The sequence below is a fragment of the Rhamphochromis longiceps genome, linkage group LG13 (genome assembly GCF_057381845.1).
Source record: "Rhamphochromis longiceps isolate RC_006_pf linkage group LG13, R_longiceps_female_GT1.1, whole genome shotgun sequence".
NCBI classification, from domain to species: Eukaryota; Metazoa; Chordata; class Actinopteri; order Cichliformes; family Cichlidae; genus Rhamphochromis; species Rhamphochromis longiceps.
The window spans coordinates 14424096-14496184 of record NC_140569.1 but is presented as its reverse complement, the minus strand read 5'-3'; the positions used below and the strand labels follow the sequence as shown (position 1 = coordinate 14496184).

At 40.8% G+C, this 72089-nt stretch overlaps 3 protein-coding genes across 4 annotated transcripts; 1 reads left to right on the top strand and 2 right to left on the bottom strand.

Moving 5' to 3' along the window:
• Positions 1-36280: 36280 nt before the first annotated feature.
• gnrh3 (gonadotropin-releasing hormone 3) lies at positions 36281-37177 on the bottom strand. The gene is made up of 3 exons (XM_085427445.1): positions 36966-37177; positions 36747-36827; positions 36281-36412 (listed from the first exon to the last, which is right to left on the bottom strand). The coding sequence occupies exons 1-3, from the start codon at positions 37101-37103 to the stop codon at positions 36359-36361; spliced, it is 273 nt and encodes a 90-aa protein (XP_085283571.1). The 5' UTR covers positions 37104-37177; the 3' UTR covers positions 36281-36358.
• A 406-nt stretch (positions 37178-37583) lies between these two features.
• LOC146655504 (receptor-type tyrosine-protein phosphatase epsilon-like) lies at positions 37584-62530 on the bottom strand. 2 transcript variants are annotated; one of them, XM_085427977.1, is made up of 21 exons: positions 62303-62530; positions 56193-56424; positions 49099-49170; positions 47750-47846; positions 47264-47337; positions 46708-46844; positions 46465-46555; positions 46231-46307; positions 46109-46145; positions 45928-46025; positions 45233-45352; positions 43678-43841; positions 42899-43034; positions 42564-42713; positions 42007-42100; positions 41559-41635; positions 41286-41420; positions 40936-41061; positions 40606-40757; positions 39554-39689; positions 37584-39456 (listed from the first exon to the last, which is right to left on the bottom strand). In XM_085427977.1, the coding sequence occupies exons 3-21, from the start codon at positions 49163-49165 to the stop codon at positions 39382-39384; spliced, it is 2043 nt and encodes a 680-aa protein (XP_085284103.1). In that variant the 5' UTR covers positions 49166-49170; positions 56193-56424; positions 62303-62530; the 3' UTR covers positions 37584-39381. The 2 variants fall into 2 exon arrangements, with proteins under 2 accessions (XP_085284103.1, XP_085284105.1); XM_085427979.1 differs by lacking the exons at positions 47750-47846; positions 49099-49170; positions 56193-56424; positions 62303-62530 and adding an exon at positions 47473-47553.
• Positions 62531-69832: 7302 nt separating this feature from the next.
• Positions 69833-71754, top strand: LOC146655503 (uncharacterized). The gene is made up of 3 exons (XM_085429034.1): positions 69833-70348; positions 70629-70911; positions 71077-71754. The coding sequence occupies exons 1-3, from the start codon at positions 70119-70121 to the stop codon at positions 71743-71745; spliced, it is 1182 nt and encodes a 393-aa protein (XP_085285160.1). The 5' UTR covers positions 69833-70118; the 3' UTR covers positions 71746-71754.
• Positions 71755-72089: the final 335 nt, after the last annotated feature.

The following is a 72089-nucleotide window of genomic DNA, read 5'->3' as shown; positions in this document are numbered from 1 at the left end:
ATAAATCAACCAGCCTCTCGTGTACGCTTCAATCTAGAATTGTTAGATTATCTTTCAGAGCCTTTATGAAAACATGGAAAAATAAAGAAGCATGAAGTTATGTATCTTGTAACCATCAAACACAAAGAGAAATCAAGGAGATCACCATATAATTGGTTAGAGTGTGTGTACACATGTCTCCCTCCAGTTCCAGCACAGTCCTCCGGTTCAGCACGGGCTTTGAAATGTGGATTCAAAGCTAGCGGACTTCCCTGAATCACTGAAAACCCTCAGGACGTGGTTTGGCCTTTGCGGAGGTGGAAGCCAAATATGAGTCTGAGAAGATGAAGCACCCTGGCCTATCGTCTGTTCCTGGTAGGTGTTCACTCCCAATAAATATTTCATTTTGGTACAAAACAAATAACTTGACATAATTCCTCCCCCTCTCCTCCGAGTAGAATGACAGAGTGGCTGATTTACGCATGACGAGAGGTGTAAAAAGCATAGAGGCATGCCGCTTTTCTCTATCTACCATCTAATGGATGCAACCCGACAGGCTAACAACTGTTTGCCTTTTTTGCAGAGAGCTGCGAAGTGAGGACACACTTGGATTCATACGAATTGCTGACTGTGATTTGTGAAGAGGTCTGTGACACATAACAGTTGGTTAATGCTGCACTGAAAATATGCGAGCATAAGGCTACTATCAAAAATAGCAATAAAGTAATTCACTTGCTCGCAAATCGAAATGATAAAAGTGTTAATTACTCCTGCAGAGGCCTTTTTTTGTCAGTTCCTTCATGAGGATACAGAAGCTAAATAGTTTGACCCGAGCCAAAGTTACATTTGAGACATAAAAGGACAACTGATTTAAACTTTAAATCCACTGTGAAAGTGCATTAACCACTTAAGTATTTTCTCATTTCTTTCTTCATGAATGCTCGAGGCTGTCTCTGCTTTGTTGCATTTGTCAATCACTGTAATTTGGGCTCCATTTCCAAAAATAATTATCAGGTGAGTGGCAGCCCTTTGCCTGGAGTGCCAACTTGGAAGCGACGTGCCCAAGAGTATTAATTATGCCGCTCAAAATATGAAGTCTTTTAATAGAGAGGCTGACGTGACATCATTGTTTAGATTCTTTCTTCCCTACAAACATGACAATCACAGTTGTCCCTCTGGTCATCAGCAAAGATGAGGAGGAATTGTCAGAGGAAGTTATTAACAAGCTGTGTACCATGTGATAAAGTCAGACAGACTCTCACTGGTACTGTGTCTGTTGATTCGCGTAGAGGAGAAGCAGAGAGCGCATGAGGAGTAAGTCAACAACTTCAGTACAGCTGTAAGAGATACAGCGCGAGGTGGAAATATGCAGAGCAAAGACTGAGGGGGAGGTATTATGCGCAAAAGCCTCAAATCTTTCAAATCCATGTACTAAAATTATTGCTGAATGTAACTGTTGACGCTGTACTCGGAGGACCATCCAGTTTCATACAGTCGCCAGCCTAAATCTCCCTCTCACACACTCGCTCTCTCTCTTGCTCATTCTGCCAATCAAGTGCTCACAAACAGTGCTGCACTGTAGTTGCGGTTCACATTCAGCAGTTGCTTCTGTGAAACCCTAAGAGGGAGAGACAGCTTCCAGGTCTCATTAGCATCCAGTAGCGGCTAATGCTGCCTCCCTATTACTGTCTGAGGAGCTGAAATTCAGTTGGAGATGAGCACAGCCCAGGGGGCTTAGGGTTGCCAGTTTAATTAGTGCCTGATAATTTCAATAATGAGTGACAATTCATTGGGGCTTTTTAGGTTGGCCCACTGTTTGAGTGCAAATCGATAATCCTCTGTTTCTTCCCCCACTCTCACGAGCAGATAAAGGGTGAGTGTGGGGTGGGGTGGGGAGGGGGGCCTCTATCCTTTGCAGGAATTAAATGAAAAGAATCAACTTAGAGAATGTCCCTTTGAAACCAAGAAAGGGAAGCCTATGTGATTTGATTTGCTGTTATTGGATGAGCAGGTGGGTCTTTAGTTGCTGTCGTGGGGTCCAGAGTAAAAACAATTTGCCTGGAGTGATACGGGATAAGTGAGTGGAGGGTGAGAGGTTTACACTTGTTGTTTTCTGCTCATCCAAATGATGCTCTCGTGTTCTGAGCAGAATCAGACTCTTATCTGTGATCATGTAGACAAGATGAATTTATTGGGATAATGTGGAAATGCCCCCCTCTAGAGCAAAAACAAGCCTGGATTCGGAATATTTCCTGCATATATATGTACAGCTTGCATACAGTGCATAACTATAAAGAAAGGGTGAGAAATGGTAATTTATTCAATTGCCCCTAAGCTCAAAAAACATGTTTACCTTGAAAGTGTTTGAACCCTCTGTAATTCAGTGACAGGCAATGCAAGCCTGTTAATGCTTTGCCACAATTCCTGTTTTCCTCTGAATGCTGTTTCACGGCTCCATGCACAAAAGAATAGGTGAGGGTGAATAAAGTTTAAACAGGCACTTTTCATATTCACTGAAATAATTAAGCAAGGTAGCATGCTGTTTTACAGCATGCTGTTTTACAGTGTTATTGGAAATGAAGAATCCGTTTTAGGTGTCGCAGATGCAGTGTATTAAAATACCAATTAACCACATAACACCCAACCTCTACCTGACACTTGCATTGTAATGACTGTTGAAGCAGGAAGTAGGAGCCCATTATTTCCTAATACACATCTTCTGTTTTGGGGAGGAAAAAAATCCTGAGGCATGCAAAAATAAATTATCACAAAAAAGAAAAAATCAGTGAAGTTAACAAAACACACATAAGCAGCAGATTGACATCACACCTGCCAATATGTGGTGCAGAACCTGTGCAGCGGTGATAATGGTATAGCTTTATTGCCCTTTGCGATATGTCTGCATTTGACACGGTATATGTTCCACAATAGCCTGATACAATACTGAGTCAGCACATGAGCTGCCTCTATATTCAGACCTCACCATACAGCGGTAGAGTGAAAGTGCAGTGAGAGCACGCAGCATTTCCTCAGTCAGTTAGCCTGACATATTGTGAAGGACAGTAGCCTAATTATTCCCTGGCAGTGGCACAGACCTGCCAGTCCCTTCAGATTGAGTTGAACCACCGAGGCTGGAGTTTGATTCCTGAGTGCCTGCTATGTTTTGAGTCAGATAGGATCATGTCCACTGGAGATTTAATTTGGACATTCAGTGGTGTGAACCCAACCCTTATTACTTTAGCCCCCTCATCACCCTGACCTGTAGTCTTCCTCTATTACAGGCCCAAGAAAAACAGCAATCATCATGTTAATACAGAGAACATCAAGAGACTATTGATTGTGGTTACTTGCCGAATATTCCCTCCATGACATGTGGTTCAGTGCCCCCTTCGTGCTCGTCTGTGGCAGTCTTTTTAAATATTCATGACGAGCTTGCCTTATGGTTCTGCAGCTGAATTTCTAATTGGGCCGTCAAAAGAGATACAACATGCCCTTAAGCAGGACCGTAACAGCGGTCAGCTCAAACAAAAATTGTGTGATTCAGCCACAGGGCTAATTAGCGATTAGCATTCACTGTTTACAAGGGTTTTTACCTGTGGGCCAGGCAATGGCTGAATTGAGCTTAAATCACTCCATTCTGCCTTTGAAGCTTCAAGAGCTGCCTGTCCATATCATAATGACTGGGAGGAGAGAGGGAAGCGCTTCTACTGTGTAACAACATAATCATCAATTAAAGCAGGGAAATGGCAAGAAGTGGGGATTTTAGCTCATTAAAAAAAGCCCAGAAGAAAAAGTATTTCTGCATTTATATATATTTTCACTCTGTCTCTCCTCTGTCAATGCCTGCCATCTTCAGAATTCAAATGATTTTTGTCTTTCAAGATGAGTGGAAATCCTGAAAATATAATTCAGAGACACAGGAGCAGACATTCCTAATAAGGGCTAAAATATGAATGACATTTGCTCCGAGAAGATCCTGGATGGAAATGGAATTGCCACTGATTTCTTATTAGTTTCCCTGGTTCTAAATTATGCTTAATGCTTTTTTTTCTTTTCTTTTTTACAGCCATTATAATGAAAATTAATGTTAGTAAATTTCAAAAACATTCTTGAAATTACTGTGGCTACTGCAGGCTTGTAATTAAGGTATAACAGTTACTACTACTCTTACATACTGCCTAGACTTAAGTTATATTTACTAGAGTATGAATAAGGCATTCATTGAGCAGTATATCAGTGTTATGGCCTGCATATTGCAGCTGTATAGAAGGGTTTTATTACCTCAGCGTAAAGCACACATGGAACTGAGGCCACCTTGTTCTTTCTAAAATGAAACTGTTAAAATATCTGTGACTAATCTCACCACATGATGTTACGGATTAGCTGCTTACGACCTGTAATTTTATATTTTATTTACTGCCCACCTGAACAAAGAGAATGAGCATTTATTTAGTCCAATATGTCACTTTTATTTGATATTTGGGGATACCCGGTGGCTAACCTGGACCATTGTAATATATCATCACAGTGGAGCCACTACAAGGACATACAGTAGTTCATGTCTTCAACAGCTTTCCAGACATTAAAAAGAATATCAGATTCCCCCAACTTCTTTGAGGATGTTCTGCCTTTGAGAGAGGACTTCTTTTGAGCATATCCAAACGTTTTCCTCTCTCATTTTTTTAAAGTCTATTTTTGCCACAAAGTAGGGACTCAACACAAACTTATTCAGGGTGATAAAAAACTGCTGGAGTGAATTTCCTGCCTAACAAAGTACAAAGATGGCTGATAAAGAGCTTATTAGAGAGCCATCATTACTTTCACTTTGGGTTGAAAACGTTGACTGAGAAGCACCATTATGTTCTGAAAATCTTTCCCTTTTTTTGTTCTTTTTTTTTTTTTTTGCTGATGTGGCTATAAGCTGAGGTGATGCTGAGGCTTTCCCCGACTGTCTGAGGGTTAGTTGAGCAGACCTGTCAATGATGATATCCAGACAGCAGGAACAGTGCAAACTCAGGGATAAGAGTCAACAGTAATTAAAATCTATCTGGGGAGGTGGAAATGCATGCACGCGCGGGCGCACACACACACACACACACACACACACACACACACACACACACACACACACACTGCAGATTACATTTATATGGGCTCATGTATTTTAACATTACTCATATGCAGACCTTCCTCAAGAACCATTGTAATGTACGTGCTGGCATTAGAAAAAAAATAGCTAAAAATACTTGATATACACACAAAATTAGTAGAGTCATTCACGTGCAATAATATGCACACATACACACACAAGAAGCGAAGACCATGAAGATTCATCAAAGACGTGTCCTTTAGTATGGAGATTCTGGCTGTATACTCCCCTTTTCCTTAATTGCTCATTAATGAGATGGAAATATATTTCTGCCACAAAGTTTGAAAAAGATTCACTCATTGAGAAAGCCATAAATCTAAACATTTGAAAAGGAATTAGTAACAGGAGCCTCCCATTCTTGTTCTCTGAAAAATTAATGCAGCGCATGTTATATTTATTACAAGGCTGACTGTCATTCATTTTACCCAAACTAGCAGAAATTAAAAGTGACAGCAACCTCATCAAGAATGAATGCCATTGTATTCTACGCGGAGCTGAAAAGACAGGGCAAAATCACATAATAACACATGCAGGCTTCCACGGTGCCTCTGTAACAGGGAAAACCAAAGCTCAGAGAAATGCCGTGAATGAAGGAATGAGGGCAAAAGAAGGCATAAAATGCACAGCAAAATACACCCTTATAACTCTTTTTTTACTTTCTCAATTCAAGTCAAAGCACAACTGAGAATCCAAAAAAAAAAGACATTGCAGTTATATAGATATGTTCAAGACAATAACAACAAACAATACTAAAAGCTGTATAGTGAAACACTTCAATGGCTACTCCAAATCCATTTTTTAAATATTTTCCAAGATGTGTATAATTGCTGGCTTAACTCATTAAAGGAGAAGGGTTCTGATCTGACTATGCTGCTGCTAAATGGTCAGGTTCCCATGTGAGGGAAATAAATGAAATATTAGTTTATTACATATTTAAATCTCTCTCTCCCCAGGCTGTGTTACACTCTTTTTTTCTTGGGTTGGTTTGCATTATAATGTTCACCAAACAGCTTTCCCAACTAATGGGTTGCAACAACGTGGTCCTGCTTTCCCCCTCTGCTTTTGGTCTAGATTTTCATAACAAATTACTGTGGTACGCCAGGGGAAGGGAGTATGCTCCAACTTCCTGAGGAGGCATAAGGGAAAAATTCATCTTTAAGTGGTACAAAGTTGAGCATTGCCTGTGGAACATTTTCACAGTGTGTGTCCGTTAAACATTGAGAAGACAGTCAACTGCAGATAATAAGTCAATATTGTCAGGAAGCTGACAGCAACATTTGGAAATAGAAAATCCATATTGCATGCTGCTGCTTGGTGAAAAGCTTTTTCACAAAAGCGGGCGAGATTCGGATGCACATCCCTCTGACAAACAATGGTTTTATTCCTCATATTGGCATATTAAGTCCAAGGTCATGTTTAAAATTCCAGACCGCTTTGTAAGTTCATAATCTAAGCCCTATCCATCAAAATGCTGATGTATCAAAACAAACAGAGGGCTGAAAGCACAGATACAGCACGGGATGGGCCCTCTGAATAATCGTTAAGGGCAGCCCCCTCGCTCTCCCTATCTCAGGTGTGTGATTAAAATCAATTAAATCACTCCTCTAGTGTCAACCGCCCCAAATCTCCTGACAAATGAAATGGTGCTTTAGGAAGACGAGGATGTTCCTGGTCCTGTCGTGGCTCGGCTCATATTCACAAATGAGATTAAGATTGGGCTGCTGAGGGATTTCAAAGGCCTGTTTTCCATAAGAGCATGAAACAGCCTGTGAAGCCCATGTAGGCTACATTAAGTAGACTTGAAAGTGTCTGGAGCAGAGATCAGCTCCCAGCCCACAGTGAGAGTAACTAGCTGGAAAAAAAGAAGAAGAAGAAGGCAGCGAGATTATTTACCTGCATCTACGGTGTAAGACTTTTATCAGTGCAAGTTGGGTCTGTATCGCTGTAGTCTTCCGGAAAATAATCCAATATTCCATAAATTCTTAAAAGCCCTCAATCTATTTATGACACAGTATTATGATTTGTCTAATGAGTTATTCATCCAATATTAATATGTATTAAATCATGTGTTTTGAGTCAATACAGTTTTCACCACAACACTGCCTTTGCTGCGCATCTTCAGACAAATTAAGCCATTTACAGAGCATCAATATGGAATCATTAAATGCCCTTTGTGTATTGTTCTCTATGGTCTACGGACCACCCCTCTTTTCCTCTCTCTTCCTCTCACTCACACGCTCGCGCACGCTTAGCTCGTGCATCACATGTGAGCCGAGGTTTGAGCCCTCCGCAGGCTTCTTTATGACGACAGTCGGTGAGATCTGCTGATCCCATCTCCAATGGGCCTCTGTAAACCCCTTTGTAACATTAGGCAAAAAACGCTAAATCAAAGTGTGGAGTCAGCCCAGTGTGTGTGTTTAACGTCCCCCTGCTCTTGTCACCAATGACCAGGGGCGGGCCGCCACGTGTCCTTGCCCTATCCCCCGGTGTCCTATCACTCCTTTATCTGTCCACAGGGCATGGCCGCTCTCCCAAAGACAACCACACATGCATGCTCAAGAAGGGCCCTTTTTTATTCATCTCAACACCCACAGAGAAAATCAGACATCCCAAATTGTTCCCCTAAAGCAGTTGTTTTATTCATGGTTGCGTCTCAGAGCTGTTTTTCCACACTCACATTTAAACATATATCTACAATAATGATCATTTATATAAAGCAACGATTTAAAAAATGGATATACTTATAGTGAATTTGACAAATTTGGCAAAAACACAAACTCACGTTTAAAATATGATGCAGAAATGTTTTCGAAACTCCAGCAAACTTATGTAGGACACTGACCTGTATTTCATTTTGAAGAGCAAAAGAAAAAAATATACTTTTAAAACTCTGAAGTTCTTATGGGAAAACAATAACAGACAGTATGTTTATTTGCGATGAAGCTACACAGCACAAAGAAAGAGCATCCATACCAAGGGATTTTCCTGACTCTTGAGAAGGGTACAACCAATATTCCCAAAACCATGCCAGGACTTGTGATTTCGCTGTATACTTCCCCCCCCCCCCCCCCCCCCCCCCCCCCCCCCTCTCCTTTATGAAGAATGATCAAATCAAGCATGGAAGTGTGTTTCATCAGTCTGTTGGAGGGTAAAGAGAGACTTTCAAAATAATCCCTTAAGTAGATGAGGTTTTTTTTTTCTTATGTATTGCTTTTTATTGTACGATGATGCATGTTTCGAGATAGCAGAGGAAATGACAATTATGTCGAGATGCTATGTTCCTGAATGGCAGGACCTTTTTCTGGAACCACGCACAAGACTGGATTGCAAGTCCGCACATCTGATCTAACAGTGTTATTATTCAGTCTCTTGACAGGTCATATTTTGTCAAATGAAATGCTGAATTGCTTCATTCTCTACACGGAAGCTGAAGTGATACATGTAAGTAGAATTAAATTACTCTATAGTATATTACAGCCACAGTGGGATTGTGGCTGTTCCTCCATTTTTAATAAGTGCTTATTTCCCAGGGGGCCTTGTTGGGCACCATGGGTCAACAGTGTCCAAGAGGGCAAAGCTTGTTCACCACATTCTAGAGCCCTTTAATTGCTTGAGGTTATGTGTGCTATTATCTTCCTTTTTCTCTTTCATTATGGAGGTGCAGAGGTTCGGATTGACCCATCCTCTCAATTTTGAAAGCACTCGCTGCGTTTAGCGCACTTCAATTAAGTGTGCAGAGGAGTGCTGTGATGAGATTTATTTAATTAATTATTCCACTTCTGTTTTGGCCCATGCATATATTCCTTTTTAAATCTTTCCTTGGGTGTCCCGGGTCCGCTCTTATTTATTCTGTTGTGATAATGTTACAACTGTAACAGCAATATTTTCGGTACTCCCAGGAGTGCTTGGTCTGACTCAAACATAATAACCCACGGCAGTGTCTGTCTGACTCTCAGCCATTCTCATTCCTGCTTGCAGCTGATGCCGTAACCCTGGCCCCTTCCCTGCAGGCTGTGCTGACGGCTGGCTCGGAGCAGCCACACACGCACACACGTATATGGAAAAAGACTTGTAGACCCACATTTGCATGGACACAAATGTTCGCATGCAAACATATGCAAATACGCTCATGTACATGCCAGTGAAGGCAGTAACACACAAGCGCGCACATGTCTTGATTCCCTTCCTCTGGTTTTAAATGAAAGACCTACACTATCGTACACTGTGGAGACACCAAAGTCATTCCAAAGTTGTGCTAGGAGACCAGTTCAATGGTGGAAATTGTTGTGGTGCTCATTTAACTCCAAAGCGTAGCACTTGCGGGCAAACATTGTTCCCAAGTAAAGCATTTCACGGTACAGAGCTGTGGCTTCATAAGGGGATTTGATCACTTTTACCTGTACTGACAAGTCTTCCCTTCAGTTCAAAAGAAGCTAAAACAGATGACTGATCAATATAAATGCAGGTGTTTAGAGAGATGGGGATTGATCAGTAATAGTCCCTCAAACTGAAAAAAAGAACAAATCACAGGAAAGAAAGTGAAAAGTTAAGTAGGACACTGTTAGGGATTCCCTGGGCACGAGTCTTGGAAAAACTGCACAGCACAAATGAAAAAGAACAGAGGAGAGCTGGTTGGGGAATTCAAAAAAGAATAATTAAAAACTCAAATCGGGTTCTTAACTGTGAGAAAGAGAGAGAGAGAGGGAGCGAGAGTGGGTTTTTTAAATCCACCAACAAGAATACACTTGGATGATAACTACCTCAGCCGTAGGCTATTAAAATATTAACCACCGCTGTCCGAGCTGGGACTTTGCAAACGGTACTGAGCAGTATCCTCCCCGGATACTGGGCCTGAGAGAAAGGCTCTGCTCCTGTTCGTTGCCCTGTGGGAGGCTCGGGCTTGCATGAGGAAGTGTTTTAATGTTTCTCAGATGCCTGGCTTACTGAGAGAGCTTTGACAAGGCAACTATCCTGGGTGTGATTTAAAGGTGTGCACAGAGGGAACCAGGTACTGGAGCTGAGGGCCTGTTAAGCTACCGGGTGCCTTTCTAGAGAAAAAAAGCAAACTTAAAAAAAAAAAAAAATTCCCCAGCTGCCGAGCAGACCTTGGTCCCTTAAATCCAAACCATTCACATGATATTAAACAAAAACTGTAATGCTTCTGCTATTTACGTTAATGTGCAACTGACAGTGTAATACTTACAGGATATACGTTTACAGTACATTAACTTGTTGCCAAAGATAAATATGTGAAATACCATGAAACGTTCACAAAATGAAAAGAAACCATAATATTGATATCTAAATGATTTGGGGCCAAAACTGCATTTGCATGTGTGTCTATTTCCTTGCAATTTAGTTCAATGACTGATGTTTCCAATAGCCTGCAATTGCCTGGAGCTTATTACACTCATAATGTATAAGCAGATACTTAGTGAGCGTATATCTAAATCATTTAGCAGGACTTCGTTTAGGGGGGAACACATGGCGAGGAGTGCACTCTTATCTCAAATAGTGCAATTGTAGAGGTTTTATTGACTCTAACAGATAACAGCAATTATTTCTCTGAGTGTGCTTTCTGGTGTCTGCCAAATGTGAGCTGGCAGATTATTAAAAAGACAAGTGGTCTCTTTGATACTGAGACAAAATACAAGAGTGTATTTTTAGCAACTATAAAAGGTTGCCAGCTTTGTTCAGGTGAAATCTCTTCACAGAATGTAATATACGTTCATGTGCCGCTTGTAGCAAAGAGTCGCAGATTGAGATAGGGTGATTGAAAAGTTGTTGAATATTCAGAGTGGCAGGTTCTTTGAATGTTTTATGAGATTACAGAGCCACGGCATGTATCGTGGCATTGACTTAAATTGTTAAAGTAACCTGAAGATCATTGAAATGGTCAAATCTCTAATTTTTTATTCCCCAGCTGTGGTCCACCTAGCAGGGGAATCTCTGTCTATCCCACTCTCGTCTTGCCGTCCCGTGCCTGACACCCACCCATTCTTCGGTCCGGCTTTGCTCCCACTCCAGCATCAACCTGTGTCGTTCTGCCTCGTCTCAGTTCTCCACACTTTCCCCCGTTCGCTCCTGCTGTCTCCTCTATTGTCTCACATCCCCTTCTCCCCACTTCTCCCAGTAATGTCCCGTCTCTCCCTGGAATCAGAAGCTTGGCTGCTTGGCAAGCAGATGGGACAGATGAGGATGGCAGGGATTGGCTAATCCCTAATCTGCTGTCTCCTTGCCATTCTGGACCACAGAGGAGAGAGGGAAGCAAGTGAGAGAGAGAGAGCGAGAGAGAAAGAGACGGAGAGGGTGATGGAGCCAGCTAGATGGAGCCAGCTGTCAGATGGAGAGTCTTTCATGGTCCTGCACACACAACAGCTGCACAGGGCCCGCCTGCACGGCTCTGCATTATTAAGCATCTTTTTAGTTGGTTCCAGATGCAGACCTAGCTGTGTTTACCCAGGCTTTGTGCTTTCTTGCTCCCCCACCCCACTCTCCACCTCCTCTTCCTACTTCACTGTCCTGTCATTTCCTCATTCCCTTGTTGCTTTGTTGCTTGATGTGGTCAAAATCATTGGACTTTTCCTACATGTTTTTTTTTTGTTCTTAAAAAGTAATGTGATGTTCAAGCCCGTGACCCCCGTGCATGAAGGTAGTATTAGCGCCTCAATAGTTTAGCCCCGTTAGATATTTCCATTTAGAAGCTTTTGAATCATTTAAACATGTGGGGACTTTTTTGGGTCGATGTGTTTTCCTTCTTTCGTTGAATTGATGAAAGTTAAGCTGTGGTGCAGCCCTGCGAAATAGTTGCAATGAAATCTAATGACATCAAATGAAAAAGAAATCTTTGCTGTCGACACATATGGTAATGGCAGAGAAGTAAAATGTAATTACAACATAATTAAATGGTTTCATCGCTGTAATTACATACCGTTTAATGTGCGGCTGTCATTATGACTGTACATGTCTGCATATAGTATGTGCAAACAGGCAAACTTGTTTAAACGCAAATGCACAGGCACACACTCACACACGCGCCACTTCACACCAATGTTCGCATATTCACAGCAACCTTTTGCAAAAGCCAGCTTTGAGAGGCTAATCTGTGCCTCGGTCCTGTCTCTTGTCAAGTTCAAGAGGGTTAACAAATCTTTACCTCCAGAACAGCCCTCCTCTTCCCCCTTTCATGTCCACATTTGTTCGCTGTATGTCCAAAAATCTACAGAGGCCCGTCCCGACTCAGTTGGGATTGGTTTAGCTGAAGAGCTGGAGGCTTTTCAGTTGCTGGCATCTGTTGTTCCTCTTCCCAGAGCTGCTGGCAGTCAGTTAATGGCCATGCTTGGGACCCAGAGAGAGAGAACAGTGGCTGATTTCCCCATTGCCATCGCACCAATCCCGGCACACCACCAACTGCAGATGAGCCACCAGCAGCTAGAAACATTCAGGCTAATGCTCCGCTTCTCTGAGAGTTCGGGGCAGATGTTCCACACTTTTTGTGTTTTGTCACATAACTTAACACTGTCAAGTTTGTCTTTTCATTTAGAGTGTTCGCAGATTTTTTTCTCTTTTTTTGGTTGATCTAGTAAAAATAGCATCGTGATTAAAAGAACATTTGAAATCTTTATACCCCGTACGTTTTTGCTAACCACAGCGATACCGACCGACCTCCCCGGAGTTTAAAGTTTAATGACAAAATCAACAAGTTGTATTTTCTCTGCCTTTCGTTCCTATGACCAATACATGGTTAATTTTGACTCAGTGTGGATCATGCATCTTATTATTACAGGCACTCTGGGCTTACTGCTCTGCATCTGCATAATACTGAAGGAGGTTGCTACAGTTTAATCAGTATCTTGTTACTCTAGAGAGTAAGGCTGGATATGTTATCACTAAGGAGGAAGTTCAAATGAAGCTCGATAAATAAATTAATGCCTTGATGATTAGCTGTCACATAAGCAATTAAAATGACTTCAAATTATTCATTTTCAAACAGGTGCAGTGAAAGGAGGGTGTGATTGTTGTAGTAATTGTCAAAATCAAACAATTTGTTTTGATGAACCTTCCATATGCACCTCTTTTGAAGAATTTAACACGGTGTGCATAAAATAATTCAAAGGTATAGAATAACAGATTTCCATATAGTGTTTACATCATGGTGTTTTTTAAAAAATATATATATCTGTTGTTACGGTCTTTCCTGGGCCTTTATTTTCTCTCCTCCCGCACGCTGCTGCTATAAATGTTCTGGGCTCTGAAAATCGCCACGACAAAACTGTGTATAAAACTCAATCACATTCTTTTAGCAAATTATTAATTGTGACTGTCATAGTCACAGCATCCTCCCGACAATCACACAACTGCCTCAGAAAAATACACTTGACAGCTCAGGACCCCAAATCCCACAATGAATTCGTCCTTGACACATCCTTAATGACGATCATCTTGATGATTGTAAATACATTATCATATCAGATCACGTCTGTGTTGCAATCATCACCTCCATTTCCTTTTAATTAAACAGCAAAGCTGACACCACATCTGTCAAAAAGGAAGTGAGACTTTTTTGAAATCGGTGTGAACTTCTCCTTTTTTCCTTATTCCTGTTCCACAGCAAACAATAGAGAGGGAAATAGCTTTGAAAATAACAAGCTCTATCAGTGCCTATCTCCTCCTTGCCCTCTCCGTCTTTCTTCCTTTACCCCTTTCTCCTCCCTCCCTCTTCTCCCTCTCACACACTCTCACCCTTTCTCCCATCTCTTTTCTCTCCATCTCTCCCTTTCTCCCACCACTTGAAAGGCAGGGTAATGAGACAGCTAGAGAGCAAAGGAAGGTGTCCGCGGAGCATCAGTTGTGCACAGAAGAAGTGAAAATTTACTGCAAATGAGACGATGCCAGTAAATTCATTTTTATTCAGATTACTGTCATCATACATTACGGCTTCCCTTGTAAACATTTGGCCTCGGTCTTTGTGATGAGGTGTCATTATTTGCCAGATTACGTTATTAAGCTATTAACACGTCAAGCACGGCGGGCAACAATACAGGGGCACGCTTAAACAAGCTGAAGAGAATGGAGGAGGTGTCACTGGCTTGACATATGAAGGCACTTAATAGCTACTGCTCTGAGGACAGACGAGAGAAATTAAATAGACAGCTTTCAGTGGAGAATGGAGAGCGCTATTCACAAGTACTCAGAGCTGACTGAACTGTCGTTACAAGGTGATTATTTACCAGGCCAGCAAATAAAATGCCGCAATTTAAGTCTATGGAAAACATATTTCCTTTCACATGTATGTTTATAGCACCTATTTACATGTTATTGGTGTCATTATTAAAAAGACGGCTGAGTTTGTTTGGAATTTGAAGGCCCAGGAATTCAGCTGTTGGCTTTTATTGCACTCTGAATGATGTGGAGCAATCTTTTAAAACGTAAACAGAGTTTTTTTTCTATTAATTTTGTTCAAAAAATAAAGTTAACATGAAAACGGCGGTTTTAGGTTGTGCTGTTTAAAACTGTGCAACTGACGAAAAAGTTTCTCTTTGTGTGTGTTGTTGTGTTGAACTTTAATTTTTCATCAAATCTTCTCAAAAAAAATGTCAGCGTTATGAAATAAACAGAAGTCCCACTGGTGACATGAAGAGGCTGAACACGGACAGCCAAGTCAGCGGTTTTGAGTGGATAAATCCATGGTAACCTATTGAAATGGTTCAACCACAGCCAAAATCGGCTACGACAGCCGACGGAGCCAGAGCCCCCCGTTCAGCCAGCACAGCAGCTTAGCAGTCTTAACAGAGAATCCACCACTTATCATCATCGGCATCCAGCGCCACAACACTCCACCATGAAGAGGCTTGAGTTAAGCCGGTTAAAATAACACGAGACAATACATCAACAACAGCTTCCTCTTCCCTTTTGATGCCTGCTTAATTTGAATGGTACAATGGGCTGAATCCTGTTCTGGTGCTCGACCAGAGGACCACAGAGCTCTGTCCATCTCTCCTTCACATCAGAGGCTGCTGGAGGAGCGGGGGGCCCCCTGATACTGTGTGGGGTTGGCTGATAAAGGCCTTATTTCAGGGTCTTCCAGTGAGGGGCTGGATTCTACTCCCCAGCAGGGACGGCATGGACCGTGCCGGTTAAGGGAAATGCTAGAAACTGCAGTTAGAGCTGAAACACTGAGAGGGGAGGGTGGGACAGAAAAGTAAAAGGGGAAAGCAGGAGAAGAGATTGAGGGAAGAGGCTGAGTGAAAGAGAGAGGTGTTGACTGATAATAGATGCTACCAGGAGAGTTTGCCATGCATATGACACCTTTGAGCTATAAATTGGAGAGTTTAAAAGTTCAATCTTTTCACTTTCTCTTTTGTTTTGGGAGCCTGTAAACGCGGCCTCATGGTATTTGACTTTTCTTGCAGGCGCTGACACATGACTGAGGTCCCATTACCTCCAACCCTGTTTGCTATTGAGGCAAACGATACCCATTGACCGGTACGGGCCCTGTGAAGCATTTTACCTTAGACTCATCCAGGACTTGACATGACCTTTGAACCTGAGGAGCACAGCTGTCAAATGTCTCTCCTGTCATTCCCTTTGGAGACCCACTGATTCTTCACAAGAAATGACACACACACACACACTCTGTTGCCATGAATCAACAACACACACACAATATTACCACATTTCTTTCGTTGGAGCTTCCTGCGTTGGACTAGGAAGCTCACATAAATCAAGTAGCAAAATCAAGATTAGGCATACAGTGCATATGTAGACACATTAACCATTAAAAACATGTTAATGCTGTACTGAAATTCTAAATCTGAGAATACTGAGCATACATACATTCACTTTTTCTTAATTTTGCAAAATACGCTGTAGTGGGACTTCATGAATATCTTCCATCATCTTAAACATGTACATGTAGTGGGAGGGGAAGACGTGTATCGGCTAATGAAAAGTGGGTGTGAAAGACTTCTAAAATTAGCAACAGCAAATACAAGTTTCTATTGCAAAAGAGAAGAAAGGAAAAACAATTTCTCAAACATGTCTTGCTCTAAAAATCTAAATTTGCATCATTGTGTTTTGTGTTTCCAACGCGGTTTGGAAACTGCCGAGAGTGTATTTATGCGAGTCACAGAGATATCCAAGCTTGTGAATTTACTGTGACAGGAGCACCACCAACTGGTCAAAACATGCCTCACCATTAAATACCTTACTACTCTTTCCTCTGATGTGCATTGAAAGATTAGTCACATGCATCCAGTTGCAACCTCTACATTTAAACAGTCTTGATTTATTCTTAGTGTGATCTGAAAAACAAGCAAGGTTTTTTTTGCTTCCACCTCAAAACCCCCTCGGAGAGGTTGACTTCACGGTATCCATCATCATGCATCTTTAATGACGTCAGGCCAGGAGCATGGGGTAAAATCACAGTAGTGGCCCGAGGCTAAAACCAGCTAAAATGAGGTTCCTCTTACCCCTTCCCACGCAGCGAGAGCTCCACATAGGCCGAGAGGGAGGGTACATCGCACCCATCGATCGCTGAGGCGGCTTGGCGGCTGGCGGCCACTCGGTGGGGTTGATGGATACATTTGTGCCGTAAAAACTCAGAGTTGAACGCGGTGGGCCTGAGCAACGAGCTGGGAGACAGAGGTGTGACAAACGATGGATGCCTTGATTTATGGGTGCTTCTGTGAAACTGAGAAAAGGACAATCTTCTTTCACCCAATTTGATTTAACTGTAAAGGGTCTTTGGGGACCCACGGCACAAAGCCTAAAAAGTAGAGAAACTTCTCTATATTCAAAACACATGTCAGAAACTGGAGCACTGTAGTAACACTAAGCTTTTATCCCAGCCTGAATTCTGTCACACAAACCTCCTCGTTCCCCATTAACTGTAATTCTATTAGTCACTGCAAATTCACAGACGAAAAAAACCCTACATATTTTTACGTATATATATACATATATATATATATATATATATATATATATATATATATATATATGTAAATGTAGTTTTTCACATTATAGAGAAAACAAATAGACTAGAGCTCAACTCAATTACATATGGTAACCCTCAAACAAATAAGTCAAATATAGCTCAGGGCCAAAATGCATTTTATATCACAGAGAGCAAAACAAAAGAGCAAGCAATAAAAAGATCTCCCACATTTCACAGCGTACAGTATTTCTAAGCTATTTCCTGTAAAACTCTATGATAGTCTGAGTGTGGCTTGGAAACATCTTTCAGTTGCCGAGCCCCCAGCCTTGACCTCAGGGGTCAAAGTCAGTCAGGCTCTTCCTGTCTGTGGCTTTTCCCAGGATCCCCTGCCTGTCGGCATGTCAGCACCTCTCCTGTCTCCTCACCAACTCAGGATGTTGCTTTTGCCTTCCAAGAGTTTCCTGAAACCGGAGGAAAAAAAAAAGATCGGTTTCCATGCAGGGGTCACTTGATGTGAAAAAAGAAACGCCATTAAATACTGCTGTTTTGTATATTTGACTCAATTTTACAAACTCACTGCCCTTTGACTTGTGCCTATTTGTGGAAGTGAGGATGTGTTAGCCTGTGGGGAATGAAATGTGAATAGAAAGAAATGTTTTTATGAAGGGTAAACACAAGATCCACCTTCCCTATTTTCATATTTTTTTTCACACAGCAGCTTCTCATTCACCTTAGCTGCTTTTTCCAACATGTAACAAGCATTGCAAATGATTTTTTTTATCTAGTGTGGAACAAGATGTCTTTAATGTTTAAGCATGAATCTAATGGAGACCATGCAAAAAACCTCGGATGGAAGGAGCTTTGCAATACTAGTCCCTATAATAATTAAGTGAACACTAAAACAGGGTCATGTTCTGATTAGAGGGCATGATGGACAATTAAGGGTGACGCTGCTAAAAAAGTGGACTGCTTTTGAGCAGAGGTGACTGGAAATGGGGCACATTATTAAATGGGATGTAGGTGCCTCTCTCTTTCTTTCTTTCTTTCTTTCTCTCTTTCTCCAGGTACTGAGAGGAGGAATGAGGGCTAAATGACAAGGTTGCACCCCCGGCAACAGACGTCCTGATTACTTTTTGTCTCAAGCTTCACAGCAGACCCAAATAAACCAAAGGCACTAAACCTATACACTCAATTAAAAGCCATGTTTATGATGCAGAAGTTAGCTATGCACACCTTTGTCTAAACTTTGATATTAAGTCTGTCATGGATGCTTAAAAATTCTTCTTAGCCCCTCCAGTATACCCGTAACTCTTATTCCCTTGTTGAGCAGCCCAAAGAGTATGTGTGTATAAATGGAAGGCCTGTCATTTCACATTCATTAAAAGTGAAGTTCCAAAATTAATAATGTAAAAATATGGGTTTTAATTAGTCTTCTATTCTGCCCAATGTACTTAAATTGGATCATCTGGTCCCCGATGCCCTTTCACTTAATAAAGAATTAGCCTGTGATGTTCTGAGCTTGACAGGTAGGATAAAGTGGAGAAAATCACTGCTGTTATATAAAGGATATATCCGTTTGTACGTAATTTGCAGCTTAGTCAATTTGACAGGGGGGAGGTTCCCAGCCATGGATCCCATGCAGGTTTCCATTTAATGCATTTCTATCATGTTATGGCGTGACCACACCAGCGCCTTGCATCGTTCAGTTCTGCCATATAATTAGTGACATTAATCCAATTTGATTGGATATCTGCCTCAGTCTGGTAAGAGTATTACTTCTGAGTAAAAGCTGTACCTACACATAGAAGGTTACTACTAAGTGTGATCTAGTGTGTTAAAGCTCTTTTTAAAATTTTGAGTTTTCGTGTAGCATGCAAAAGAATCCAAAACCCAACCTCATTTAATTATTTTTTATGATGCAGAAGAGAGAGAGTATGCATTTTATATACTGCAGCCGTGCTTTGAACATGCAAAAAGAAAAAAGAAAGCAGCTTCTCCTCATGATCGTCCAAAGCTTGGAGGTTGTTGTATCTTAAAGGTTAAACGGTAGAGGGGGGGGGGGGGGGGGGGGGTGTTTAAAAGGAGGCTTCAGTTGAAAGCATATGGCATCCATGAGTGAGTGATCCTTTACATTCAGTGGTCATATACTGGTGTTTGTGTACGGGTGAGTGGGTGTTGTCGCGTTATTCTCAGGCAACGAGCCCAGACAGCCTTCACCCTCTCCTTTCCTCTCTCTCTCTTTCTTACTCTCGCTCTCTCACTCCCTTGCGCGGGACAGGCACAGCTGTCAGATCAAAATCAATCGCATTTTAAAGGACGTGCGAGCTAAATATTTCATTCTTGCCTTGGGAACCAATTAAGTGCTACATATGAAGTCAGAAGGACTGGTTGAGCCGGAGTCGTACTGGTGCGTACCAGCTGCTCCATTGCTTACACCAACCCCCCTTTACCCCATGCAAATGTGTCAGTGTGAACATTCGAGTTCAATTACCTAGTGATGTTTTAAAAATGCACCAAAGCCAGACTGGCAGTCCGGAATTGGAGGGGATCCACCCCAGGTATGTTGTTTATTTAGTTGTTGTCTGTTGTGCTGGCTGTAACCCATTTGCCCTGATTGCAGATGTAAAGGATAGCAGCGATAGGAGGGACTGAGGCCTTCAAAGTGCCATGTGTCAGAGAACACCTCACACCGGATGGCAGGGAGAACTGGCATCCATTCCTCAAACCTTAACCCCTGCCTCCAGCTCCCATTACACAGCATCAAGAATCTTAAAAATTAAGTTTTTTCCAAACTTAAGCTAAGTGAACATTTCCTCTACGTGCCCTTTATATTTTTTTTCTCATGCTCATTTTAGTCCTTTTTATTTGCTCTTTTGTCCACTTCTCCATTTCTTCTTCACTTTATTCCCTGGGCATGATAAATCACGGTCTATTTATTCCTGCTGAAGTTGGAACAACGTAGCATGTCCTTCCAGAGCATCTGCTTTGTCAATTTAAAGGACAAGTAAAAAATATTTTTTTTATTTAACTAAAAGTTTGTACTAAGACTGGAGCATGGTAGGGGTGAAACAGATTAGAGAGCAAAGAAAGAAAAAAATAAGTCTCACTAGGAAGGTTAAAGTGTGTATATGTGAGGGAGGGGGGAGTTGAAGGCACGTACAGAATGTGACTGAAAACGAAAGAGCTGGTTGTCTAAGTGGCAAAGAGGATATCTGAGAGAGCTAAGAGAAAAAGTGAGAGGAAAAACAAAAGCAGAGAGTAGAACAGGGAAATACAGAGAATGGGGTAAAGTGAGAGACAGTGCAAAAAGGAAACAGTGTGAAAGAGAGAGTGGGAGAGAGGAAAAGTGGTAGAGAAAGAGAAAGAGAGACAGGGAGGGAGTATGATTGATAACGGTGCTGACAGAACCCCTCTGGCCATGCTCTCTGTGGCAGTTTGGGGAGACAGGGCCTCCCCGCGTGAGACCGAGCTGCCCCTCGCCACTGTCCCAGCACACACTCCACATCTGGTGGGATCGCCCACGCTAGGTCAGGGGTCACGGCACCATGGGGCTACTTTCGGACTCACATCCCCAGAATGCTTGGAGAAAAACACAAGGCCTGTCGGGTCCCTGCAATAATCAGCATTTTGAAAGTACAAGCATGAGACTAATCACTCCTCAGGAATATTTTGGCTTTGCACTGACCTGAGGAAAAGGTAGAAGGAAAAACAAAGAGAGAAAAAAATTATTATTTTTTTGTAGCTAAATCATGATGACATAGTGTATCACAAAAACAAAAGCACAGTTGAAGGTAAGCAGAGATTAATGTGCTGATGTGCGGTGTGGGTCCTGCGTGTGTGTGCATGTGTGCGCTCGCACTGAGTATGTGTGTGTATTACTGCCCGTGTGCAAGGAGAAAACACTGATGAATTAGAGATAAATAATGAAGTAGCTCAGGGACTGATTTGTGATAGCAAGTGGGCCCATCAACAGAGAACACTAATACTTTTGAATGCTATGCCGTTTGATGTTGATCAAGTTCAACTTGGCTGACAGGGCTGAGAAGACTGTGGGGAGCACAGGGACCATACTAGAGAACCTACTCAGACAGGTGAAAGAGGAGAGGGACAATACCACTCAGACACACTCACGTACGCTGCTACTCACACATACAAACACACACCCGATGACTCACACACATACACGAATGCAGAGAAACCCTTATCCAGTGTACAGTTATTTAAGCATTTTAAACAGGAAAAGGTCAGCATGTCATTTGTGTACTAAAAGTTAATTTCTTCCACTGTAGAGGTTTTTTTGTTACTTTGTTAAATTCTTTAAAAAAAAACAAGCTCATATAAAATGGCATAGTCCCCTATCATTTTCTGTCCATAGACATTCATGACATGCCACTGTTCCTCCATTGCTTGGGGCATGGGTCATTTTGAAAGTGTCACCATTTAACTGGGGGGAGGGCTGGGTCTCCATACCTCCAGCATTAGCCCATGTGGGCAGAGTTCGGATGTGTGGAGAGCGTGGCCTCATTATGAAGGAGATAAAGACCGTTAAGGCTGTTTGGTCTTGGGCCGGCTCCAGCCCCTATGGTGAAACACACCTGCTCCCCTCTTTAAAAAGCCCTGCTCCAGTTTAGCTCTTGGCCACGGACGAGTAATGACCTATCCAGGGGGCCGTAACGCCCGCTTCGTTTAGCCTGTCGTTAAGACCCAGAGTCAGCAGCATACTGCGGCACAGTACCGTGCCAAAACTCAGTACAGGGTGTCCTTGCCAAAGATCTAACATCAAGCCTACTCTGTTAGAATATGGATAACTAACTAGCTAACCACATTAATGAAATGGCAGAATGAATTTGGCAGCATTACGCTCCACTTGAAGAATTTCTTTTAGACATATTGTCAGATGGGTTTGATACTTTGATAATTCAACTGAATCATCAACATGAATATAAATCAAAAAAGAGGCCCTTGTATCTCAGCCAATAGGAACACACTCAAGAATACAGTATCCACTTAGTAATTAGAGAACATAAAGTTGCAGCTTGACACTGCTTGGTTTCCCATTGTTGTCCTGTCTTTGTTGTTACGCACACGCGGGCTCTCACAGACATGCACTGTCGCACTCACTGAATGGCACATGAATGCATAGACATGCCTGAGCAGAACACGCGTGCGTGCGCACGCACACAAACGCAGACACGCGCACGCACGCATGTGCTTTTACACACACAAATGCACTCACACACATATAAAGATTTCCCAGTTTCCCAGTTATGTTTTCATCAAAGCTTTTCTTTGGCACTACAGAGCAGCGTCAGTATGGTAATGTGTTGTGCTGCCTGGAAAGCTGTCAAAAAGCTCCCACCTTGGATGAGAGACCACGGTAATTCAACTGGGCTCCTGTCTTCTGTGTGTTCAGGTCTCCTCATTATTCCGCTTTGCGGGGTAATGGCGTCTTGCACTGTTTTATCTGTCAGCTCACAGCAAACTATAGTTTTTTAGCCCTGTATATTAGATGCTAACATCAAAGGCAGCTGTCTTGACACAGGAGAGAAAGAAAAAAATTGTTGCGTAAAAAAAAATGGAAACACTCCCGGTAGGCGAAAATTGAATCTCTTTACGTCTAGGGTGATGTGTGTATTGAGAATAGATTTGCTGGTTGGCGTCTATGTGTTTGTTCTCAAGTAAACAGCAAGGCTTGTTTGGGTGTAACTGTCAGGTATATGCGTGTGCCCCGTGTGAAAATGGGTTTGTTGGCAAAGTGGGAGTTAGAAAAAAACAGCAACACAAATTCACTCTAGCTGTCTGATCAATGGGGATTTAAGTTACCAGTGACAACTGCACAGCAGATGTCAAGAGACACAGACCCTTCGCATAGCATAGCAATGCTAGCCGCATATTCTATCTGCAGGTTTTGTGACTTGTCTCTTTTTACCCAGCTGAACGCCTCTGAAAAGTGATTTGTACAGGCACCGGTTTGATCATCTGAGCAAGTTTCAAGAAAAGTGTGCCTCCAAAACTATAGTCTGGCACCATCCTGTTATCCCCCTCCTTTGCACTCACCTCTATTTGGGCATGTGGGGCTTTTGCCCCCTTGGGTGGTGGCAGACTTGTATACAGTATGTGTGTTTATTGCAAGTGTGTGTAACATGAGGTAAGTTTATAGGAATAGATGAATGTGTGTGCATGTGTGTGTGTGTGTGTGTGTGTGTGTGTGGTGGGGGTAGGGTTCTTCAGAAGACGCGGGTAGAGCAAATTAAAACTCACCGCAGGAAATGAGCGCCCTTGGCACTCCTCTTCCCAAGCAGCTGCACACACCCCAACCATCATCTGCCATTTTGACACATCCACGGGGCGTAGCAGGGAGCGACAAGGGTGGGGTGAGGTGGGGTTGGGGGAGGCCGAGGGGTGCCGGCGCGACACCCACGGCTGCAAGCATCGCCGGGCCACAGCCTCCAGCCAAACAGGTGTGTGACATCATGCCGCTGGTTCCTCTTCGGGGGCCCGGGGAGCTGGCTGGGGGACTGGAGCAGAGAGGGGGGTGTGGGAGGAAACAAAGGGAGGTTAGGTCTCTACCTGACAAGCTCATTGATAACGTTTGGGACAAGAGCCCTGAAGTCGATGGCAAATTGCCTCTAATGTCTCCCGGAGATCACGGGCCAAAGTCAGGTGCTGGGCGCTAAATGGGCTCATTAGTTATGATTTTTTTCTTTCTTTTTTGGACTTTGCAAGGAGTTTTACACACACACACACATACATGCACATGCGCACACATCAGAGATAGTTGAAGCCAGAGGGCTTTTGCAAACTTGGGACGTCATCATAACTCAAGACAGGGTTATAGCTGAGCCCAAGTGTTGAGACCTTTTCCTCACAGCTTTCGTAGCACTTACACGAGACATTTTTTGGTTTGGAGTTTGACTATATCAACAGCTGAGACATGCAGAGTTACACCTGGGGAATACACAAGTGAATTCACAAATGATCTGAAATCAATCCCACACAGGAGGTGAACACTGTAATTTTTTTTCCAACAAATTTGTAACCAGAACAAAACTTTACACAGAGATAAATGAAATCAGCACGTACCTATTTAGAATTCTCAGCATGTCTCCTGCATACACCCCTCTTCACACTTCAGTCGAATCCCCCAGCGACAGATCCTGTAACAGAGGAGAAGGAGGCTGTGAGTAGCCTGGGGGGTTCCTAAAGGCACCCGTCTGGGACCTGCTTCATAATCAGTGGACAGAGAGGATAGTGGTGGTACGGCTTCCCAGAGCCACTCTCTCCCCCTGGCTGCCCGAACTCTGTTAAGCACCCCAGGGCTACCTGTTAAGGTGTTCCCCCTGGTCCAGTCTCTCTTCCTGGGCAAAAAAACTCACATGTAGGCTGCTGTCGTGAACACAATCTAAGGTCTGACTGCATAAAGGTGTTTTTGCGTGAACGTAAAGGTGCATTATTTATGTGTGACCAATGCATGCGTGTACAGATACACAGCAGACACACACACACACACATTCCAAGTGTGCCTCAACACATCTTGTGTGTGATTTCTTGTGCTATTAAGAGGAGGTGTATTATTGTTAGTTGTCAAGGAGACATTGCAAGGGAGCTAGAATTACTCACCCACATGGACATAACTGCATGCCAAGAAATAGCCTGGACAATACAAGTCTCTCTGCAGACCTCTTTGGCCCATATCAACAATAATAGTTGTAAAATGGCTCTAATTAGTCTGCAGTGAAGTTAAGTGCTGTAGTCCAGTAACAAATACTCTTCTCGATAATAAGATAAAAATGCACATTAAAAAATATTAAAAAAGAAAGCAGCTAAGAAATTACAAACCCTAAACTTGGAATTTTAACTGTGGCTGTTGGATTTTTATTTTTTTAGCTTCTTAAAAAAGTACATTATGACATGTTGTCTAGGATCTGTTTTATCTGTCTGGGTTTTTATTGTAGTTACTGTAGGTATATGTAACATTGGCTGTTTCTGTTTCCATAGTCAGGTAGAATATTCCCTTGACTATGCCTCGGGGTATCTCCTCCTTTCCGCTTTTCCACAGCAGACCTCAACATCACTGCTGTTGTAGATGCAGAAAACTGTGTAGTGGTAAGCAACCAGGGAGGCAGGTCTGGGGTTGCAGCCGTGGACTTTCTAATTCAGGCCCTGGCCAAGGGATCTGGGAGACATCGTCGATTTTAACAAACACACTGGCCATTTCCAAATCTGCCTTGTGTGCTCAGCCGTCCATGGTTCTCCAAGATATCTGGAGGAGAGGGAGGGTAGGCGTGAGGCTTCTGGGAGGAGGGGTGTACAAGGCGGAGAGAGCCAGGACTGTGCCGTCTCTCCAGTTTGGTTTGGTCCAAGCACAGAGCCAGCTGGCCTCATTAGGACTTGATGGGAGGCGGGCTGGCATGAGACGTGCACATGCATGCACACATCAACAAATGTAGTGTGAAGCGTGGCCTGATGCCCGTGAAAGACCCACACGAAAGTTTTTTTTTTCCTCCCCCCCCCCCCATCTTTCTTTTTTTAATTTTTTTTATTGAGTGTACAGTGGCTTATGGGCAGAGAGAGCGCATGATGTGGGAAAACATGATCATTAGTTTATGTCTCTCTTTAAGGTGCTGTCTTTACCTGGCTCACCTGGGCGATCACAGTGCGCTTGAGTGCTTGTTTGAGAAAAGAGCGAACCATGAACAGGGGCGATGAGGGCTGGGTTGGATGGAGTGGAGTGGGTATAAAGGGACGAGAGAATATGATTCATGGTAGGGTGGGTTCATCACGAGAGACGGCCACTGACCTACAGTCTGAGGGCCATTGGACCGGAACCAAGGCCTTGTTCCGACAGAGCGAGTGTAGCGTGAGCTGTGACGGATGGCGCCGGTCTGTTTGAGAGCCCCTGAGCAGGTGTGTGTCTCGCTCACATCTGCAGGCAAGCACAGTGAACCGAGACCAAATGGCAGACGCATGGGGCCCATCGGGTACCTGTGCACTGAGACACACTAATGATTATGGATGCAGGCCTATTAACGGTCACATCTGTAAGGGAGAACAACAACCAGCGCACTGGGAGTGAGTCAGCAGTTTTAACTCCCCTCTGAAACATAGACATGCTGGTGTCAATGTTGGGATAAAAACTCAAGTCAAAATGCTGCCTTAGCCTGAGCTCAGGTACAGACCTTACCTCTGCTCGGGCTCTGCTGAAATTGAGGAGGCTCTCTGGCCTCCTTGAGAGAAGACTTCAAGAAGTTTACTTGTTGAACTTGAAAACTGACACATGCTGAAGGACACTGTAAGCAGCAAAAAAAAGGAAAGAAAGAAAAAAAAAGACTTCCTGTTACAACTCAACACTAAATTATCTAATGAATTCATCAACTTAAAAACAGCGTTAAATATTCATTCTAAGAGTATAGGTAATAAATTAAATATTACTCATTGACTCATTATTTAAAAATGCATAATATGATTTGCATAGTTTTATCCTGATAGGAAATAATAATGGGTAGTTGTCTTGTAGCGTCTTTCATGACGGATGAAGCTTGCGTCTTTTTGTTCCCTCATCATCCCTCTATCCTACTTGCTTCTCATTAAAGTTTTAACGGAGGCTGTTTTAATTGTCAATCCTTTGACAGGTTGATAAAAGCAACTTGACAATTAAGTTCATTGGCTCTGCTATGCATATTAATTAGGTCTTATTTGGGTTTCTATTGTTATTGGAAGGAGCACTCATGGTGTAGCAAAATGTCATCCATTAACTTCTCTCTTCTCAGAACTTAATGTAATTAAGCTTGCTATTGTATGACTACGAGAGGAGACTCTAGAGAGAGGAACTTTTAGTATTCATTGTATAAATGAGTAATGCCATTCCTGTGACACTGCAACAACGCTGTTTCCCCAAAAATCAGCCATTCACAACTTTATTATCTGTAACAAGTGCTGCCTGCTCTTGTTTGGTTAATGAACAAAGGGGGCTTGCTTTCATGTCGCTACATGTGTGTACGCACATGTGCGCGCGCTGCATGTGTGTGTGCGCTTGTGCGTCTGCACATGGGTTTGTTTATGCCTGTGCAAAGCAGGGATGAAGCGAGAGAGGGAGCGCGTGTCAGAGGGGAAAGCGGGGCAGGACATAAAGGGTGTGGAGAGGCTCGGCATTGGGAGGGAGGAGAAAGAAAACTGAAGTAGCGCCGCGGCTCGAGGTGGGATGGGTGTGTTCTAGCAGATTACCCAGTGCACCTTGCTCAACTCTGCAGGCCCACACACTCACATCAAAGTGGTACCCCCTATCTGCCCGAGGCTTAGTCGGCCCCTGTCCACCCCCCGTGTCACTCCATACATCCTCGTGTTCGTGTTGAATAATTGACAGTTCTGTTTTACATGCTCAGCATTTGCCAGGACATGGAAGTGTGGCTCCAAACAGGGCATGACTCTGAGAGGTGCCGCGTGTTGGTTTGACTTCATTAGAATGTGCCCTACTAATGCTCTGCACGCACCCTGAGCTGAATACCATCAAGCATAATCCACAAAGGAATGTCTGTGGAATCAACAAGGTGGTTGCGGTAATAAAGATGCGTTTTTGCTGTGCTTTTATCGCAACTTAATTGTCCACATAGCTTCAAGAGTTTCCCCTTCCCACATGTGAGCAGACAGCAGGTTTCATTTCCAAGCCAGGTTTATGAAGGGAGCAGCACCTCCCTTCATTACAATGGGACTGTTTCAGCTCCTTCTTTGAAGATACTACGTACTGTCTGGTGTGCACTTACATTCTGAATCTGCTGAACTTGTTGGACGTCACTCAAGACCGCCAGAATGGCCATGCATAGCAAAGGACAATGACTGCCATGGGTATCTGAAGGGGCTAGAGTGTTTGTGCCAGGGCGATCTCTGAAGTCAAATAAGCCATTATCAGTCTGTCAAGCCAGGTCTCATTTCAGGTCTCTTAATAACAGTTAGGCAGTTTGGTGAAGTCTCTATCAATGCCCCAGTAATTGCTTTTTACAACTACTGTAGAGAAATGAGACAAAGAACTGAAGCGATAAAGCATGGCTGCAACAGGGTGGTGAGATTATAATCTCTTCTTGTGTTTGGACTGAAATAAGTAAAAAAAATATCAAGGAATGCATGTGGTTTTGACTTTGGATCACACAGGTCTGTACGGAAACTTAACAGTAGGAGTGTAGTATGGTATAGCCTAGTACTCAAAGCAAAGGAGGGAAAGGCCTGGCTGTTCATTTGATAGTTTACCTTGACCCCTGAAGTGTGTCGCTCACACCCCGAGGGCTTGGGCTGGCAAAACCTTTCTCACTCCCCCCTGGGAATGATAATCTCAACGTGGGCGTTTACCACGGACACCAGACACAACACCATTAGCCACAGCTCCGCTGCTGCTCATTAGGACCCCCCGATCGATATAGGCGGCCACAGAAATCGCCAGCGCTGCGGAACCAGCTATCACTCTTCAGAGTTATTATCGTAAACAGCTCTGGCCAAGATTTAGGGCAGTACCCCACTTTTGCTGCTTCTATTGAAAATAGAGGGTTGGGAGGACCATAACAGAGTGACCGAGGCCCTTCTAAGGACATTATATTGTATGACTTGTTCTCAAACTTTGTGCTGTGTGGAGTCATTGCCTTGCTATAAAATTAGAAGCAGTCAGGAATCATTACAGTGTACGCTGCACTGTTCTCTGGGGCCTGGTATTATGACATGGTTGAAGCAGAAAAACACTGACACAGAGAAAGTTCACTCATTACTGCAAAGATATCTGAGCTCTGATGTCTCCCTTATTGAGTGTCAAAAATAAAGGATTCAGTTTAAGCATGGCTACACAATCTGCTGAGTTTGCAAAGCAACTTTCTTAATGGCACACACACACACACACACACACACACACACACACACACACACATATATGTATATATATATATATATATATATATATATATATATATATATATATATATATATATATATATATATATATATATATATATATATATATATATATATATATATATAAAGGGTTAAAAGAGGAGCAAGTAAATGTAGGATGACTGGGTGCTTTCAAAATGTTTCTCCACACACGCTCTGTTTGATATCAACATGACAAGATAATTTAATTATTTTCCCATTCTTTCCCTTGAAACACGAGGTGTGGAGACATTAGTCACAGGAAATTGTAGATGAAAAGACAAAAAAAGGAGGATAACCCGTTGGTTTCTGGCAGTAGGAGAGAATAATATTGAGGCAAAATTGTGAAAATAAGAAAAAGGGGAGATGTATTGATTTTTGGTGGAGCCAGGGAAAGAAAAGAGAGGGAATAAAGAAGTGCTCTTTGGCCGATGTGTCCAAATGATGTCTCAGGGGAGGTTCTTAATGGTAGGGGGAGGGGTGGAGGGGGGTTAAGGGGGTGAGGTGGGGGTGACGGGGGCAGGTGCCTACCCTGACTAAGGCATGGAACTGCCCTTAGGCTAGGGCTAATGGTATTGGCTGAGCTTACTTTAAGCAGCTCTTTCCTAATGGCCAACTATGAGTGTGCCACAGGATAGACAGGTATTGATTGGTTCAAATGCTCTTGAGTTGACAAGAACTGAAAGTCCCTCAAGCATATACAATCTTGCAGCAAATTATGTCACATGGAAAGGTGATTAAAAACAGAAGCTTGGAGCAGGCACACTCATTAAAAGTGTATATAATATTTCTCTTGTTGTCCTTGTATTACTGTCTCTTGTTTGTGTTCACTCTTTTTTTCTTTTTGTTGCAGGGATGAGGGGGGGCAAAGCGTTTGTCTCCCTGGTGTTAGTATGTGTTTTCTGAGAAATGTCTGTTTGTACAATGTGGAATTCCAGTAGCAACACAGTTTTCAAGCCTATTTTCCATCATAGGGATCCACTGCATTGACGGTTGAACCTCCATCGCATCAGTCAAAGCGGTGCACACATTGTAGATATGCACTTCATCAGCTGGGCTCAAAATTGTCATTTGAGCAGAGTCAAATGGTCAGACACTCCCCCTCCTCACCATTTAAATGTATGCAGGTGTGATGGTTATATTCACTTTTAAAAAAGGTGCAGCATACGGGTATAGTATACAGAGAACAATGCCATATATTTGCTTTGTTGTCATGCCCCCCTTCCTCATACACACATACAAAAAATGCTGTGTACAAGATTTTCTCTTATTCACAAGGGGCGCTTTCTAGACTGCTTGAGGCATCTGCTTTGATTGCATAATTCCCAAGAGACGAACAACACAAAACAAAAATACTGACTGAATTCAGACTTATAATATACCGAACAAATAACATACCAGCTCCACTCTTCAAAACCATAGTTCTCTAAAGAAAAGGAATTGGAGAGTAATTCAAAGTTGAAAGCTTAGCTCTTTCGTGGTGAATGCAGGGATGAGGGTAAAAGATGAAACAAACTTTTTCTCCTGGCTGAAAATGTGCAGTATTACTAAAACAAATAGGTGATAGCATACACATTTGCGTACACTTAAACTTAAGAGGCACATATCTGAGATACTATAAAACCTTTTTAAGCCTTAAATGCTGCAGATATTTCAGGAATGGATGCCGAGGAAATGTATTATGATGCAGGGGTAACACAACAGGTCCTTTATGTCATCTGGTGCTTTGCCGAATGTAGCATGACAGTTTCAAACAAAGTAAACACTGTTGGTGAAATGAAAATTAAATTAAATGACAGGTCCATTTTCTTCAAAAAGGAAAAAAAAAGTAGGGGAGATTTTCTGCATCCAAATGATACGGCTGCTCTCAAAGCTCACAGTTTTCTTCTCTTTCGATTAAATGCTCTTTCTCTGGCTGTTTGTGCTTTACAGTGGAGTGTGCTACATCGCTACTTTCTTCTCTACAGGGGCCCCTGGGCTCCCCAAGCAATAGGAGTAAATTAGAGTGCACCTGTTCCAGCTCCAAGATAAGCCATCTCCAGAGGATTTCCTCTGAGTAAAATGAAGTGAGTGAAGAATAAACAGAATATCACAGCATTACTCCGCCAAGGTGAAGTTGCTGCTGCTCTGGGGACACGGTTCGTTTTGCACAACACCCAGCAAAATATCCTCTATAAACCTCTGGATGTAAGACTGTAGGAATGGTCTCTGCTCACAGCGGAGAGAATAGGTGCTGCACTTTTGTGTTCCAACCAAGGCAGCGCGTCTGCTTCTCAACTGTATCTACTCACAACCTTGACTTGAAATGCTGTTATTTGTGGTCTGGGTTTTGTGGTTTGTTTCCAGCATGTTTTGATTCTGTGTCAACACATCTGCGATAGTCAAACATCAAACCACATACTTTCCCTTTTTCCATTCCTGTACCGCTGCCAAACATTTCTGAAAGTATCTAATTAAGTCAACTAAGAAAATTGTCAGTACATCTTTCCCCTCTTCCCATCAGCTTAGCCACATGAGTAACTCCTTGTATGTTTCTTAGAGGAAATAAAAGCTGTAACCCCAGTGTGATGCCCAAAGACCACTGACCGTAGATGTCTAGAATGCAAAATTCACTCAGTTGGTTTACACATAAAAGGCACGGATAATTAGAGGAAAAATGTAATTCATCATACGTTTGATAATCAGTCTGATTTGGTCTCCTATCTGCACTAGGGCATTCAAATAACCCCCCTACTATTAGCACCCCTCTCTCCCTCACACCAGTAGTCTGTTTTACCCTCTCTTTGTTCCCCTACAACACATTATCATTATTGTAGCTAATTGCATGGTTTGCCTTGAAGTCGGGCTGGAGACTCATGATCTGGGGTTGAAACGTGGACAGGGATCCAGTCTTCTCCACAGCTTGCTTTACTCTGCTAATTGCTGTTACCACAGGATAAGGCGTGCTCCTCGCTGTGGCCAGCCGGACAAGGCTGGAACAAGCATGGGGTGGGATGGGTGGAGGGATACTATCACACAAGGGTGGTAAGATGTGGGAGGGAGAGCCAAGGGTGGCATAACTGACGTGGGATGGGTAGACCAGATTGGGGAGGGAAAGGATAGCAGTTGGAGGTAAGCGGGGGGGGATGGAGCTGGTGTTAGATGTAGGTCAGCAGGAGTGGAGAACCCTAAAGATTACAGTTGGTTAGTGCGACCCCTCTCTGACAGGATCTGAGACCTTATTCCCAGCAGAGGTGGAGCCTGGCATTTGGGGAACCCAGCTATTAGTGAGGCTAATAAAGCCCATGCAGAAAGTTTTGAACCTCCAGTAGCCCAGAGACATTGTCCTGACATGAGTCCAAAGGCTGAATCTTAGTTAATATAAACCTAAATGACTAAAGAGAGTCTTTAAATGACTGTTAATTAGACAGCCGAGCCGTGCTGCGGAGTAAAACACATCTATAGGCACCCATTCTCATTTACAGTCTCTCTTAATAATTGTTTTTACGAGCACCTCTTTTTATTATCGTTGTTTATTAAAGAAGAGTAATTTAAAAGATGAGTTCATCTAACTCTAAAAATCTGAAATCTCTCTGAGCGCTGACAGTTTCCTAATTCATATGGGAATGTTAGTTTTACACCACAGTATCAGCTTCCAACTTTAAAATGAGTCAGAGCTCCCCGATGGGGTTTTAGAAAAGGAAATGGAATCACAGACATAACGAGTGACAAAGCCTCCATCACCTCATATAAGATCTCATTCCATCTGTGAGAACTTTGGGTCTACCCTAGAAAAATAATAAATATCCCCCTCTCATGGCTGCCGCTCTTTTTGTTCAAAAGGTGTTTTCAAGACCAAACAAAAGAAATGGTGTCATTAATGATATATATTATGAACTAGGGCCTCTTAGAACAGTTTCCTACAAATGCATGGATAAGGGGTTGATCTCTCTCCTAACAAAGGATCTCTAAAATATGAAGTGAAAAGCTACCCAAGATGAAGCTGGTAAAGAAACAAGCGAGGAAGAGCCTATTTCCACAACACAAACAGATTTCCTGGCCTTTAGCAGTCTCTTACTGGGATACTTTGAGACATATCCATCAAAACACAGCTGTATTCATTCATATTTCATATCTCCTCCTTCTCCCAGTGCTTTAACACTGTTCTTTGATCAAAGGAGAGAAGTCGGATCACAACAGGAAGGTTCCCTGCCAGCCAAGAAGGAGAAGGAAGGCCAATTCACTACTGTACATGTTACCATATAGCTAGCTGTAGTTGAAGACTTCACTCAACGAAACAAGGGGAGAAAAGTAGAATAAAATAAATGAATGTCTTGCAAATGCAAAACTAAGAACGCTTGAGAAATTCATGACTTTCCATTGATGAAATGCGAATTTCCACATTTTACAGAGAGCTTAATTCTCGGCCGTGTGCAGGCCTGCTGCAAAACTGTGCAAAATAAAACACAAACTCCATCAGACAGTGGGATCAAAAATGAGCAATTTTCGAAGAGTTTGGGATGATTGAATGAAGCCTTTGTTAGATTTAGAGGAATAACAGTTTCTCCAACTTAAGTGATGGAATTGCTGAGAGATGGGCATCCACAAGCTGATTCAAAACACACAGCTCAAGAGTGTCACCATGTGGAGATGAGGCGACATAGCAAAAAAAAGTCCCTGAGCAGCTGTCTGAACAAATGCTTTACCTCAGAACACGGCTCCAGAAAAGCATTAATATTTTCATTTCTTCTATTAACCTTTCCTTAGTCTTTAAAATACATTTTCTCCAATTAAATTTCACCTGTTTTACATTAAGCCTTCAGCCACTCTCTTTACCTGACGTCTACCATATCAATTCCAAGACACAGCCGTTCCAAAGACCCTTTTCAGTGAGGCTCTGGGAAAAAAGTGTTTGAAGACCTCCCTGACATTTAGACTCTCTCTGAAGATGACTTTGCCTTCTACTATAGCCTGCGGGAACATAGTAAGACCCACACTAAACTTCAATTGATATGCAGTGCCAGATTCCTCCAGGGGAAATTATCATTCTGTTCATAATAAGAGCCACAACAAGCACCTGGAAAATGACTTTATTATACACTCCGCTTCAATAAAAGTTTCCTATGACCCATCAGAAACACACACGGTGCAAGGGGCATAATAGTGATGAAATGAAAACTATATTATGCATATGATAGAATGCTTATTTGATGGTAGGCAGCGCAAGGATGCACATCTGCTCGGATGTGCTTGATTGGCAGGTGTGTTAATGCTGCGCCGTAGCCTTGGATGGAGATGCTCTGAGACCCCCTTTTTCCTGAAGCCATTATCCAAATATGTTCTGTTTTTCAAACAAATGAATGGCACAAAAATCAAAGTATCAAAAATGTATTGCCCTTCATAATGGAATTCCCTCAGAGCAAGGACATGTAACAATGGGCCATTCTCAGCTTCCTGTGCTTTCCCTCTCTATGCCAATGGACGTGACCTCCACTGCTTTAACAATGGGGCATCCAGCAGCATAAGCACTTGGCTTCTCTCACCGCAGCCTCTACATGCGGTAAAGCTGCTTTTATCTTTGTTGTTATATTTAAGGATGACATCCTAGCCTGTCGGCCTCTACTATTGTCTTCACCGTGATTATTTTCTATCCGTTGTTTAGCCCCAGTTGTGGCTCTTTGATGAAAAGGTCGCCACTCAATTGGAAAACAGTCATTAAAATGCGGTGGGTACTATTCACCAGTGTGCATGGGGGAACCAACTCAACTGAGCTGGTTAATCAAAAGTTAATTATATAATTTTCATGCAGATGAGGGAAACATTCAAATGAATCCCAACTCTACAATCATTACAAAAAATAAATAAAGAAATAATTCTAAAATGCTATAAAATGTTCAGGGACCAGGAGGCTGTAAACAATATGAAGTTTAATTTGAGGTAAACAAAGTGAATATCCACCAGGGGGTCTGGGAAGGAGAAAGTGAGGTTAAATCAAATTTGGAAACATAGATACCAGCAGGTTTTGTTGTCCTGATATACGTGCAATTAGGCAGGTCCTTGATGAGGACACTGGGAGGGAGAAAGTTGGCTTTCACTGCAAATGCTTTGGGATTATTTAAAGGGAATTTATGGGATTTTATGTTTTATCTGTGAACATTAATTATCCCCACAAAAGTGTACCAAATTGAATAAAAACTGTATTTTAGGATGTGTTATAAAAGCACGATTATCTTTTATGAAGATGTTGCAAAATTACTGAAAACGCCACGAAGCATAAACTCAAGTAAATCAATTCAAGGAAGTCTCATCGTGACTTTCAGAAGAAAATACCCAGGATAATAGTTTCCCCTGTAACTTTGTCAACGGAGCTAAAGTATAATATAACACTTTTCAAAAATACTTAAGTCTTTCCTCATCAAAGGAAATGATTGTGCTATGCAAAGTACAACCATGAATATTAAACCAATGACGTGAAGTATCACAAATGAACAAGCATTGTTCTGGAAGTGCAATGGAATGTGGTTTAATTTCGCTTTAATTCTATGTGCTTTTATAATGTTCACCTTTTCCCAATTGTGCCAGCGGGTTTGGGTTCATTGGTGTGCATTACAACCACGCTCTAACAATGCCGGGCCTCCCCGGTGTCAGCACAGTTCATGAATCCTAGCCCCTTATGCACCAGGCGATTAGTATGGTGCTCTGTCTGTGGGGCTTTGCCAGAAAATGAGTTCTCTTTAAAACATATGCCCCCTGCTGATTCTTTTCCTTTCCTGATATGAAATTCCAATTTTTTTAATGAACACCAATTTCCTGTACAGAGAGGGGGGAAATAAAGTTCTACTCTTGGTCTGTTTTGGATGACTGCAGTTATCCTAAATTAGCAGAAAGCAGTTGCGGACATTAAAAGCAGAAAATATTTAGGTAGGTGTCTAATCAATATTCAAGTGTGAGCAGGAAAATCAGCTGGTGAGATTTTCCATATTGCATATGCAAGTGACTGGTGTGGCAGAAAATGGAATTACCAAAACTGTAACAAATTCAATTAAGTCATTGATTTCTAATAAATTGGCTTAATCACCAGCTGTTGTCATGCTAAGATTGTTGTGTCACAAGTTTGTCATGCTTGTCGGTCGTGTCTGCTTTACAAAGGCGGCTGAATCTGTTTAAAGACTTTAAAAGAGCATTTTATATCGTTTAATCTCCAATAACAAGATCAACAAGATCTATAAAAAACACACTGAGCAATACACAATTAGCTAATCTGGATTTTAAAGTTTATTACAGTTTTACAAGGCTTTAACCACCAATAACAAATAATTAACATCTGCGTAACAAATGATTTGCTGAAGTCACCATCTTGTTGCCGGGCGATCTTTCCCATGTGCTGCTGATAATGATGTAGCTCTTCAATTATTAGGGAACCTTTTTTTTCGGTCAAAGTGACTGGAATCATCATTAATCTGAAGAGATTAAAATTAAACATTTTAATCAGTCATTCGAGCTGCTTCTTTAAATATTTAATCTAAAAATATTTCAATTTGAATTGTTATGTAGGCTCAGTAGATACCAAACAAGAGAGAAAAATTAGCAGTACATCTATCACCACTCCCAAAACTAAAAGGAGTCACACCCATATTCTTTCATGCGAAGAGGGAAAAATAAAAACAGTCACTGAGCAGTTTGTATATTGTCATTGCCGCTTTGGAACACACTGGCACACAGTGGTGTAGTGTACATTAATATTGTACAATTGAACTAGACATTGGTGATAAATTATGCATAATAGGCACTTACTATATTGTATGGTCTAAGTCTCTCTTGGATTTGGGCATTTGCCTCATCGGGAAGAGACACCACCCCTCCTGTGCCCATCATCTATGTAGAGTAAAAGAGAATTTAGAAGATGTTCCCATCTGATCCCATTAACAGCAGGTTTGAAGTGTTTTGGTCGTTCCTGTTATATTTTGCCCTTATTTAACATTTCATTCAGTTCCACATATAATAATTACTCACCCTAATGGTTGCCTCAAGCTCTCCCACACTTCTCTTTCCACCTGGTAGCCATCCATAGGACCAGTGCTGGGACAGGGTGACCTGAACCACCAACGCCAGCAACAACACCTGCATTATAACTCTGCTGCCTGCTTCCATTAGAACTGCAGGGGAAGCCAAAATTGTAGTAAAAACCCCCAAAAAGAAACAATAATGCCACAGTATCCTCACTCACAGCTCCTTGGCTTGCAGAGCAGGGACTGTAAAGCATCACCAGACACTAGTAAACATTTTAGATAGTAATTAAGGAGAGGAGTACTTTTAACTTAATGAACATTGAACAAATTTAAGTGACTACTGACTCACCTCTGTATTTGCCTTGTTAGCATGTGTCGCATTAGGCAGTGGGGGGATTTTATAGGTGTTGTACAAGGCTGCTGTCAGGATTATAATCCCCATCTGCAGGTGTGACACATTCACTGACTAATGGGACAAAATACTACTAATGGAGTTGGCTAAGTGCTCAGATATGCTGACATCACCGTGACAGTTCACACAGCATTAAAAATATAACAACAAACATCACTGCGCTTGCAGTAAAGAGGCAGACAAAAAGACAACATTAAGATGAACTCCGATGTTCCTTACCATCAAATATTTATTGGATTCAGCTTTCAGAAAACAATGTTCAAATCCATACAGATGGAAAAGGCAGAAACATCACTGAAACAAGATGCTTGTGCATTTCTAACATCTGCAGCAAGGTCTCACTGTCAATACCCTTACTTCATAATATTCCTTCTGCATGACAAAAGATTAAAGTCCACATTGCAGTAAACCTTAGTGATGATCAATGGCCACTAGTATTTATGTACATACTAAATTAACTGAAGAAAATGATCAGTGTGTCATGAATGAACCAATCTTACAAAGTTACAATAATGAAAGTACAAACACAGTAGAAAGCTCTTCACCAAAACTCCCGAGCATACTGTTGAAAAATAATTAAGTAGAAGCCTTGCAAAAATATATGCTTTGTTTTTGCCATTTAAATATGAAACCAAGACAACTGTAGCTATTACAGTCAAAAAACGCCAGCGTGTGCATGATTCATATTTTGCCCGAGCATTGTTATTTGAGATCAATGCTTTCTTCTCGCTTCTTGCTTCCTGTGAATGAAAAAGGTTTAGCTGCATCAATTATCAGCTGTTTCTACTGTGTTTTTCCTCTCTTTTCTTACACACTTACATATATAATTTAGATTCTGAGAAGTGTCTCTACAAACAGTTAGCCGATGATCCATACATGAGACCACCATTGAAAAACAATGCTTTTTTAAAAATGTATATATAATATCTAAATTAAACATACAGTATACATCTGTCTTATCTTTATTAAAATTGTGTCACTTGGTGACAAGTCTTTCACGACTAGAACTTCTAATCAGTATGGCACTGCTTTATGCAAACATGCAAAAAGGTGTATAAAATTTTTTTTTTTTAAAGTAAAATGTGACTGCAATGATACATTTGAATTCATGTAAGAATACAATATTTTCTGCCTGTTCCAATGTGGGCTAATTACATTTTGCAGAGTCAGGCACGAATCCACTAAGTAATATTGCCACAGGCAAAAAGAAAGTTGGTGAAGTTGAATAATATTGCAGCAGGCAGCAGCTGTTAAGTTATTCCCAGACAGAAGTGAGGTAATTTGCAGCGTCTAACAGAATGAATTTTGTCTGAAATTTTATGTTTTACTTTGAAATAAAAGTAGATCATAAATACTAGTTACACATACTGGTCAATGTTATTTTAGAAAAAACATTATTAATTGCATCCTACTGTATTTGTGAAACACACTTTTTTGCTTTTCACACCAATTAAACATGTTAAGTGTGCGACATAAAGTACAATGTAAACTCAAGGCATTGTGCTCAGTAACTAAAATGAAAACTGTTGCACTGTACAATGCACTGGGTATTTTTGTAGGTAAGAAAATATACATACATACACACACACACACACACACACACACACACACACACACACACACACACACACACATATATATATATATATATATATATATATGTACACATATATAATGTTGATAATGTTGCAATTCAGTTAATACTCCCTTTAACAATTCTAAAATGTTGTATATTTGCATTATAATTTTTTTTTTTACAATTTATCCAAGCCATTAAGTAAAATTTGAATTACTACATTTTACAGTGGGGTACTTGAAGATCAAACATTCTCATAAGAGACAGACTTTTTTGTAGACCACATGTTTTCAGTTATATTAAAGTATATTACACCATTTAGTTTAAATCTGTACTCATGTGCAAAATACTACAATTGCTTGCTTTAGAAAACAACATTCAGAAAAAATTGCATATGTTAATTTGACACACAGCATACAGAGCATTATTACACTATTTGAAATTGGCGTAGTCTGAGAAAATGTCAACAAAATCCTGGACCACTCTGTAGCAGAAGTCGTATTGCTCCTGCAGAGAAAAGCGAAAGAAAAAGTGTCACCGTGCAGAAATGATTCCAAACATGTTTATGCACAGCAGGTTTGATGTTATGTAGTTTTTCACCTACCACGGTCTGAACCATGTGTGGTCTCTGCATGCGTAAACTCTTGACTGTCTGAAAAACGTCCAGGAGGCCTTCAGCTTTCACTCTTTCCAGAATGTTACTGAGGGCAATGAAGGTGCCCGTCCGTCCTGCACCGGCACTGAGGTCATTAGGACAAAAATATTAGAAATCTCATCATAAAATGTGAACATTAAAACTTTACAGATAATTATGAAACACACCGCAGAAGATGAACAACAAGAAAAGGAACCATTTTTTAAGAGTAAAACTGCAATGAAACTCTTGTAATCTCACCACATCCTTTTTCCATTTAACTAAAAAAAGTTAGCGGGAGAAAAAGGTGACCTCTGTGTAATGGTGCTAATAATTATCCCCACTTAAAGAGAGGCTAATCTAAACGCTAACACTAATCAGTCTAGAAGCTCAGTGTTTGACTGAGTCAATGTTTACAATGATGGTGGGATGGAGGGAGAAAGACAGAGAGAGACAAGGAGTGAGCGCGAGAGCGATGTGCGATTTGGAAGAGAAGTGTAGAGAGACGTTAGGGATTGCAGCGGGTTAGCCCCATTCCCAAGAGACAGAGAAAAAGCTTTAAAAAGCCCCTCTTAGACAAGTGGTGATGAAGGAATAGAAGAGAGTGATGACACCATTTCCTGTCGTTAGCTCATCTTATCAGATTAATCATAGTGGGAGTCAGAGGAGATTTCACTTTGAGAGGTTTTAATTGACTGTGAATCAGTGGATTGGATCAATCCCACAGGGGCATGCTGCTTTAGAATCACTTCACCTGAAGCTAGGTTCTGATCAAAGCTTTCACAGCTAAGTCTTTATAAGGGATCACATAAGTGGTTTAGGCATAGAACACCAAGCCTACCGAGGAGAGGAAAAATGTACAATTTATTGTAACAGACATTTGTAGGACCAAAAAGTAGGGAAAATGAAACGGGTTATATTAAAAAGCATGAGCGGACAGCCACAAAGTGTAATATAGTGTATATAATTTCCATCTGATGATGTGCACCACGCTGCAGAATTCTCAAATTGAAGTTCCTCACCTGCAGTGCACAATTATGGGACGGTTTCCAGACTGCTGCTGCTGCCTCTGCACAGCGGCAATAATGTCAATCATCCCTCTTCCCTCGGCTGGTATTCCGATCTCAGGCCATCCGTGGAAGTGGAAGTGTCGGACATGTTGTGACTGCTTTTCCTGGTGTTGGGCAAATCTGATTGTTATTTTCATCTAATTAAAAAATGTAAATGGAATGAAATGACATGAACTTTAATTTGCTTTGATGATAACAGCACAAAGAAAACAGGTTGGGAAATTTGTTCAAGTGAAATGTCAATTTTAATATTGTTAAGTGTTTTAATTAAACATTACGCACTGGTCTGTAGGTGAGAACCATGTCTTTGAGAGTGAAGGTTTCACACTGTGTATCTCCAGTCAGCTCCACCGTATAATCTCCAAATGTTACACTGCCCTCTGATGGCCAATACCGGTAACACTTTTCCTGGTTGAAGAGTTCAAATGGAAACGCAAACAGGCTACAGTTAACTGGTTTATATAGTGTTTGGTTATTGTAACATGAAAATTAATAAAGACAAAACCACAACACACATTGACAATTATGCAAACTGTATGGAAAATAAATATGAAAAATTGAATAATAAAACATGGTTTAAATGTTCAACTCTGCTTTTCAACCTGTACTTTTGCAAGAACACCATACTGTACCTGCTCCCTCTCTTTGAGTTCGGTGAGCATAACGATTGAATGGCATCTCCACTCCCACACCATCCTCCAGAAGTCCTCCACTGTGTGAGACAGTGGGCCCTGGGTTGCGATAAAATAGTCCTTCTGCCTGTAGCCCTGGAGGGCAGATCATCTGGTAAACAACACTTGAGAGTGCAGCAAACATAATATTTTGCATTGTTTGTAAAGGAAACAATGAGCTTTATATATACTTCTATGGGAAATCTATACAGGAGGTCGTGAGGGAGTGCTTACATCAATAAAGGAGGCATTGATGTAGTCAGTGAACTCCTGTCCTCTTTTCACTGAGAGTATTACTCGGTTGAAATCATCTGCAAACAGAAAAAAGGAAAATGAAACTTTTCACAAGTGATTCCTAATAAAATAAAACTTTGAAAGGGCTGACGAAAAAAAAAAAAATCCTAGCCGAGCTAAAACTTTAGCTGTGTTATTAAGGCCAAACGCGCTGCAGTCTATATCTGTTTTCAGTGTAAAAAGTTGTACCCAGGCTTACTTTTCCTACTCCAACTGCAACATAAAGTAAAGATAGAAGCCCAATTTAAATGTCACTGATCACAGAGACATGAGCTGATTATCCAGATATCTGTGTACGGCATCTATAAAATCACCAGCAGGGTGATACTTTGATGTTACTTAGATGTGATGTATTATGAAACTGTTCCGAGTATGAGTGAGTCCTTACACGGAATGATCTGAAGCACACGGTTCTTCTTCATGTTGGCAGGAAGGTTCCCAGTTCTCATGTTCTCCTTCATTATGCGAACGTTGGTCAGCTTCTGATGGGAGAAAACACGCACAGACGGAAATGATGAAAAAGTACATATAGAAAAGTACAATGCTAATAAAGCTGGTGAGTCTTTTTAAAAACAGATGATGCTGGAACATTTCCATACTTGTAACAAGTAAAAGCCAAGAAGCTGGACAAAAAACATTAAGGTAGAGACGAAGAAGAGGTGAAGAAGAGGCATTGGGGAATAATTCCTTCTAGTGTGTAGGGAACTGTGAAGATACTTTGTAGCAAAAATGTGAAATTTTCACAGAGCTACAGTAAATTCTATGAGGCAGATGGTGGTGCCTTATAAAGTTTAGTTGATCCAAAGCATTGTTATTTATGTTACTACTGCCAAGAGCTGCACCCTGGGCAAGTTTTCCATGAAAATATACCCATGCAGGGCGCAGGGTGATGGGCACGATTCATTACTGTCTGAAATGTTTAAGAGAGAGCTTCTTTCTTCATACCCTGAACTCCTCCTCCAGGCCCAGCCTGTCGTGGGGAGCCCTGGTGTTGTGAAGCCTCTGCAGATGGCCCTCCAGAGAGCACACATCTAGCTCTGTATCTCCATACAGATAGTACTCCAGCAGAGCCTGGTAGATAAAGGAGTACTGCATCTAAGAAAGAGGAAGACGAGACGAAGTTATAGAAGTAGTTGCTTTGGTTTGCCAAACTATTTCCCACTATTTTTGCATCACAGACATTGTTGTTTCCTATGCCCTCGCTTGTTTATGCCACGACCAGAGCAGCGAGTTGAGCTGTCAGTCCAAGGTACAACAGGTCGGAGAGGGTCAATACTTACATCTGTCTGGATCAGTTGACAGCGCTGTTCTCGTATTCTGCTCACAAACCCAAAGACATCCACTCTCTGTTCTATGTGCATCATGTCGATCATGCTGTCAATGACAATGAATGTCCCAGTCCGCCCAACCCCGGCACTGTGGAAACACAAACAAGAAGCCTCAAGGTCTTCTCTGTAACAAACAGCAAAGTGTACAGAACACCGAAAAATGTGGTTGGGAAGCGTTGAATGTAACATTCTATTTACATGTGCAAGAGCCTTCACAGGAGTGAATGTATACATACCACAAACACCTGAACATTTCATTCAATTGTCAATTGTGAACAGCTACAACCATATGTAGAAGTACTTCACTTCTGAAGCCCAAGCACAGCCCTAATAAATTTACAGGGGTCATTTCAGCAGACGACACCTCTGGGAGCACAGAGCTTGGATTCCACGGTGGGGTGTTGAGGTCTTTTCAATGGGCCCCATTCAAGAACAACAGTTCCACCTCCCTGAGCACCTGTTGCACCAGTTGCTACAGTTGGCTGCAGATTTCTTTGGTGGGGCTTAACACTGGTTGGTCAGGGAACATATATACACCCTATGCAAGGATTTTTATTCATCCACAATGGGCTTAACTGTAGTTTTTATTAAATTTGTTACCTTTACTCATAACTATGAGCACTGAAAAAGTCTTTCCTGCATCCTAACAATGAAATGCATCAACTCACACCGGATTTATATAACTGTGCTCAGATGCCTTCTTCTGGCTTCCTTTTTACTGCACATTTTACCTGCAGTGCACAACAATAGGTCCAGCGTAGGATGGATTGACAGCTTTGACCTTCTTGAGGAATTTCAGCATGCCGATGGGTGAGAATGGCACTCCGAAGTCTGGCCAGCTGGTAAAGTGAAGCTGGGTGACCAGCCGGGGAGCTCTGGGACCATCGCTGCCCTGCTGTGAAGCAAAGACGCACAAGGTTCATATCGGTGCATAAATAATGCTTTGAAGGCACAAATAAGTCATCTGTCTTTTTATTTTTTACAAAGCCAGTCAACCACAAACTGGTACCTACTAGAAAAGGAACTTCAGTTTTATTGATTTTTTTGTCATTTTGCTTTTTGGGGTAGAATGTAATTATTAAACACTTTGCCTCACTTTCATTTCTCATCGATACTCTAGAGATCAGAATTCCATTCTCTTGAACACTTGGTTGCTTTGTGTTCTGAGAGCTGAATGTTAAAGCACCCAGTCTGTCAGCTTGTACTGAAGAGCTACAGCAGTCACAGTTTTTAGAGTCAGAGAGGATATCTGTGCTCGTCTAGCTTCAGATGGAGAGGGAACAAAGTGAATTTTGGAGTCTGAAGGCTTCGCAGTACACTGAGTTGGCATCCAACTCGACAGTCAAAAAGACAAGAAAAAATACAGATACTGTATGTGTATGAATTTCGAAAGAGAAAATGACGGAGCCAAACACTGCATATTAATACAGTTCTCGCTGTATTTTAAATACACCTACATATTTATAATTTATGCTGTGTCTGTTATCTGTAGCCTTTGATATTCTCTAATATGTTTCCATACTGGTTTTTCATTTATTTATTATATTTTGGATCCTATTAACGTTTGCTAAAATGCTCCAATTTCCCCATGGGGACCATTTTTGCACCATCTCACCGCGGCTTAGTTTCATCTTCAATATTTAATAAGAATCTAGCAACTACACACATAGGTTGTTACATTATTACAGTAATTAAGAAGAATATTAAGAATAACTCGTAAAATTACAGTATTACTTTTAAACCATGTGTAGATGTTTAAATAAAAGCAGCAATGTACGTTTATTTTTCCTTTCCTTACAGTACAGTGTTTAACAGCTGCAAAACCATATCACACACGCACACCAGTGTGTGAAATATACTCCTGGAAACACCTACTCTAGCAGGAATTACCACAAAGATGTTTTTCAGTACTTTTGCAGGTGTTTATGCACTATATGCACAAAAGTATTGGGTCACACCTCTTAATTTGTGAATTCAGGTGTTTTCAGTCCCATAGCCACGGCTGTATAAAATCAAGCACCTCGTCATGAATCTTTGTACAATTTCTTCCCTCCTAGATATTTTGCTATCACGTATAAGTGCTACAGTTTTACTACAAGGCAAGTGCTAAGGTGCATAGTGTGTAAAAGACTCCAGCGCTGTGCTGACTTTAAAACAAATAGTTTCTAAACCTCTGTGCACTCTGTGCTTCATGCCATGGTTTACATGGCTGAGCAGCTCCTGTAAGACTAACGTGTAGGTTGTCAGTACATTTGTAGTATGTGTAGATTCACATATTTTACTTACATATTGAACACAGAATTTTCTAATGGTGTAGTCCACTAGTACAATGACATCCTCTAACGCCACCCTGATGTTCCCGTACATCCAGCAGCCTTTTTCTGGCCAGTACTGATAACATTTTTCCTGGTAATGGAGAAAAACAATACAAATTATTTTTGTGGTACTGCAAGGAAAATGAATGCCACTAAAAATGCATAGGAGCTCATTTGTCCTTGCAATTGTTGCTATAGACATGCATCTCTTTTGTACATACTATAGCTACATATAAAACTATCTATTTGATGTGTGCCTTTTACAAATTCAAAGGCACTCACAGCGACTTTGTGCTACTCTTTCAGTCAATAAGATCTTCACAATGACGTTTCAACTCATTAAATACATTCTCAGACTAATTATCATGAAGCCTCCTAGGATCTTATCAACAATTATTTCATCATTGATCCCCATTGCCTCTATTCTGCCCCATCAAACCTGCTGTTGAGCGCTCAATTGATCATCCCTTTGAGGCTAAATTTAATGCGATGCTAAGTAATCTGCTGGGTGACACTTTGCATGGATTCTCAGTTAAGAGAGGGGGTCGAATAAATTATGTCCATGACTTTGGGTCTTGAGAACTTAAAAGGGTTTTCACTAAACGTGCATCGGAGGCACAGGGATTTTAGATTTCTTTAGAATAATGCAGTGCAGAGAGAGAATACCTCCTTCCTTTCTTTTAAATTCGTCAGCATTACTATAGTTGTTGTTTTCTGTTCCCAAATCATCCGCCAGAAGTCAGCCACTGTCTCAGGTTTTGGACCTGAAACAGAATCAAGAGATGTAGTAAAACCAAAGTGAAAATGGTTATAGACTTGGGTAAGATGAAAGAAAATGTGCATTTACCTTGAGCTGCAATGAATTTGTTCTTTTCTTTATAACCCTATGTGTGAAAAAAAAACAGTAGTGAATGAACATTTTGATGAGGAATTTTATTCACTTTATAGCTTAACCTAATTACTACTCACATCTATGTAAGATGCATTTATGTAGTCTGAGCACAAGTGTCCATCGAGATGACTTAACACCACCCTTGAATGATCGTCTGTGGAACAGAGGGGAAAAAAGGTAAATAAAAGTGGTTCTTAATTTTCATTTCAGCCCACAGCACGTTTCCTTATGTTGGCTATCAATAAGTCTGCAAGTCAGAGGGCTTTTGCAGAAATACTGTCTCCAACTGCAGAATATAGATCCTCACTCACATGGTAAAATATTTGGATATCTGTTTTTCTCTCTGTTGTGCTCTCTGCTCGCCTCCTCAAAGGACCCATGGTGGTAGTAACACGGCAGTGACTATAAAGAGAGAATCCAATCCTCATGAGATAAAAATAAAGCCACGGGTACAAAGGCTGCTAACATATAATCTTAGTACTGTTTTTGTACACTTTTTGCTGTATGGTTGCAGAACAAAGATCTCAATCCACACCAAATAAATGCATGCTTACATTGAACTCTTCTCTGAAGAGCTTGCCATCATCTGCAGAGCGTATCCGGTACTCCTCCTCCAATGAGTCCAAAGGGATAGGGAAGTACCTCTTGGATGGTGAAGGAGATCTGGGGAGGAGGACCACTGTCTGCTCTCCTGTGGTTAAAAGAATATATGGTGGTCAGACTGCTAATGTCTCCCTGTAGAGAACATTACAAGCTCTTACAGCACCTGCAAAAACAAGCCTGATAGCTATTAAGATTTCCTACTTCAGGGGGTATATCATGACAGAAATGATTTCTTAAGCCATAAACATGCCCCTGCTGCACAAAACTGTCTTAACTCAGAATTTGGCCTTTCTGTTTATTTATGTCGTTTTTTTTACTTGAAGTGAAACTTCATATGGTTCCCTACAGGGTAAGAGCCTTCACAGCTACTTTGGACTCCAGATCGTGAAATCTTTCTTGTCCATAAAGAGACTGAATTTATAAACCAAATAAAAAAAAGGCTTAAAAAGCAAAAAGGTTGCTTTATATTTTCATGCAGTGGTTATATTGAGTACAGCACCAACGTACCTTGCTCCTCCAAGAAGCCGTTTGGAATTTTTTTATCCACTGAGGTAACCAGAGCTTTCCTGTGGTTTTTGAACCTACGGTAAAGACAGGGTGAGAGGTGAAGAAAAGCACAACCATCTATTAAAGAGAAAAAAAAGAGCTAAGCTTGATCTCTACAATGGTGCCACTAAGCACATAAGTAAACAACAAATACCAAAACCAATATCAACCATCTCATAGAACCAAAGCTGTTCCTCCTCATGTTGTTGTCAGCTGGCTGGTCAGTGAATGAGTGTCTCTGGCGTGACTTGACCTAGCCGTCTTTGTTTATTGTCTTAGTGGAAGAGCAGCTGTTTATCCATAAGCCACTGCTGACCGCCTATTTAAAAACCACCCCACCCCGATGCCCCAACCTGATGTATTCACCCTCATGCTCGCGCACATACATGTGAAAAGGGAGCTGGAATGAGTGAGAAAGTGTTAATGTGTATGTACAGATTTATTCACCGCAGGCAGTAGATTGTCAGCAGGACAACGATGATAAGAAGAAGTGATAAAACCAGTGTTGAAGGCAACACATGCACACCCTGATGGGTGGAGTTTCCTAGATAAAAAAACAAAGTGAACAACATATATTAGTTTACAACAAAACAAGCTTTTAATCTAGATATCACATATTACGGAATTTACTATATCTGGGATGTCAAGAGCCACATGTAGTCCACTTTGATCCCTTTCTGTCAGTGTGAAGACATTTAACAACACATTTAAAATAACTGAGATTTGTTAATACAAGAAAAAGTGCAATTTCAACAGTACATCTCAGTTTTTCTACTTGATAAATAAATGTTGGTGTAGTAAATGAAATAAATGTGTCACCAAGAATAATAAATATAAGTGTAAACATTTTAAAAGTTCTGGTAGCTCATTGTCCAGACTCTCCTGTAATTTCAAAACTAAAAGTGACTTATGGATTTTTTTTTATTGTTGATTTTTTATGTTTTTTATTTTGTCTGTTTTTTTTTTTTTTTTATCTATTATTAATCTATTACTTAACTACTTGTCAATGGGGAGATCTTCATGAGTAGGAAAAGCTATAAAACTTATGAAAATACAGTCAAAAGTCCAAAATCTATGCTTGCCTTGACATTTTCCAAAGCCATCCAGCTGGCCAGATTGGAGTCTTTGCTCAGCTGATTCTGGCCCCCGGGGCTTACTGTGTGTTTGACAACCTTGGACTATAATAAAGAAATATACTGCAAATACATTATTTGCACATGAAGCAGAGCTTCGGTTGAAATCAGTTTTTTTTAACCTTTAAAGAGCACTCATTGACAATTTATTTTTTCCTTGTTTTATTTAAATTTAATTCAAATTAATTTGTAAAGTGGTTTTAAGGGCATTTCCTGGACTATTTTTTACTGGAAGTCACTAATCACTGTCTAGAAATAGTGCAATTTTGTGCTAATCTAACTGGTGCTAGTATAAGATTTGACAGACAGACGTGAAAATGTTCAGTCCATCTAACTTAAGAAAGAGCATTATTATGTGAAATGTGAATCTCTTCTTTACAGCATGACTTTGTACATTTTTTGAAAAATTGTAACTGAAGCCATAAATGACAATGGTGCATAAAATAGAGTAAAATATAGGGTAACAGAAAAGATCAGCATATATGTCTTAAGTTTGTTTATTAAATCATAAGGTACGAGATATACAAGTTCGAGTAACGTTGAATTCAAGTCAGTTTATCTGGTTTTCCTTTATATGTGAAAAGAAAAATCGTATCCTTCTAGAGTCTGGCTTTAACATTTATTTCTTAGACAATATAATTGCTCAGTTGTTTCATCAGTTACCTGCAGTTTGGTTCTCATGAGAAGAATTATTCACAGGAATTGAGATCCCAATCAGAAACAACACCATTGTCACTGTGGATAAAAGAAAAAAAAAAAACCAAAGCAGTCACTTCAACAGAAAAAAACAAAAAATAACAGAATAAATCCTGCAATTCTATACAAACTCCACTAGACGGCACCAAACCGACATGAAATGCACCTACAGCTGGATACAAAACATAGAGGGCACAAAGGGGAGCTGGGCTTTGAAGATGTCTCTCTGCTGAGCAGTTAAAGTACTTGTGGGAAATCTGCTTGCTGTCTTGTCCTGTCAGGCTGACTTGAAAGAGCAGCATCAAATAACCTAATATTCAGACATCAAACCAGAGAGGAGGCCTTAACCCACAGGTGACAGTAACCATATACCCTATGGGCCTAGAGGATTTGGCAGTGGAGCTGAGCTCAAGCAGTATTTGTTCGAGACTATCTTGTTTTGCTGTGGTCTGTTTGATGTACAGCACTATGCAAAGCTTAGCGGCAACAAGACACACGTTTGTACTCACTGTTTTTTTACAAAAGTAAGTTCATGTTGCACATCTAAATAGGTTACACCTCTGCCCCACTGAACCTTCTCCCATATTCTCCATCTTTCACCGTTTCTTTCTCCGCTGAACCATAATTTTACTCTAAACTATATTCTAACTCTTTCCTTTGGCTTTATAGCTGAAAGCTTTTAGTGATGTATTTGGGGCAGAGTGCCACGAGTGTCCTTGCAAAAAGGAAAACAGTATGTCAAATTCCTTACAACTTCGTCAGAATTAAATTAATTCCAACACATTATGTCTGTCTTTTTTATCTACAAAGTACCAATTTCTCCAAAATCCTATCCATTTCTTCTTTCTTTCCCATCCTCCAAACGAGAGGGCATAAAAATCACAGAATAAATTGAGCAAATGGGGCAAATCTGTCTAAATGGCTTTGATGGAATAAATGGGAGAAGCAAGAATTGAGTGTCCTAATTTATCCTCTGTTCTACCTCCCCGACTTGTTATAGAGGCCACAAGACTGGATGGAATAATTCATTGTGTCAATTTAGTTCTTCTAGAAATGGGTCATCTAGGGGCCTAATTTGTGATGTTTGAGAGAATTTTTTGCACATAACCCAAGGGGGGTTTCATATAACTATGGCTCCCAAAGCTTTTGTAGAAAACTGAGCTACATAATAACCCTCTAACAATGTTCCCAAAACAAAATGTATGCCAAAACCTATAAATTACTATTGGACAACAAATAAGTGGCTGTGTTTTGTTTGTATTTCAATTTCTCTCTGCAGCAACACGCTACACAACACCTATGATCGAGACACACATTTACACAGAAAGTTGAGGCTACTGTGCATTTTTTTTACCTGAATAATCCCCAGGAAGACAAATCAAATAAATCCACCCAATCAATGGCCCAGAAGCATGACTGTGTGCAATGCACATACGCTCACTGCCTTTTCACACGTACGCATGCCTGCACATAATGTACGCCCCACAGCCAAAGGCAATGTGTTGCATATGTGCAGCACTCTGCCGAAGGAGCCACTTCTCTACCCAGTGTTAACAAGCTGACAGTGCCAGCACCTGTTCCCCGCTCTCCCCCACGAGGCAAGTCACATTCGCTCACATCGTACATCCCGCAACTAGATGTTGTAAGGCATATTGCGTGTATGGGGGTCACCGCACAGGTCATTGCATATCTGTCATATTCTGGCAGCTCCTGTATATACACCGTATAGCCAGGAAATAGGAGAAAAGAGTTTCATTGTGAAAAGATGTCAAATGCTCTGTTACCTTGAGCAAAATCGTAAAAAGAAGAAACAGTAAGTCATATCTTTTTGTATCACTAAAGGGAAAAGCAGAAGCGGAAAATAGAACAGTGTGAATGAATTTTAAGATAAGATAAGCAACTCTAGTGTGACCAACAGAGGAACAGCACAGCTTATATGCTGTACTGACACGCTGTAGCATAACAAAAACACGCTTATAACTTTTTAACCTTACGGCTGGCGGTATATATCATAATTAGTAGACCCAGTCATTTAACCCTCATAGAAAGGGGAACCTGTCCAGGGTGTACCCTGCCTCTCGCCCTATGACAGCTGGGATATGCTCCAGAACCCCCCGCGACCCTGAAAAGGATAAGCGGAAGCATGGATGGATGATTGTGTCATTCCTAGCAGGCATTGCATCGTTCACTCCAGATGCCTGCTTTTTCTCTTTAATGAAATACTTGCAGCAGTGCGATTACTTCAACCTGCAGCACCTGTTTGACATAAATGTTCCCAGGAAATAAAATTATACTGCATCACTTATGTTGGGAGTGCAGACGCAAATCATCCCATCCATGCATGATGTAATGCAACGATTCAGAACGCACGTATGCATTATTCATCAGTGATCCACTTTGCTTTGTGAGCACAGAGGAGACAATGATCAGCACATGAAAATAAATGTGTGTGGCAGCTGCAGAAACAGACCCTGCTGGATTTCAGCAGTATAAACTTCAAATCACTCCCCTCCTAGAGTTATGATATCCTAAAAGATCTATTTCCAACAATAAAACAAAGAAAACACAAAATAAAGCAAGAAAAAATGTTGCTAACCTGGGTAAGAGAATTTCCTAGTTCTGTTATCAAAATGATTGTCTTCACTCTTAATTAGTTTTGTATTTATCCTCACATATGTGGCCAGGCAATGTCTTCTTAAATAAAACAACAGCTGTATGAAGCCACCACAAATATGTTCCCTATTGTTGCTGTTTATTTGAGCAAATGCTGGTGAAGAATTTAACATATTTTAAATAAAGCAGAGCATCACATCTCGAGGCTTACCATCTGACGTCAGTTAAACACCTTTTTGTAAATAATTTATTATATTCACAGATCAGAGAGAATAAAATAATATGAAGGTTTTACAAAAATCTGATTTTCTTATTTCTATCGATTTCTGTAGATAGATACAGCAACTTCAAAATTATTTATGATAGTCCACATTTCCTAGGCATGGCTCTGGGGTGGGGCTCTTGTGGTCCTCTCATGAACAGGGTAACTTGCTCACTTTATTTGCTTTCTTTACATGGGGGTTCACTGAATTTGTCTTCTTCTGGCCCCTCACCCAGGAACAATCTGCCGTGGGAGAGCCTATCAGGAGCAAATTGCCCCAAGCGACACAGCTCCTGGGGTCACTAGGGTAAAAAACCTCCCCAAGGTGGCGATTCAGCTACGGCCACAAGCTGTGACTATAGGACTGAGGTTCCAGAAATGAACGACCTCCGAAGGGCGTCTGGGCTCAGTTCTAGTGATAGGATAAGGAGCTCGGTCATTCTGAACGGGTTAACAGTGGAGGTGGTACTCCTCCTCCAGAATGTCTCCCAGGTGCCTTCTAAGTGAGATTATATCTCTCGGTTACCTTGGGAATGCCTCAGGATCGCACCCAGATGAGCTGAAGTAGGTAGCCTTGGGAGAGGGAGGCCTGGGATTCTCTGTTTAAACTGCTGGGTCTGTGACCCAGACTCAGATAAGCAGGACAAAGATCGATCGATCGATCTATCTATCTATCTATCTATCTATCTATCTATCTATCTATCTATCTATCTATCTATCTATCTATCTATCTATCTATCTATCTATCTATCTATCTATCTATCTATCTATCTATCTATCTATCTATCTGTCTATATATATATATATATATATATATATCAATGGGGATGTGGCGTACAACACTAGAGGCCAACTCCAAGCCCATAGCACAAGTCACCATCAAGTGCGGGATCTACCAAGGAGATGCTCTGTCCCCACTGCTGTTCTGCATAGGCCTGAACCCCCTCAGTGAGATCATTAACAAGACTGGCTACGGATACCGACTACGGAACGGAGCAGTTGTCAGCCACCTCCTGTACATGGATGACATCAAGCTGTATGCCAAGAGTGAACGAGACATCGATTCACTGATCCACACTACCAGGCAATACAGCAATGACATTGGAATGTCGTTCGGACTGGAGAAGTGTAGTCGGATGGTATCAAAGAGAGGGAAGGTAGTCAGAACTGAGGGGATTGAACTACCAGAAGGCAACATTGCAGACATAGAGGACAGTTACAAGTACCTGGGGATCCCGCAGGCAAATGGGAACCATGAAGAGGCCGCTAGAAAGGCTGCAACCACCAAGTACCTGCAGAGGGTCAGGCAAGTCCTGAGGAGTCAGCTGAATGGTAAGAACAAGATCCGGGCCATCAACACGTACGCCCTGCCCGTGATCAGGTACCCTGCTGGGGTAATAGGCTGGCCAAAGGAGGAGATAGAAGCCACTGACATAAAGACAAGAAAGCTCCTTACCATGCATGGAGGGTTTCACCCCAAGTCCTCACATATACATATATATATATATATATATATATATATATATATATATATATATATATATATATATATATATATATATATATATATATATATATATATATATATATATATATATATATATATATATTATATATTGATTTGTCCTGACCCAGACCCAAATTGTAATATCTGTCAACTGTAATGCCCATTCATGCAAGCATAATGATTTTTAGATTATTTGAGTCATCCTGTTTCCATAATGTGATGCTGTGCTGCTATTCATAATTATGGGAGAGTGAGTCTACAGAAAAAAGGAGAGAAAAGGAGAAAAGATACATACAAATTAGACTGACTTGTGAGGCCACTTGTATCTCTCAAATCTTTTAAGTCAGTTTCTGAGTGTTCACACGGAAACTGAACATTTCATTCATGCACTTCCTCTGTGGTCACTGTTTTTGCTCTGTTACTTTAGTATATATACTCTCATATATACACTAGTATGAAACAAACAATAGATTTCAGCTGTTTATTTCTGTGTAATCTATTCAACATGAGCTGGCATTTACAGCAGGTTTTAACAGACAGTCTTTAATACAATGCTACTATTTAAATTTGCTGACGTCAACCATGTCTATTGTTGCACATGCAGTATGTGCTACTCAACCCTGATTCAGTATCTGCATAAATCGGTTAGTCAAACACATCTGTTTCTGCTCATACAGCTTTTCTTTTCTTTAGTAAAGTCAACACTCGACTTTCCTTTCACTTGATTTCTGTGCCGTCCATTTCAGCAGCACACTGTCGATGTCAAATGCATGCAGATAAACTGATTTTTAATGTAAATGCAGTTTACTGTGTAGTTTACCATGACCACCTGCCTAGCCACTGTGTGGTTAAAGGCTAACAGCCTAAAGCCTCTGTGACTGTACTTACATCAGCATGCTATAACATGACCAAAATGACAGCATTAACATATCTGCAGCTCTCTTTCAGGCTCGCCACAGCAGATCATCTCCCTCTATTTCACCCTATCCCTAACATCTTCATCAGTCACAGCAAACCTCTGCATTTCCTCCTTCCTTACATCCATTAATCTTCGCTGAGGTCTCCCTCATTTCCTACTTTGATCCCACTTTTGTCTTAGTTTAGTTTTGGCACTTTAACAGCCAACACAAGCCGCCCTTTTCTTTTATACCATTTGACTTCATTTCCTGCATTTGGGCTCTACACATGCTATACTGTGACAGGTTTCAAGGTATTTAATCAAATATAGTTAACTACATAATAACCAATGACAGCAAGTGCCTTTACATTGCCTCCCAATGCACTCTCCAAATGCCTCCAACTGATCCAATTAAAACCAACTGTAATGTATAGTCTGCCATTTGGAGGATAGCTAGCATGCTGGCATTTGTAATTAGTACTATGAAAGAAAATGTGAATGTCTAAAATGTATTTGATGTCAAGGACGTTGGGGCATTTCACTCATAAATGGTTCGTTTAAGCATTATTCACCCCAAATGACATTCAGATCAACATTGCCTCTGGACACTTACAAAGTATAGCACTTTCTTCTATTTCATTGGGGTTATTTACTTTTTAACTACAGTTGACACTCTATATTACAACTACGCAGTATGTATGTCTGGTTAACAAATAGCAGGTACACCGAGCTGACCCTGCTGAAAGCTTACTGCTACTGAAAACTCTACTGCTTTGAAAAATGCATGCATTTGTAAATTATTCAACATGTTCCATCAATGACACTGTGTAGAGGGCATCTATGGCTGTTTGCCAGATGCAGTGCTAGAGAAGAGCAGTGCATGACTATATATATGTGCCCAACACAGCATTTAAAGAATATGGATAGTATTTACTGCAAACTTAACTTTAAAAAAAAAAGAAATATAAAAACTGTTCATAAACAAAAACAAAAAAATCCAAATAGATAGCTACATCCAATTGTGTCTCAGTTTCCTCAGATCGATAAAGATTCCAAGACAGATTCACATTGTGTGCTCAGCATGAAAGGATAAAAAGGATAAAAAGATTTTTTTGGTTTCCAGGGAACAGAAGAACAAAGGCAGTGCAAAAAAAAAGAAAGAAACGAATACCAGAAACAGCCACCACTTCCGTTGTCAAGCGCCAAGGAAAAGGATGGAATGAGAGCACAAACACATGTCAGTAAAGTGTGACAGCAGAGAGGCAGGAGACATGAAAGAAGAGATGAGATGAGAAGAGGGAGGAGAGGAGTTGAGCTGCAGGAGATAAATGTCAAGATTCTGGGTTCACAGATAACAATCATAATGGAAGACATCCTTACTATACAGAGGTAGTAAAAAGAATGATGCTTCACAGGTTTGGGGAAATCACTGCCATATCTTTAAATGCAACTTTTCAAAATACACCTGTCACAGATTTTATGAAACATCATATTACAACAGCTTTTTTTTTTTTTTATCAGAAAGACGTTTAACCTAACAGTGGGAATCCTATTGTATCTTTATCTCAATGTTTAAACCATGTTTACAGCTCAAATCCCTGCCTGTTGCATAGTAATGACTGAAAGAATCAATTTGGAGAAACAATTTGAAATTAAATTAGTCTCATCTACAAAGAGGACACAGTCATCATTTCATTATTTCCTATTAATGAATTGAATTGTAATTGATCCTCTAAAAGATAATTGACCTGCTCTGTGGTCAGATGCAATAAAAGACTTACACTTCCAAGCAAAGCCACACTGATCTGCTTTCAGCTGACTCGTCAGTCCATACCAACCATGTGATCCTAGTTCCTTTTCCTTTTCTCTGTTGACTTTATGGGGGTTTTCTACCCAGTCCTTCTCCTACACATCATTTAAGACACCGATAATAGTGTTGAATCAAGAGATCACAGAGGTCGTTGGCAGTGCCTGAGGTTACTCTCAGCTTTGGATCAAATCACAAGAGAAAACCTGGAAAATAAAGCAAAAATACAATAGTTAGACACGTATTAACCATCCTACTGTTATGCAGTATGTACTGTATTATATTCTGAAGCAATAATGAATGTAGCTTTTCTATGACTCATGTTTTACAGATGACTCAAACACATGAGAAATGCACGAGTGCAAAATAAAAGGCAGGGTTAATGAGTAGGGTTTGCATCTGTAAAATACGCCAGAGAAAATGAATATGCATTGCATTTAATCAGCTGAATGAGTACGTGTATCTGCAGCTCTCTTTACTGTGCATGCCCAGCATTCATATACTGTATTGTCCTCTCTTCTATAACATCCTACTGCAAGCCAAAACTGTTAAGACGTTAATGATCTCTGACCAAACATATCTTCTTCAATTCCAACAAGGTGTTGGTTACAAACAGGACTGTCCAATAAAGTTGTCACCACACACGGCCTTGTACCCGTCCACAGATGTGCCTACACAATAATAACCACCACACAAAATGTGTTGGAATTATTTCTTTACTGTTTTCACAAAGATATAAAAGTGATGATATTCTATTGTCTTGAAGTCAGAGAAAGAAAACATGGCCTTTTTGCGCACTCACTCCTACTTTACCGGTATTGCACTGCCCACAGGTGTGAGACACAAAGGCATATTGTTAACACTTGCCACTGTAACGCAGCTTAATAGAGCACAAGGAGAAGAGATGAATTAGTCACCTTATCCAGCTGGATAAGCTCACTCAGTCCGTCTGAGCTGCGGTGAGGAAAATAAATGAACAAGGTTTGGAAAACACCTCTTTTACCCCTTGAAGTAGGAGCAAGTTTTCCAAGTGCTTTACAGCTGCTGGCATTTTGACCTGAGAACTGCAACGCCTTTGTATCTGAGACTTTGGTAATCAGTAATGGTTTTGAACTGCATGTCTATAAAGATGGAAGATCTTCAAGAAAAACACCATAGTTTTTCTGTTTTTTCAAGGAACACAGATACCAAATTAACCACTTCCCGAACAAGATAGTGTCACAAAGTAACTTAACAGTATTTTAGCTGACAGGTTTGTCATTGCAGTGAACTTATTAATTTCCCACCAAGGATATTAAATTTGTGCGTGTGCTTCTTAAAGGCTCTATAGGCCTTATATATGCCACTAAAACAATTATGTGCTATATTGTTTTAAAGTCCCAAATGGACAGACTTTTAAATCTATAAACACTGGGACAAATTAAAAAGATTTTTATTACTAAAAAGAAAGAACTGGCAAATGTAAATAATATGTCAATTAGAAGACTGTGTCCTTATAGCACTCCTAAATCTGTATTTTGTTGGCTGGCATTTCCAGAAGAAGTTCAATTCTGGAGACATTCGGTGACAATACAGCTAGAATGAGACTGACAGATCATTTCAGGTAATATGTTTTTGCCACTTTAAACCAGTTAGTAGATTTGATTTTATCCTGCCTGGTTAACACACTCGAAGCTGAGCTCCTTGGGGCTTTCTGGTAGAAATCCCAGCTGTCTATCTATAAAAAATACTGTTTCAGAGGGTTTAAGAAAAGTGTAGTTATTAAGCAGTGGTAAAAAAAAAAAAAAAAGATATTAATGATGGATAAAAATAGGTAATGTGTTATACTGAAGTTATACACGCTAAAGAATTATGTTGGGTTTTTCACAATGTAATATATTATTATGAATGTTAAAAAGGCTGAGTTAAATTATAATAGGTATAAAAAATGTATGAAATGTGCTAAGTTATTCATACTGTATTTCATGTGTTTAAAGGTCTCTTCGGAGATAGTTAGACAATCATTTTCAACTTTTCAGCCTTAGTATTTTGGTCCTTTCAGCCCTGAACATTCAGTCCAAAGAAAAGCGAGACATGCTCAGAGCATGCAGTTTATTCCAGGCAAAAGCACTTTCTGTGCCGCCCTGTCCATTGACTAACAGAGGAAACATGCACGTCATTAAAATTTGATGTGAGTGCATCATCACCCAGCACTGTGTGATTCAATCATTAATTCATACCACAACAGGCAACCCTGGGAACCGTAGCTAAGCAGTTTTGAAGTAAATAATCTGTTCATTATTATCATTATCATCATTATTATTAGTAGTAGTAATAGTAGTAGTATTATACTGTGATGAAAATATTTATAATCCCCATTCAAAAATGATGGGTGCTTTTCACATGCTCTCGATTTTAAATGATCATGCTATTCAAATCCTGCTTTCCTAAGCCATTAATACAAAATTGATGGCTTTGATATCTGAGGCTCATGCGGTTCCCTGTTATGATGACTCCTTGATTTCATGTTTAAAGTAGGTCTTCGGAGAGCATATAATGTCTGCAGGCACCTTCATTCATAATGCTTAGTGTGGAGAGCCAGCTGAGGTTGTATTTTGCTAGTTGTCGGTTGGAAAATTTGATTTCACGCAGATCACACGGCCTGTCTGTTTGCAAATTTGATTTCATTTGTGTGTGGGGCTGCCCACTGAAAAACTGCCAGGACGACAAGACAAAACGCTGATTTTGCAGCAAGAGAAAAAGGATGTTAGAATGCCTCCTATGTGTTTATTTAAAGCATAGCGAGTTTGAGGCTTTTCATAACCTCTCTGCTCACACTAACCATAAACCTTTAACGACTTGCTCATTGAGCATGTCAGTATGGCCTGAGCCTCAAACACCAGTGCTTTGAAATTAGCAATTAATATTATTTTAAATGTTATTTTTATACACCCATATGAGAGAATGAGCAGAGTAATCTCCAGCCTGCAGTTTGAGGACACTGAAAGTGACACTTCTAGGGCACACTATAGGTAAAACCAGGGACAAGCGATGATAATCACTGCAATTACAGCATCGCCACTCGTTCTTCTGCTGCTCAGCCAAGGATAACGAGTTAGCTTATTTTACTGGAGTCCACTACAAGTGGCATAAAGTGTGAGCAAACAGAGCAAAACTGCTTTAGGCTATCATATACTTAAAGCTCAACTTAGAGCGTGCGGTACATATTGCTAGACACATTGTTTTATTTCGTTTTCAGCTTCATTTTGACCCACCAAACTGCTCATCTAATTAATATGGCTCTCTTTAGATTTGCTTGATGCAGGTGTATTCTCTGACTCCGTCACCATGAGAGTTGCCTGAAAGAATCTTTGTGTTTAAGTGCAGTGTCTCATTAAAGTGAAAAATGGCTTTCTTCCCCCACTAACAGACAGACTGACAAGGCTAGCACTTCCTCTTCTCACAGCAAGCTGCACCTCAAATCATGGTTTACTTAAGAAACCCTGAGTGAGCATGGCAAGTAGCCGAGCTTGAAACAGACTCTGTGATTATATCAATTCTATAAACAAAAAACAGACTTGAGTGATGAGATAAATTTGAGCAGGCTTCTTTGTTTTAAAAATGGTCTGTCAAGATGTAGACTTCTTAATAAATAAACGTGTATAGGTGTGCCTTAAGTGCATATGTAAGAATGACAGTCACTGTCATTCGACACACTTCATCATAATCATGACTGAAGAAGGTGCGGTCATCTACACACAACTGTAATGGTTTATGAGGTTATGAGGTCTCTTGCAACCAATTGGTCCAAAAAGCATCTCATAGTGCTAAGTGCACACATGCAATCCATAGAATGAAATATAAGCTTCTTTTATCAGTATAAAATATAATGTCAACAGCAAGGTTAGCCCATTTCGATAAGAGAACAATAAAGCAGCTGCACAAGCGCCAGATAAAACGAAGTTGGACTTAAGTAAGGCAACATAGAAGGGTTGCTTTGCACAAATCCTCACTGGTTTCACTATAGATATATATATCTGCATGAATCACAGGTTTTCTCTACATTAATATATAATAGATTGTATATAATAGATTGATACAGTACCTTAAATATGATATCATTTCCAATGGTTAGCAACCTCAGCTTCTTTAATCTATGACCTCAGCTAAAGCTTTCCTGGGAGAACTTTTGAACTGGCTGTTAGTTTCAAGTCTTAATGTATCCAACATGATGGGTTTTTTTGTTTGTTTGTTTTTGTAAATTATAATTGCTAAAGTCCAAAAAAGTGACTAAAGAAAGGCATTCTTCAGTATGATAACCAACTCATTAACATACAAGCATGTAGTGTTGTTCAGTTTCTTAGTCGTCAGGACTACCCCTTGATGACCAAGATGGTGAAAATGTTCTGCTCAAGGTGTAACAATGGGACAGTCTGTAAACTATGGATACAAACCAAGTACAATCAACTTTAGGGGACATATGTGCCCACCTTTAAATAGCATATGTATGTAGGATTTTAAAATAAACAAAGTGCATATATTGTTATGTATTAGCCTTATGTCCCTCCAGACTTTTTCTCTATTTTTCTTCACCAATGGTGTTCAGCACTTGTCTCACATCACATGACACCAGCGAAACCCCAAATTAGGTTTTACAAATTCCATCTGAGAGAGCATATGGCAACCACTGAATTGGTCCTCAAGGATGTCACTTTGGGCAAACAATAACAGAAAAGTGGATGATGTTGTAATATTCACTCAACAATAACATGTTTTCTACACATACAGTTGCCATATCAGTGTTCACCACTTCAGTTAATGTTCAGCTTTATAACCAGGCATCCGTTTCATCCATCCATGCAAAACACTTAACATTGGCCATTACTTTCAGCTATGCAAACCTGTTTTAAAAAGGCCAGAATCTACCATTCTTACCTTAGGATACTGAAAAGTCATCATCTGCAAATTAACTTTTTTTTTATTAACATGTGTCTAACTATAGCTCGTGTATTCCCAAGGTGAAAAAGATGTGGGCTAAGTAGCTTGATACTCACCCAACAGATGGGGAATGTGAGGTAATACCAAAATTCCCATTAGCTTTTACTGGCCCATTTAATCAGGGATGGAACAGGAGGTTAGGTTATTGTGAATGAGGTTATGGTGAATGAGGGGCATTTATAATTCATGTTTGAACACAAGGCGTTTGAATCAGAGTTCCTTAATGCAATTATAGAGACCCCATTCTCTCATTCACCCATTTAAATAGTACCATCCAAACATCTTCACCAGCTACATAGAAGCTCCCTGCCCTTACTGTGCTCACTTGTTCTTGATTCCTACTGCAGCATTTTCATATTAGCTCACAATTAGCAAAACCAGCTATTTAATTTCTAAACTGTTATTTTTTAAACTCAAAATCAGAGCACAGCATGTCCTTTCATCAAAACAGCCACATACAAATTAATTGACACATTACTCTCTTCTCACACGATATAGCAAAAACAGATCAAGCTACAGCATGATGTGCAACTGCAAAGGAGCTTAGAGGCCTGCCTACTACTGCATGTGTACTCATCCCTTTATATATATATTTTCTGTCTAGAGCAGGGAGCTGCTGCAAGTACAAAAACTGTGACTGAAGAATTACCTATACGTAAAATATCTAAATAAATGATTAAAAAAATGCAGATCGCCGTATAATGAATATAAAAGAAATTATTTTATAAATATATATAAATCACATGGGGCATCCTGGTGGTAGCAGGGTGCATGGCATTGCTCCACTAACCCACATTTACTGTAGTCCATGTTGCCAATGTCCAGGAATGACGAAGAAATATAATGTCCAGTCTCCGTGACCTGCAATCCACTCTCTGGATTGCTGCTCTTGCAGATGCTTTTTATGATTTTTGCTTGATGGACAGTGTGATACACACGGGCAGTGGGATGCACGCAAGCTACGCTGACAACCGGGAGCAGCTGGAAAGCTTTGCTTAATAACCGAGGGTAAACAGTCGGTGTTTACGCATAAATACGCAAACGGAATTAAAAATAATAATAATAATAAGCCTGTCTGGTTTCGCTGTGTTTTTCAGCGTATCTTACCGCGGTACTGCGGTGACCTCGCCTCACACGTAGCGGCGGCTGATATCGGCTTGTGTCGTTCTGCACGGTTCGTCCGGACGCCGGTCTCTGCTTATGTCGTTTGGAGAAAAGCACAAAACGCACTCAGTTGTGGAATCATCTGACAGGATCCGAAGAATGCGTTTAGGTTCCCCTGATGATCATGTTTCCAGCAGACCTCTCTGAGGATGTGCTTCCCCCTCCTGCCTGTCTACATGCGCTGAGCCGTATTATGGCAGCCAGAGTGGAGACTGGAGACCCTCCCCCGGGCGCAGAGCAGTATCAGGTGGACGCTCAGCATCCTTCCCATTCCTGCATCACTGAGGGATAAAGGGCAGGCCTTTGCATATAAATGCTCAGCCGGCCTTAGTTTGTCTCCTTCCTTATGGTACGTTTTACGGCTGGCATCTTAGGTTGATGTTTGCTCAAAAGAATGCTCAAAAAGCCTTCCTTTAGTATTCTTCTGAGGGTTTTACATTAGGAGTTCAGAAGTGACCTTATTTAACTTTATAATGTTTTCACATATTAACCTCGGCTATATGATGCTATAGATACGACGAATTTCTGACAAAAAGTTTATACATCTTAGTTTTTCTCTCATATTAGCAAGTCATCCAACACTTTATTTCAGTTTTGTGTATAAAGTAATGGAACACTCATGAATAATGCATCATATTGGGTTTATGTGTACACTGGGCATGGTATTTACAAGTAGATGTTAGTGTACAAATTAATATTGCATGAATCATCCCTAATGTATATGTCTTTGTCTTCAGCCCTCTGTTGCTCAGAAAATGTTTGCAGTCACATTGCGTTAACATTAAGTCCTGCACAGCAAGTGGCATTTGCATGGGAGTCATTATGACTCATGAGCTCCAAGGTAAAAATTTGAAGGGCGTCTGGGTAAAGTGTCTTTCATACCCGTAGATTTGAAGGTAAATTTTAAGTATGCAGAGGCTGTTGAATATTATGGTGATGATAATGACCTTTTGTACATATAAAACAAACAAACCAATATGTAGACATACATATATACACACATACGTGCATATACATGTATACATAAATATGTATACGCATACATACGCATGTGTAAACAAGATCAACAAAATCTACATTATAAGAATTAGTTGTGACAAAAATGTGCCTCTTAAAGATATTCTAATGGAATAATCCTCCGTGGCATCATAACGTGAAAACATTTAATATAAATGGGCAGCTTTGCTGACCTCTTGTGGAAGGTATATCAATTAATACAATAATAAGTCTTAAGCTATGGAAAATGAATTTTGTCAATAAATGTGTTAATGCTGTGGGATAAATAATAAATGATTATGGAGTATCTTTGTTTTGAGCTTTGTCTGTCGGTTTTAAAGCTGCATTTGATGTGTTAATAAGACTTGTAGACAGTCAACTGAGGGCTGACAATAACACTTTAGACTGGCTCACAAACATGAAGGCTATGTTGCAGACCTGTTATAAAATCTGTGTCTCCAGAAAATTAGCTCGTGCTTTCCAGTTTTATATAAACGTAATTTTAGTTTTGTTCATTTCACTGAAAACGATTCCACTCGCTGCATTTAGACTCAGTCATACTTCATACCTCCAAAGTGGAAATGGCCACAGACACGTTCACTTGTATTGAGACAATTAACAGTGTTCTGGGTGGATGCCTGCAGAAAAATATGTAATATAATATACAACTTCTCTTTATAAAAGTGGGCACAGTATAAAAAAAGACCCTTTAGTGTTTACATAAAAATCTATAACTAAGCATTTTGCAACACAGATGGCAAAATCTATAATTAATAATAATGCACTTCATACATACATATTACATATAATGAAAAAGATTCAACTGCTGTGTAATTCTGACTCATTTACTTCTGAAGGATTTGCAAACATAATGTAGCTTCTGAACTGAGAATAAGTAGCAACTCTGTTTTTGAAATAATCATGACAGTTCAAAAGTTGCAAAGAATTGAAGAAGCTCTCATTTCATGTTCTTTATGCATTATCATCTTAAAGGCATTTTTAATATATGTGTGTCATTTAAACAACAGCCATCCTTTTGAAATGTGTTGAACACCAGTTGCACATGACACATTCAGCTGGGGGCAGTGTTGCTCTATAAATTCTGCATCGAGCACTGCTAATGCTGAGCCGTGCTTAGTGAGTCATTAAGGCTTGTGTGTGTATGCAACAATGACCCATTCACTCAGATTTACTTAATCACACAATAATATATTTTTGGTTCGCTCCACAGAAAGTAAAAGAAAGCGAACCAGCTGTCATGCTCTGTGCTCAATAACCAAGCTGAACTGTGTGTGAAATATGAGGATTGTGCGCCCAGATGTTAGTTGCCACAGAAGAAACACTTAAACCACTTCTTTTTGTAAAAAAAGGAAGACTGATCCTTTAAATATAGCTACTTTAAAATAATTTATTTGTCTCATTCTCATTAAGTTTTAACCAATGACAAATGTTTGGTGTATCACTAAAAGTTTGCACCTTCACAGTGAACAGGACCGAGGCTTTTAGCAAAGGTCATTTTGCCAGTGGACAATGAGGCACTATGCTGTATGTACATTTACTTCCTCAAGGCTCAAGAGACCTTTAGGGAGGAAAATGTTTTCCACCTGCATGTCAAATAGACTTCTGTCCCGAAAAACACCTCAGCCTGACCTTCATCACTTCTTTTCATCCCATGGGAAGAACCGATTTCTTCACATCATGACTTTAAGCCTTTAACATCACGGTTTCTTTTTATTTCTTTAGATTGTTCAGTTACAGTGTTGATTTCGTTCATTCATGCCTAACACAGGAATGCTGCTTGCAGTCCGTGGCAAATCCAAGCTGCACATCTTAAGCGGTGTCCTTGTACTTGAAACATCTGCAGCTTGGCACTAGCGGGCATATTTTTCTGAAATAGGCCATCGTGACAAGTTGTTCACTAGTGACCGCTGGCAGTGATATAAATTTTTCTTTCTGTCCTGCCTGTTGGGTCTAATGCCAGAGCAAGAGAAAAGGTGCTGCTGTGAGCTTTATGACAAAATGCTTTATCCCCCATTAACCTTCACAGAGTGAATATCAGGAGGGGATTTCAGGTGGAATAAAGCACCAGTGTCAACAGGCAGGTGTGTTGCTGAGCTCAAGGAAGAAGACAGGCTAACATAAGGCGCCCTCCGTCCTTCATTTCTCCTTTTTCTTTTGGGGTCATTCCTTAGCTGGGCGCTGACAGCAACCACTGATAAGAAAATGATTAAGTATCATGGACTCAACCACAATCCAATTCACATTCCCAGCTGCTCTGCAGACTGCAAAAAAGCTGCATCAGATATTTTTTTTCTTCTTCACAGGCTAGAAGTTCTAACCGTTTCTTTTTCTTTTTTTTAAATTAGTCTTCATATAAGCTTCATATGTGTGTATGGCTGCCTGACATACAGTAAAGTCTGTAACCTATTTTCAGTACATCGTGTTTCTGAATGATCCACAACTTCCAGACATGATAGAGCTGTGAAACCCAGATCAGGATCAAAGAAGTCAGCGAGACAATTCAGGATAAACTCGCCAACGTATCTGAAATGGATTAGTTTTGGCCTCGACTACTGTAAAAATCAAACACATAAATGCACACGCTGTGTATGTGTTTGAACAACAGATTTAGTCCACAGGGATCAGCAGTCAGCTGTAACATCCCTCGCCCACGTGAAGCATCTGGGCACCCATGAAAATGGAAATGGCAGCGCCTGAACAGTTGATAGAGACCAATCTGTTTCCTCATCAGGACTCTTCATTAAACTTGAGCAGTGTCCATTAGGCCTGTAATCCTCCTCACCCACTGCTACACACGACCTTGAGGTGTAACACTACACGCTGTTTTAATAGCTCCTGAGTTCTCACCGAGGTATACTTACTCAGATGTACTGCTGCTGCTGCTGGACTTCATGGGAGAATAAGTTGTTTCGAAACAGGATTTAAGAACAGTTCCTCACAGAGTCATTTGTTACATTACAGCCAATCATAGCCAGTAATTTAACGTATCCTCACGATGCTTGTCGCACAGTGTGAATTTTTCTACTACAGAATGTGATCATTTCTTGCTCACCATAGTAGCTGCTTAATTGAGCTGGATGTGCGTCAATGATTTCACTTAGAGGGGATCATCAAGATTCAGACAAGCACCTGGTCTTTTATGTGCCTGTAGAAGGCTGGCAGGAAAAACGATTACCGGCCTCATTTGTTCTCTATAGACATTTGTGACCTTTCCAATTGGCACATCCTCTTACGAATATGACAGCTTTTCTTTCCCAAAACCAGGAGTGATCTTGCATTTAATATGCACATAAATTGCATTTTTGCCTATTGGGGAGCTTACATATACTGTAAAGTCAGTATGGTGGGGCTTTTTGACACTGGATGTGTCAGTTAACGATGAAAGTTTCTGGGAGTCCCATGGTGCACTCCTTTCAGCTCTGATGCTATTGTTATCCAATCAAAAGATTTCTAGTTGTACATGCACATGCTTATATACATAATTTACGGTCCATACATATAAATAACTGCAAAAGTTAATGTTCAGTGTGATGAATATATAAGAATAAGTACTAGCAAGCAGTTTGAATACAGATTTGAAGAAAAGACTGACTGAGAGTCATATGAGCAGAGACAGAAATGCACTTTTAGAGCTTTCTTTGCACTTTAAAATCCACTGAAAACGGCTAAACAGGAAGCTGCAGAAATACAAGTAACGAAGAAAAATACACACATGTGAGATACAAAGAAAATACAGCTTTTACAGTCCATACAAAAGAAAAAAAAATGGCAGCGTTTGTGCAGTGTGGCTAGATTGTATCATAAAATACATTTTTGCTGAAGAGTTTTGGACAGAAGCAAAGGGAGTGATTACCAAAATCCTTGTTTACCTGAATGGATCACCTTTCAGAGAAACTGTTAGGATGTGCAATCACTGAAAAATATCGGTGCAGAACGAGCTGACAGGATGATCAAAATGAAAAGCTCCAATATTGAGTGGATGTGTGATTTGGAAGTGTTATCATCCTCCGCAGGGGCCATGGGATTTACAGTAAATGTTGCCGTTTTTTAATGATCATAAGCTTTACAGTGTCATTCCACTTGTGTTGTGTTTATCAACTAAATAGCATTAGGTATTACTGCTTTTATTCTCAAATGCATTTAGTTCATTTTGACTCAGAATCATAGATTACAATTTTTTCATCTCCTATTAAGCTTGTTCTTGAAGTGCACACACTCAGGATTTTTCGGTCATGAAAAAATAGGCTTTAAATATTATTAGAAACTTTGATTAAAAAAGTAAAACATTAAAATTCATCAGATCTTCATATTTGACCTTAAAATAGAAGAAGTGAATGGCATCACAGCCAAGAAAATGTGGTGTGAGGCTGACCTACAGAGCACAGCTGACAAGTCAAATTACAAGCATGATACGAAAAACTATGGCTTGATGAAATGCTTTCTTTTTTTTCCCCACAGCACAAAAGAAAAGAATTCAATTTGAGCAGGTTAGAGCGAGGGATTCATCTTTCCGAATGTGAACAGAGAGAGAAAATGCAGAGGAATACATTTCAGGCACATTTTTGTCTCTCTGGGAGTGTTAATGCTGTGTGTTGTTGCCACTGTTTGTTGTACGGTGCCTGAGCTGATCAGGGTCTGCTGCCTCACAGATATCTCTGGTGACAGCGTTGTGAAGACTGTGTCTCAGATGCCCACGTGTACTCTCATACACAAATAAAGGAAAGCCCACACATTGAGTACAAACACGGAAAATGACTTCATGGAAACAAGGACACACACGCGCGGACACACAAAAATCTCACATGCTGTATTTCAGTATTTAGACTCCTTTTTCTTCTTCTTCTAGTTGCCATGCTTTTGCACGATGGATTCTGCTTCAAGATTTAATCCCAAGACTTCTTTAGTCATTTTATCCTAGGGCTCTTCTGTCCATCACTGCTTTCATGTCTTCAACCAAACTGGAGCCCAGTCTAAAACCGGGCCTTAGTAATGATGACCAGCGGCACACCAACCATCTGTAATGTGTCCTCTCCTCCCTTTAGGGAGCCGGAGAAGGATCTGCTGTCAGTCTGGCAGGGAAAACATCTGTTCCCATTAAATTACTGTGGCCCTGCCATGCAAGTTATCTCTACTGCACTCCATTTTACTGCCTGAGTCCTGCGCCTGTCGACAAGGGGATAAAACAAGATTAGTTAAATGACTGGGAACTGGGGAAGTAGTAAGGGACAGAGGGGGGAAAGGAGAGAAAACACGGGAGATGTCTCTTCCCTTGTCATAAGCTCTCTTACCAATTAGAAACTGGGGACTGTCCTCGAGTGAAGTGAAGGAGGGATATAATCGCCTCATCTATCAGCTAACTTGTTACCACATGGCCTAAACTCATTAAAGGAGTAACACAGCGAGTGGCCTCTGAGAAGAAGCTTGTCCATACTGAAGCTCTCTCAGCTTTGATGTTTTACACACATATAGATGTTCAGACATTTGCAAACGCTGCACTGCTGCTCAGTTTCACAGCTTTGTGTTTTTGCTTTTAAATCTGTTGTAGTAGCGATGAGGCTGCTGCTGTTCCTGCTGCCGTGTTTTAGTACTGTACGACTGATGAAAAATGAGTCAGTCACTCGTGAGAACTTGCACCTAAGTATGTGGCAGATAACCATAACAGGCAATATTACCTCTCTAAAGCTGTGGCACATCCAGTTTTTTATTTTGTTTAAAAGGATACATACATAAACAGAGGAGAATCGTTTGGACAGTTTGTTCACTCAGCATGAATTAAATATAGCAAGGAGAGGTTTGTGTGTGTGTGTGTGTGTGTGTGTGTGTGTGTGTGTGTGTGTGTGTGTGTGTGTGTGTGTGTGTGTGTGTGTGTGCTCTCAGTGACTAACCTTTGTATCGCATTTCATTGTAGTTTTGACATTTTCATCTGACAGTTTTAAAAAAGGCAGAACTGTCCTGATGTTTATGCATCTGTAACATATTCTGCTTGATGTGAAGCAAAGCAGAATATTTTTTGGATATGCTTTTGTTGTTATGTAAATCTATATCCTGTGTCTTCACACACACACCGGGTAGTCAACAAACACAGATGTGAGCCAAATTAAAGGCTGCTGTCAGCTACTAATGTAATACAGTTTTTCTCAGTCGCTTTGGTGCATTTCTCACAACAGAATTAAACATTGCACAACAGTTAGTTCAACCACCACAACATGTAGTCGTTTTGGCACAACCCTGTGGCGGTTTCACGTTCACTGCGTCCAAAGGCAAATGCCTTTGGACATGAAGCAGTTGAGTGAGTACAAATATCTAAAGAATGGTCACGTTTGACTTCCTATTCATCACTATCTCCTTTCTTTCATCATGAATGTCACAATTATTCATACTTGTACCGGCTGAATAGTCATTGTCCTTACAACTAATAGTCTTCATTGCATTGCTTGTGTCAGTGCACTCAAAATTGCTGAACAGCTTGTCAAACGATTCATACACCCATTTTGAAAACCCTATTTTGGAGGAGTTCCCATGAAAATCTCCATAAACTACATGTCTCAGGTGAACCTTATCTCACACTAATGAAAATTGGTGTGTGTCACTCCTACTTGCAACCAATGAAAAGCCTCTCCTACCCAGTCACAGGTGAACCGCGGCACAGCATCCCCCACTCCACAAGTACATATATACTGCAATGTAAACCAACAGACAGGATTGGCATGAGGTGCATACTGAATCTACAAAACAGCAGAACATGGAACGTCAGCCTCGTGGAAGAGGAGTGAGGATCGGTGGAGGACGAGGACAAAACCGGGTGAGAAGAGGCCAACCACATAGACACGTTCCTGACGAAATCAGGGCAACACTTGTGGATCATGTGATAAACCATGGCCTCACAATGGCCGAGGCTGGTCGAAGGGTGCAGCCAAATGTTGGGAGAACTACTGTAAGTTCTATCATCCAGACATTTCGTCGGGAAAACAGGTGAGCACACCGTAATCTAGTTACAGTATGCAGCACAAACTAATTTGCTCTGCACTTTCATAGTCATACAGGAGACTTGCATTAGGACATGACCTTACAGATCCTTACACATAGACGTACTGTAACTGAAGCGCAGACTTGGCCCAGGTGTGGCATAGTGTGCTGTGGTACAATACAGTAATGCTGTAAAGAAAGGAGTCTTGAATGATAGTCCTGTGACAATCACTGTAAGCATGTTTGCGCTTACATGTGTGTGTTTTCCCATCTGCATCTCAAAAAGGACTGCCAGACAACCTAGAGGAGGTGGAAGAGGTCGACTTATGACTCCGCAGCAAGAGGAAAGAATTTGTGCAATGGTGGCTGCAAACAACGCTTTGAGACTGAGAGAAATACAAAGAACTGTCGTAAACGATGACACCATCTTCGGAAATATTCAGTCAATATCAATTTCCACCATAGACAGAGTCCTCAGACGGAATGAAATGTCCATGAAGCAATTGTACAGAGTGCCATTTGAACGGAACAGTGATCGAGTGAAGGAGCTCCGTCACCAGTATGTACAGGTAACACATGTTCGCATATGTACCTCTGTTCACTGTAACAGTTTAGGCCATGTACTCAACCTACATTTATGCATGTTACTGTAATCCTATGTACAATTCCAACTGTACAATCTGTTCTGCCAAATGCACCATTACAGACCTGTCTGATTCTCATCCTTTGTAAAGCATATCCTGGAGTTGGAGGCCAGGGAACCCCTGCACATGTTTGTATATCTTGACGAAGCGGGATTCAATCTCGCAAAAGGCAGACGGCGTGGACGGAATCACATTGGTGAAAGAGCCACCATTGATGTCCCAGGCCAACGAGGAGGGAATATTACAATGTGTGCCGCAATCTCAGAGAATGGTGTTCACACCCATATTCCTCGTATTGGTGCATACAATTCACAACACCTGTTGGCTTTTCTGGATGCTCTTCATAGGGACCTGATCCCACAAAATGGAAGGGATGATCCTGGTGACAATCGGACAATGTATGTAGTGGTTTGGGATAATGTAAGCTTCCATCACTCTGCTGTAGTCAGGCAGTGGTTTGCAGCACACGACAGGATGCTTATGGAGTTTCTTCCTCCTTACAGTCCATTCCTGAATCCAATTGAGGAGTTTTTCTCTTCCTGGAGGTGGAAGGTATATGACAGGCATCCACATACCCAAATGACCCTGCTAGCAGCTATGGATGCAGCTTGTGATGACATCACAGCAGAGTCCTGCAGAGGGTGGATTCGACACTCCAGAAGATACTTTCCCCGATGCATCGATAGAGCTGACATACGCTGTGATGTTGATGCAAATATGTGGGCAGACAGACGGGAGCGTCTAGATATCAATGATTGATATGCAGCAGTGTCTGTTTTTCAGTTTGTTTTTTTTGAGTCGTAACTACTGCAGTGAGGTTTACTGTCTAGGTGAGTTTGTTTGCTGTAAAATGTTTGATTTACTGTATTTCCCCAGTTTGCACAATGCTGTGAACAGTTTCAATTAAATATTATCAAGAGTGCATATGGAGTGTCTTGATTGTCCTTTACAATTTATGGTTTTCAACATGCCATGCATGCGGTCCGGACTTGACATGTCATTGGGAAGCACCTACAAAGACATCCGTCACAATGGGAACATGTTCAGACCATGTGATTTTGTGACCAAAGGTGCTGGTCTAATGACTTGTAATTGTGACAGCC

What these genes read in the sequence shown, in the direction of transcription:
- gnrh3 (XM_085427445.1), bottom strand. Translation starts at nt 37,103, where the DNA reads ATGGAAGCAGGCAGCAGAGTTATAATGCAGGTGTTGTTGCTGGCGTTG. An exon ending in AGCTTGAGGCAACCATTAGG is followed by an intron (nt 36,828 to 36,965) that starts GTGAGTAATTAT and finishes TACTCTACATAG; the next exon opens with ATGATGGGCACAGGAGGGGT. An exon ending in GACTTAGACCATACAATATA is followed by an intron (nt 36,413 to 36,746) that starts GTAAGTGCCTAT and finishes TAATCTCTTCAG; the next exon opens with ATTAATGATGATTCCAGTCA.
- LOC146655504 (XM_085427977.1), bottom strand. Translation starts at nt 49,165, where the DNA reads ATGGTGTTGTTTCTGATTGGGATCTCAATTCCTGTGAATAATTCTTCT. An exon ending in GCCTGGAGGAGGAGTTCAGG is followed by an intron (nt 42,101 to 42,563) that starts GTATGAAGAAAG and finishes TTCTCCCATCAG; the next exon opens with AAGCTGACCAACGTTCGCAT. An exon ending in TGTGCTTCAGATCATTCCGT is followed by an intron (nt 41,636 to 42,006) that starts GTAAGGACTCAC and finishes TTCTGTTTGCAG; the next exon opens with ATGATTTCAACCGAGTAATA.
- LOC146655503 (XM_085429034.1), top strand. Translation starts at nt 70,119, where the DNA reads ATGGAACGTCAGCCTCGTGGAAGAGGAGTGAGGATCGGTGGAGGACGA. An exon ending in ACATTTCGTCGGGAAAACAG is followed by an intron (nt 70,349 to 70,628) that starts GTGAGCACACCG and finishes CATCTCAAAAAG; the next exon opens with GACTGCCAGACAACCTAGAG. An exon ending in TCCGTCACCAGTATGTACAG is followed by an intron (nt 70,912 to 71,076) that starts GTAACACATGTT and finishes TCCTTTGTAAAG; the next exon opens with CATATCCTGGAGTTGGAGGC.